At 37.2% G+C, this 61,891-nt stretch overlaps 17 protein-coding genes and 1 pseudogene across 19 annotated transcripts; 8 read left to right on the top strand and 10 right to left on the bottom strand.

Moving 5' to 3' along the window:
- Positions 1 to 2,310: 2,310 nt before the first annotated feature.
- LOC133881833 (auxin-induced protein 15A-like) lies at positions 2,311 to 2,952 on the bottom strand. The gene has a single exon (XM_062320879.1). The coding sequence runs from the start codon at positions 2,740 to 2,742 to the stop codon at positions 2,437 to 2,439; it is 306 nt and encodes a 101-aa protein (XP_062176863.1). The 5' UTR covers positions 2,743 to 2,952; the 3' UTR covers positions 2,311 to 2,436.
- A 602-nt stretch (positions 2,953 to 3,554) lies between these two features.
- Positions 3,555 to 4,023, top strand: LOC133881834 (auxin-responsive protein SAUR23-like). The gene has a single exon (XM_062320880.1). It carries the CDS (start codon positions 3,628 to 3,630, stop codon positions 3,931 to 3,933), a length of 306 nt encoding a protein of 101 aa, XP_062176864.1. The 5' UTR covers positions 3,555 to 3,627; the 3' UTR covers positions 3,934 to 4,023.
- A 1,757-nt stretch (positions 4,024 to 5,780) lies between these two features.
- On the top strand, positions 5,781 to 6,445 carry LOC133881845 (auxin-responsive protein SAUR24-like). The gene has a single exon (XM_062320890.1). It carries the CDS (start codon positions 5,858 to 5,860, stop codon positions 6,158 to 6,160), a length of 303 nt encoding a protein of 100 aa, XP_062176874.1. The 5' UTR covers positions 5,781 to 5,857; the 3' UTR covers positions 6,161 to 6,445.
- Positions 6,446 to 7,374: 929 nt separating this feature from the next.
- Positions 7,375 to 15,398, bottom strand: LOC133881827 (auxin-induced protein 15A-like). 2 transcript variants are annotated; one of them, XM_062320872.1, is made up of 3 exons: positions 15,265 to 15,398; positions 14,764 to 14,908; positions 7,375 to 8,183 (listed from the first exon to the last, which is right to left on the bottom strand). In XM_062320872.1, exon 3 carries the CDS (start codon positions 8,038 to 8,040, stop codon positions 7,567 to 7,569), a length of 474 nt encoding a protein of 157 aa, XP_062176856.1. In that variant the 5' UTR covers positions 8,041 to 8,183; positions 14,764 to 14,908; positions 15,265 to 15,398; the 3' UTR covers positions 7,375 to 7,566. The 2 variants fall into 2 exon arrangements, with proteins under 2 accessions (XP_062176856.1, XP_062176857.1); XM_062320873.1 differs by having other exon boundaries at positions 14,779 to 14,908.
- LOC133882074 (pentatricopeptide repeat-containing protein At3g25210, mitochondrial-like) lies at positions 15,014 to 16,029 on the bottom strand (annotated as a pseudogene).
- A 142-nt stretch (positions 16,030 to 16,171) lies between these two features.
- On the bottom strand, positions 16,172 to 16,969 carry LOC133881824 (uncharacterized). Its single transcript, XM_062320868.1, has one exon. It carries the CDS (start codon positions 16,791 to 16,793, stop codon positions 16,260 to 16,262), a length of 534 nt encoding a protein of 177 aa, XP_062176852.1. The 5' UTR covers positions 16,794 to 16,969; the 3' UTR covers positions 16,172 to 16,259.
- A 361-nt stretch (positions 16,970 to 17,330) lies between these two features.
- On the top strand, positions 17,331 to 17,874 carry LOC133881832 (auxin-induced protein 15A-like). The gene has a single exon (XM_062320878.1). The coding sequence runs from the start codon at positions 17,466 to 17,468 to the stop codon at positions 17,769 to 17,771; it is 306 nt and encodes a 101-aa protein (XP_062176862.1). The 5' UTR covers positions 17,331 to 17,465; the 3' UTR covers positions 17,772 to 17,874.
- A 1,222-nt stretch (positions 17,875 to 19,096) lies between these two features.
- Positions 19,097 to 19,662, bottom strand: LOC133881840 (auxin-induced protein 15A-like). The gene has a single exon (XM_062320884.1). It carries the CDS (start codon positions 19,575 to 19,577, stop codon positions 19,275 to 19,277), a length of 303 nt encoding a protein of 100 aa, XP_062176868.1. The 5' UTR covers positions 19,578 to 19,662; the 3' UTR covers positions 19,097 to 19,274.
- Positions 19,663 to 20,950: 1,288 nt separating this feature from the next.
- Positions 20,951 to 21,784, bottom strand: LOC133881841 (auxin-responsive protein SAUR21-like). Its single transcript, XM_062320885.1, has one exon. The coding sequence runs from the start codon at positions 21,701 to 21,703 to the stop codon at positions 21,401 to 21,403; it is 303 nt and encodes a 100-aa protein (XP_062176869.1). The 5' UTR covers positions 21,704 to 21,784; the 3' UTR covers positions 20,951 to 21,400.
- Positions 21,785 to 23,514: 1,730 nt separating this feature from the next.
- Positions 23,515 to 24,102, bottom strand: LOC133881844 (auxin-induced protein 15A-like). Its single transcript, XM_062320889.1, has one exon. It carries the CDS (start codon positions 24,017 to 24,019, stop codon positions 23,717 to 23,719), a length of 303 nt encoding a protein of 100 aa, XP_062176873.1. The 5' UTR covers positions 24,020 to 24,102; the 3' UTR covers positions 23,515 to 23,716.
- Positions 24,103 to 25,455: 1,353 nt separating this feature from the next.
- LOC133881825 (auxin-responsive protein SAUR23-like) lies at positions 25,456 to 26,784 on the bottom strand. Its single transcript, XM_062320869.1, has one exon. It carries the CDS (start codon positions 26,359 to 26,361, stop codon positions 25,831 to 25,833), a length of 531 nt encoding a protein of 176 aa, XP_062176853.1. The 5' UTR covers positions 26,362 to 26,784; the 3' UTR covers positions 25,456 to 25,830.
- Positions 26,785 to 28,025: 1,241 nt separating this feature from the next.
- Positions 28,026 to 28,571, bottom strand: LOC133881836 (auxin-responsive protein SAUR21-like). Its single transcript, XM_062320882.1, has one exon. It carries the CDS (start codon positions 28,466 to 28,468, stop codon positions 28,163 to 28,165), a length of 306 nt encoding a protein of 101 aa, XP_062176866.1. The 5' UTR covers positions 28,469 to 28,571; the 3' UTR covers positions 28,026 to 28,162.
- A 1,161-nt stretch (positions 28,572 to 29,732) lies between these two features.
- Positions 29,733 to 30,540, bottom strand: LOC133881849 (auxin-responsive protein SAUR21-like). The gene has a single exon (XM_062320894.1). The coding sequence runs from the start codon at positions 30,452 to 30,454 to the stop codon at positions 30,173 to 30,175; it is 282 nt and encodes a 93-aa protein (XP_062176878.1). The 5' UTR covers positions 30,455 to 30,540; the 3' UTR covers positions 29,733 to 30,172.
- Positions 30,541 to 32,979: 2,439 nt separating this feature from the next.
- LOC133881837 (auxin-induced protein 15A-like) lies at positions 32,980 to 33,447 on the top strand. The gene has a single exon (XM_062320883.1). It carries the CDS (start codon positions 33,047 to 33,049, stop codon positions 33,350 to 33,352), a length of 306 nt encoding a protein of 101 aa, XP_062176867.1. The 5' UTR covers positions 32,980 to 33,046; the 3' UTR covers positions 33,353 to 33,447.
- A 300-nt stretch (positions 33,448 to 33,747) lies between these two features.
- On the top strand, positions 33,748 to 36,063 carry LOC133881826 (DNA-directed RNA polymerase V subunit 7-like). 2 transcript variants are annotated; one of them, XM_062320871.1, is made up of 3 exons: positions 33,748 to 34,050; positions 34,207 to 34,244; positions 35,087 to 36,063. In XM_062320871.1, the coding sequence occupies exon 3, from the start codon at positions 35,103 to 35,105 to the stop codon at positions 35,628 to 35,630; it is 528 nt and encodes a 175-aa protein (XP_062176855.1). In that variant the 5' UTR covers positions 33,748 to 34,050; positions 34,207 to 34,244; positions 35,087 to 35,102; the 3' UTR covers positions 35,631 to 36,063. The 2 variants fall into 2 exon arrangements, with proteins under 2 accessions (XP_062176855.1, XP_062176854.1); XM_062320870.1 differs by lacking the exon at positions 34,207 to 34,244 and having other exon boundaries at positions 33,749 to 34,050.
- Positions 36,064 to 39,308: 3,245 nt separating this feature from the next.
- On the top strand, positions 39,309 to 41,559 carry LOC133881822 (pentatricopeptide repeat-containing protein At2g13600-like). Its single transcript, XM_062320866.1, has one exon. The coding sequence runs from the start codon at positions 39,336 to 39,338 to the stop codon at positions 40,770 to 40,772; it is 1,437 nt and encodes a 478-aa protein (XP_062176850.1). The 5' UTR covers positions 39,309 to 39,335; the 3' UTR covers positions 40,773 to 41,559.
- A 1,124-nt stretch (positions 41,560 to 42,683) lies between these two features.
- LOC133881823 (transcription initiation factor TFIID subunit 14b-like) lies at positions 42,684 to 46,519 on the top strand. Its single transcript, XM_062320867.1, has 6 exons — positions 42,684 to 42,915; positions 43,302 to 43,387; positions 43,494 to 43,715; positions 44,368 to 44,555; positions 44,633 to 44,754; positions 46,067 to 46,519. Exons 1-6 carry the CDS (start codon positions 42,802 to 42,804, stop codon positions 46,151 to 46,153), a joined length of 819 nt encoding a protein of 272 aa, XP_062176851.1. The 5' UTR covers positions 42,684 to 42,801; the 3' UTR covers positions 46,154 to 46,519.
- A 5,944-nt stretch (positions 46,520 to 52,463) lies between these two features.
- On the top strand, positions 52,464 to 53,253 carry LOC133881831 (protein SMALL AUXIN UP-REGULATED RNA 12-like). Its single transcript, XM_062320877.1, has one exon. The coding sequence runs from the start codon at positions 52,627 to 52,629 to the stop codon at positions 52,939 to 52,941; it is 315 nt and encodes a 104-aa protein (XP_062176861.1). The 5' UTR covers positions 52,464 to 52,626; the 3' UTR covers positions 52,942 to 53,253.
- The last annotated feature ends 8,638 nt before the right edge of the window (positions 53,254 to 61,891 follow it).

Raw genomic sequence — 61,891 nt, 5'->3', positions numbered from 1 at the left:
GTTAGGAAGCTGTTTCGAAATTTTATTTATTGGCTTATCAAAAGGATAAACTATAGGCTTATGGATTACTAGCTTATCAAAAGCCTAAATTTCAGAGATTAGCTTGAACCCGAGTTATATATTCTTGTGAAGAAATTATTCACAAGAAATATGTTGTTGGGGACCAAATTAGACTCTCATATGATATGCCTTTAGGATAAATAGTTAACAATTTTTAAGGAGGCATATAGTTACCATGATTGGTAAAATCTTGGGGTAATTTAGGATAAATAGTTAACAGTTTTTAAGGAGACATATAGTTACCATGATTGGTAAAATCTTGGGGTAATTACCTTTTCCTTTCATAAACTACCAACTATTGTCAATATACCTTCATGAACTATAACACCCTTACCAGAAGAGAACATTGAACTACCATTTACATATTAAAACCCCCATTTCATCAGTTATCTTCATTAAAAGACTCAAATACCCTAACTTAAAATGAAAATTTACATATACCCTCAAAATAAAACAAATAAAAAAAATTTTAAAAAAAGGAAAGAAAGGGGCCGGCTGCTGGTGGCAGCTACCCCCTTAAGGGGAGGGGGGTGGCTTGCGAGCCACCCCAGAACCTAGGGGTGGCCGTGCGGGCCACCCTAGATGCAACCCGGGGGTGGCGCGCGGCCATCTCATAAGCCGGGGGTGGCCTTCAAGACACCCCTAAAGGTGGCTCAGGCCACCTCCGAACCTGGAGGTGGCCGTCGGGCCTATAGGGTGGCAGCGCAGCCACCTCTAGGGGTGGCCCTACCCCACCCTTGGGTTTCATCCAGGGTGGCTCGTGAGCCAACCTAGAGGAACCTGGGGATGTCCGTGCAACCACCCTTAGGTTCGAAGGTAGCCGGAGCCACCTTTAAGGGTGGCTCGAAGGCCACCCCTAGGTTTCAGGGTGGTGGCGAGCCACCCCAGAGGTGGTCGGCTTGCTCAAGGGTGGCGCGTGGCCACCCCCAAGTTTCGGGGTGGCTTGCAGCCCACCCCTTCTCCCCCTCAGTGGCAGCCATCCCCCTTCTCCCTCGATGGCAGCCACCCCCTCTCTTTTTTTCTTTCTTTTTTTTGAAAAAAATATATATTAGGTTTGATATTTTTATTAAATTATTGTTTGAGGTATTTCTGTCTTTAAACAAAATTTAATGTCTAAAAATATAATATTCCATCCGATTTAACAAGATTCCCTAACGGAATGAGGGTTTTGCTATGTAAATGGTAGTTCAATACTCTCTTCTGGTGAGAGTGTCAGTTCATGAGGGCATATTGACAATGGCTGGTAGTTCAAGGGGAGAAGGTAATTAAACCTAAAATCTTTTTATTTTATACTAGAGATTTATGATCTATTCCTGTTCACATGAGGAATAAGGAATTGAAGGGAAGGGAGGGCTACCTCATTGTGCAATCCTAATAAATTTACCTACCTGTTGTAGGATGATTCAAAGTTTTAACTTGGGTCATTTCTTCTTAGCATAATTTGCACACCTCCTATGAAAATCTATTGCACATGTGTCTTGTTTATTCCATTGATTCTGAATTAATGTATTAAAAGATGCTATAATTTGATGTGGTATCAAATAAAAAATAAACGAGAGCCACACACAAGATCTGCAGATAATCTTTTCACCCGGTTAAAATTTTTTGGATAATTGCTTTGGAAGATTCTCCTCCCAAGACCAATATTGATGAATTGATTCTAAATCTGCATTATATCAGAATCCTAGGAAAACCAAGAAAATGAAAATGAATATACTACTTATCAAACTGTCACGGTGGAAAATAGGAGATAAAATTCAGGTGCAGTCTTTTGACTCTTTTAGGCTAATACCTATTGAGTAAGAGCAAGGTAAAGCTACCTATTCTAAATTACAAGTTTGCCGTTGAGATTTAATCTTCATAACTTTAGACAGCACTGTTATTCAGTCAATTGATTAATAAATATTTTGAGATCTACAGGTACTGAGAACAAAAAATAAGGATCCATGATAAAATTTGAGGAAAAATATAAGTGAGCAAGTTAAAATTTTGAAAGGTCTTAACTTTGTGTTTGGTTTTCCATTAAAAATTATACTTTTTCTTGTCGATTTCATACAAATTTCCAAGAAGGTTGCTCATTCTTTTGAAGGAGACAAGATTGTGGCAGATAGTAGAAGAAACCATCAAATCAATGCCCATTAGGTAGACTATTATCCATAGACAAACATGCAAATCAAACAAAATTTAAGGGGCTTGAAATATCACAGAATGAAAAGATCAATTTAAACTGAGGAGAATGTGAGAAGGGTGTAAGAGAAACTGCAATAATTCAATTCGAAAAACTCAGGATAGGTAGTTAATCCCCATCTCTTCTTCTGCTAAAAACAAATGAAGAATATACATGGATTTACAAAATTGGCACTGCTTGTTTATGTATTACAACAATTCATGTAAGCAAGAAGTGAGACCAATGAAGAAATCTTGGCTGCAGGGAATTGTGAGACCTCCCATTGGATGATCAAATCCAAATTCTTCCTCAGCCATGCCTAGCAATTCTTGAAATGAAGGCTGGTTCAGAAGTGATACTGGAACTATGAATCGCTTCTTTTCGCTCTCTCCAACGTATATTGCAAGGTGGCCTTTTGGAACATCTGTAAATGTTGAAGCTGCTTTCTTTGCAAATGAGTTTGATCGGCGAAGAATGTGCTTAGCATGTGTAATACCAGGCAAACGAATAGCCATTGCTATCTATGTATGTTGTTTCTGGAAAAGGTAGTGAAGATCAGAAACAAAAAGGGAAGAGAAAGTAAAGGATTTGATAGCAGAGGATGTGAAGATCGACTTGAGTTTGGCTATGGAATGATGTGTTACGTGTATGTATATATAGATAATAGATATGACTAACTTGTGAAAGTCTCTTACATGTGGAGTGAGTGGTGTAGAGGCATTTGAAAGACACAAGCATTTGAAAGATCACATGGACTGTCTTCCATCTCAACAACATGGTAGTGATTGAGGCTTTATATTTCTTGGAGCAACCTACAACTACAAGGGACCAAGTTAAAATCAAAGACAAAACAGTAAAATGTGGTCCAACAGATATATCTCAACCACTGCCAGGTTCTTGACAATGAGTTGGAGGACATGTCCATGTGATCCTTCAAATATCTCAGACCCACGTGCCACAACACCACTCACTCCACATTTCAGACACTTTAACGCACACAGAGCCAGATGTTGAGAAGTTGCTCCAATCCACTTATCCTTGATTTCAACTGGGGCCCTTTGTAGGTGGTTCTCCCAGAAAAGCATGCCCAGAATGTCTTTCAACTTTAATGTCTCGATCACAAACATGTCCTTGACGATGAGTTGGAACTTGCAAGACAGATCCATGTGATCCTTCAAATGCATATGTCTCAAACAAATGATCCCCACCCAAGTGCCTCTACACCACTCACTCCTCATTTCAGAGACTTTCACACATTAACCAATCATGAATCAGCTATATAAATATATACACATATCATTCCATATCCAAACCAAGTCCTCACGTCCTCTGCTCTCAAATCCTTTACTTTCTTCTCCCTTTTCATTTGTGATCTTCGCAATCTTTCCTGGCAGATAGCAATGGCTATTCGTTTGCCTGGTGTTATTAATGCTAAGAACATTCTCCGTCAGTCAAACACATTTGCAAAGAAAGCAGCTTCATCATTTATGGATGTTCCAAAAGGCCATCTTGCAATATACGTTGGAGAGAGCGAAAAGAAGCGGTTCGTAGTTCCAGTATCACTTCTGAACCAGCCTTCATTTCAAGAATTGCTAGGCAAGGCTGAGGAAGAATTTGGATTTGATCATCCAATGGGTGGCCTCACAATTCCCTGCAGTGAAGACCTCTTCATTGATCTCACTTCTCGCTTACATCAATTCTTGTAATACCGCCGGCACTAATTTAAAAGAGCAGTGCCATTTTTTGTAAATCCATGTATATTCTCTGTTTCAATTGAATCATTGCAGTTTCTCTCACATTCTCCTAACAAATGTTAAATTGATACTACCTTCCAGTTTAAATTGATCTTCTGTTGATTATGTGACATTCACACCAAAAGTAAGTTGATTATTCAGTCCATGGCAGCACAGCTTAGTTTTTCTGTCATATCAACATGAGTATCCAGCTTTTCTTCCAATCTCTGGCTGGTCCTGCATGACTAATCTTGAAAGTTGTAAGGCATAGTGTTTATCAACTTATAAACACAACATTTTGGAGGCCAACCTTTGCTGACTAGTTGGAAGACAAAACCATGTGATACCCTCATGAGATATGACTAATTACATTATCCCAGCAAATTCCTCTTGACCACACGCATCAAATTTAAGAGGATTTTCCACATAACATTTCTATCTATAAATACTTAAACCAGCCTTTTCAAGATTTGCTAAGAAAGGCTGAAGAATAATTCGGGTTTAATCATCCAATGGGTGGTTTGACTATTCCTTGCAGAGTACAGTTTCATTGATGTCACTTCTCGCTTGAATATAACTGCCATTACGAAACACTAACAATTCGATCAAGGCTTACTTGTTTTCAAAAACCACATGGTTATACACAATTGAATATAACGGCTTTGCTTGTCGATGTGATTTGGCAGTGCCTTTTGTTTTTTTATTTGAGAAAGTGTTATGATGTAACATAAAGGTGAAATTGTTTTTGTGTTTTTGTAAGTGTTTTGTGTTTTAGTTATTTGTTAATATTTTTGTTTTGAGAAGAGAAAATCAAAGACAGAAATAAAAAAATTTAACAAATGGAGCCGTTGATTCTTATCATCATCTGATCCATCTTCTTCTTTTAATAATTGAATTCACACTTTGCCTATTCACAAAGACTAATTAACGAAGAGGAACCAACATTTTCTCAAGTCTTTGATCCATTGTTATGTGTTTTCACTTTCTAATGTTTCGATCTAGCTAGTTAAAAGAATTTGGCTAGTATGGAGTCTGTCAACATAATATTCAACAGATGCAGTTGTTACTATCTCTTCCTTTCATTACGTTAGAAATGGTGGCTAATATTCTGAAGTAACACTGGTCTCTAGTATGAAGTCCACAGGGATAGATTCTTGAGGTGAAATTAGCTACTCGTTCTTGTAGACATAGGCACACTGTACATGAACTCCATGTGTTTTCTCTCCATTTTCTCTTAACTCTTCACTAAATCCCATACTCTCGACAATCCTAACAGAGTATGAGATCATAACAAAAGTGAACAAAAATGTTGGAGAAAGAGAAGAAACTTGTTGTGCTAGGAGTCGACACCTAAAATTTGATATGTCTACTGGTGATTGTTACAGTTGCTTGGAATAGTATTATCACTTACAATGCAATACTTGCTCCAGACATGACTACTTGTAGAACATACATCATGTGCTTTCCATATATGTCTAACCCTGTCTTTCATAGCAGGAGGTCAGCCAGTTGGTGTAAATTTTTCTCCAATCCATATATTCAACAGCTAGGGTCCCTTGTAGGTTGTTCTCCCAGCAAATCCTTGTGGCTTGTGCTCAGCGTGTTCCAAAGTCTCAATCACTACCAATTTCTTCATGATAAGTAGAAAGACAGGTCCATGTGATCCTTCAAATGCCATGTCTCTCACCAACCCCACCTGGATCCCTCTACACCACTCGCTCCACATTTTAGGGACTTAACACACTACTCATCTATAGTTATATATATATATATATATCCTTTCACAGCCAGATCACGTCTTCAGATCCTCTGATATCAAATCCTTACTTTCTTCTCCCTTTCCAGCTTTCATTTGTGATCTTCACCATCTTTCTGAGAAAAATACAGATAGATAGAAATGGCAATTCGTTTACCTGGTATTGCACATGCTAAGCACATTCTACGCCGGTCAAACTCATTTGGAAAGCAAGCAGCTCCAAGATTTGCTGATGTTCCAAAAGGCTACCTAGCAGTATATGTTGGAGAGAGTGAAAAGAAGCGATATGTAGTTCCCATATCATTCTTGAACCAGCCTTCATTTCAAGAATTGCTAAACAAGGCTGAGGAAGAATTTGGATTCCATCATCCAATGGGTGGTCTCACAATTCCTTGCAGTGAAGACATCTTCATTGATCTCACTTCTAGCTTACATGAATTCTGATACGCGGCACTAAAATAGAATAGCAAAGACAGTTTTGTAAATCCATGCATATTCTTTATTTATTCATGGCAGAAGTAATGGGGGTTGATTACCCACTAAAAATGTTACAAATAGAATTCTTGCAGTTTCTCTAACACTCTCCTAACAAATGTAAAACTGAGATTACCTTTCAGTTTAGATTGATCCTCTTAAGATTCTATGATATTTCCAAGCCCTTTAATTTTATTTAATTTTGCATGTTTTTCTATGGATGATAGTCTGTAGCTTTGTTATGTAAGGGTTATCTTCAACGGTTTATTAGAACATTTTTTTTTAAGTACCCAGAAAGTTTCTCCATTGTACACAGAGTTCAATTAAAACCAAATGATGAAATCATCAAAACTGAGCCAGGTTTTGGTTTGCACCACATCCTATCATAAACAAACTTGAACTTTAGTGTCTATCAACTTTGTGTTAGGAAGCTGTTTCGAAATTCTATATATTGGCTGATCTAAAGGATAAACTATAGGCTTATGGATTGCTGGCTCATCAAAAGGCTAAATTTCAGAGATTAGTCTGGACCCAAGTTATATATTCTTGTAAAGAAATTATTCACAAGAAATATGTTATTGGGGATCAAATTAGACTCTTGTATGATATGCCTTTAGGATAAGTAGTTACCAATTTTTAAGGATGCATGTAGTTACCATGATTGGTAAAATCTTTTTGTGTTATACCAGAGATTTATGATTTATTCCTGTTCACATGAGGGATAAGGAATGTTAGGGAAGGTAGGGCTACCTCATTGTGCAACCCAAATAAATTTACCCACCTGTTATAGTATGATTCAAAGTTTCACTTGGGTCAATTCTTCTTAGCATAATATTATTTGCACGCCCCCTATGCAAATCTCTTGCACATGGTTCTTGTTCATTATTCCATTGATTCTGAATTAGCATATTAACTGATGTTATAGTTGGATGTGGTATCAAAGAGATTTGATCTTCATAACTTTAGACAGTACTGCATTCAATCAATTGATTAATAAACATTTTGAGATCTACAAGTACTAAGAGAAAATATAAGCGAAAAATATTTTCCATTAAAAATGATACCTTTTATTGATGATTCCATACAAATTTTCGAGAAGGTTGCTCATTCTTTTCAAGAAGACAATTGATTGGAGCAGAAATTAGAAGAAACCATGAAAATCAATGCCTACTATCATCAATAGAAAAACATGCCAAATCGAACAAAATTGAATGGGCTTGAAATATCACAGAATGAAAAGATCATCAATTTAAGAGAAACTGCAATGATTTGATTAGAAAAACTCAGGGTAGGTAGTCAATCCCCATCTCTTCTTCTGCTAAAAACAAATGAAGAATATATATGGATTTACAAAATTGGCACTGCTTGTTTATGTATTACAACAATTCATGTAAGCAAGAAGTGAGACCAATGAAAAAGTCTTCGCTGCAGGGAATTGTGAGACCTCCCATTGGATGATCAAATCCAAATTCTTCCTCAGCCATGCCTAGCAATTCTTGAAATGAAGGGTGGTTCAGAAGTGATACTGGAACTACGAATCGCTTCTTTTCGCTCTCTCCAACGTATATAGCAAGGTGGCCTTTTGGAACATCCATAAATCTTGAAGCTGCTCTCTTTGCAAATGAGTTTGATCTGCGGAGAATGTTCTTAGCATTTATAACACCAGGCAAACGAATGGCCATTGCTATCTGCCCAGAAAGCTGGTGAAGATCACAAATGAAAGGGAGAAGAAAGTAAAGGATTTGAGAGCACAAGACGTGAGAGGTCTTGGTTTGGATATGGAATGATATGTGTATGTATATATAAGCATTTGAAGTATCTGAAATGTGGAGTGAATGGTGTAGAGGCATTCTGGTGGGGATTTGCTCGAAACATAAGCATTTGAAGGATCACATGGAGCTGTCTTCCAACTCATCGTCAAGGACATGACAGTGATTGAGACTTCATATGTTTTCTGGAAAAAGTTTTGGGCAAGCTGTTCTGGTTGAGCAACCTACAAGGGCCCAGTTTAATCAAAGATAACTCTAAACCACTGGCTGACCGCTAGAAAATGGAGGACAGGTTTAGACATGTAGGCACATATGGCCATTATTGTTAAGGGAGAAAATCAAGTTGAAGAAGAAGGAGACAAGTTTCCAGCAAGTAACGGCTAGTAGCCGTTACTCAACCTATATTTTCTAAGATCTTTCTCAGCATTATTTTCCTTGGATTCAACATGCACATGATCCCAAGACAGCAGACTTGCAGCCTACCCTTAGCTTCTGTCTGGAACAGTCTGCACAGCAGACTTGCAGCCTGATTCCCTCCAGGATTTCTGCTGCATATTACACCTCAGTGTTTCCCGGTTGACTCAAGAGTTGTCAAACTCAGCAAACTACTTTTTCCCTTTTTGTGTTACATCTCACACAACTCTGTTTGTAAAAAGCCTTGTACAATTCTTCCCAAACAAATGTAAAACTTACTCTATAAATAATAGCAAACAGCACTGGCTTTGGTCAAGCAACCAAACCAGTTTGTCACTTGTATTTTTCATGGTATCAGAGCCTTGATAGCCAACGCTCAAACAATGACCAACACCAATCCTTCCTCTGCCAACTCTGCCTCTTCCTCTCAGCAGAACACATCTCCAGCTTCCAACCCTGCCAATACTGATCCTTCCTCTCAGCAAACCACACCACCTGCTTCCAACCCCATCTCGAATCCTAACAACTCAGCTACATCCTCAAATCCACCAACTGAAATTACCTCTCCCCTTTCCACCATGCCGGCTTGCTCACAACTCTTTAAACTTGAAGGACCAAACTACTTGGCCTGGGTGGCTCAGTTCCAACCCATCCTCCGAGGCAATGATCTCCAAGGTCTAGTTGATGGCACTGACCTGTGTCCACCACAATTTGTGGTTAATTCTGAAAATGTTCAAGTCCTAAACCCTGCCTATGTTACATGGCAGAAGAAAGACCAACTTCTCTTGAGTTGGATCATTTGTTCACTTTCACCTTCCATTGTATCCACGATGTATGGTTTGAAGACATCGTATGAAGCTTGGACTACTCTTGCAACACGCTATGCGTCTCAGTCCAAGTCCAGAATTTCCCATCTCAAGCGGCAGTTACAAAGCTTGCAGCAGGGAAGTCGTTCGTGCACTGAATACTTGAATCAAGCTAAACAATGGGCAGATCAATTATCTGCTGCTGGAAAACCCATAGATGATGATGACCTCATCTCCTTTGTTGTAAGTGGTTTGAACCCTATGTTTCACACCTTTGTTACCATTCATTCCTTTGCTACCCGTGATCATGATATGACCTTTGTTGATTTTCAATCTGAACTTCTGAACCATGAGATACTACTGGAAAACCAGCAACGCCCCACTATCACACCAGAAACAGGATCCTTTGCTTTGCATGCCAAGCAAAATCAGAACATTCATCACACACCTGAACCATCTCATTTCAAAAGAACTAGATTTCCTCCTCCCAGACCTACCTTTCGACCTCAACAATTTGCTCCCAGAAGCAACTTCAGAGGAAATGGTAACCAGCCTGCATACAATCAAAGCTTCAGACCTCCTCATTTTCGGCCAAATTTCTTCCATCAGCAAGGAAACCCTCAAAACCGCAACACTCAGACTCCAGCACCTCCAACACCTCAAACTCCAGCACCTCGTCAACCTTGTCAAATCTGTGGTAAGAGCAGTCACAATGCACTTGACTGCTATCATCGTATGGACTTTGCCTATCAAGGAAGGCATCCCCCTACTCAACTTGCAGCATTGGTAGCACAATTTAATGAAGGTTTTGAAACACAAGACTGGTTAGCAGACTCTGGAGCCAACACTCATATCACTGCAGATTCATCCAACATTGACAATCCTCAGCCTTTTGATGGTGCCGACACTGTAGGAGTAGGCAATGGGGCAGGTTTGAGTATCAAACATTCTGGTTCCTCATTAGTTCATAGCAAGACTTCATCTGTGCCTTCATTCCTTCTCAAAAATATCTTACACTGTCCAAATGCTTCAGCAAACCTTCTCTCCATCAATAAGTTTTGTATTGACAATGATTGCTGGTTTGCCCTCACTGGCTCTAGTTTTTCTGTACAGGACAACCTGACGGGGGCTGTGTTGCTCCAGGGACCAAGTGAAAATGGGTTGTACCCCATTCCATTCCACTCTCTCAACTCCAACTACTTAAATAAATGGAAGGGTCTTACAGCACACCTTGGAGTAAAAACCACGGATATGGTTTGGCACCAAAGACTTGGACACCCTTCTATCTCCATCTTCCAACAGATTTTGAAGAACCATTGTCTGCCCCTCACTGGTTCACTTGATAGGACAAGAGTTTGTGAATCCTGTCAACTTGGAAAATCCAAACAATTGCCCTTTTTTGATTCTACTAGAACTTCCACTAGACCTTTAGAACTAGTTCACTCGGATGTATGGACATCCCCTGTAGCTTCTCTAAGTGGTTGTAAGTTCTATGTTCTATTTGTAGATGATTATAGCCGGTTCACCTGGTTATATCCTATCTTAAATAAAAGTGATGTTTATCAAAGTTTTGTTAAGTTCAAACTACTTGCTGAAAATCTCTTCTCCACCAAAATTCAAAAGTTTCAAAGTGACAATGGAGGAGAATATACCTCCACACTTTTCAAGCAATTCGTTGCTCAACATGGCATTCTCCATCGCTTGACTTGTCCCCACACCTCTCAACAAAATGGTATTGCTGAGAGAAAACACAGACATGTTGTGGAAATGGGACTAACTCTTCTTGCTCAATCTGGTCTCTCACCTAAGTATTGGGTAGATGCTTTTCTCACTGCCACTTTCCTAATCAACCGACTTCCATCTCCTGTCCTTCAATATGAATCTCCTTTTTCTAAACTTTTCCACCATTCTCCAGATTACACATCACTCCGAGCCTTTGGGTGTCTATGTTACCCTTTTCTAAGGCCATATGCAAACCATAAACTGTCATTCAGAAGCAAACCATGTATTTTTATTGGTTATGGTTCAAATCAGAAAGGGTACAGGTGTCTTGACCCTACAACTCACAAGGTGTTTTTATCTCGGAATGTCATATTTGATGAGACTCAATTTCCTGCCAAGAGTCCAACCTTTTCACTTGGTTCCTGCAAAGTCACGGCCTCTCCAGGTAATTTCTTAGTTCTACTACCTTCTAGTTTCTCTCATACCTCAAATTCTTCATCTCCATCTTTATCACCTCACCAATCAGTAACATCCCAGCCAACACAGCCTCAAAACTCGACTGACACACCATTTTCTGCAGCATCCGACTCTCCACCTGATTCTCTGGAAATTCCTTCTTCTCCCACTTCTTCCAACGAGTCATCTAGTCATCAAGACACTCAACCAGATTCCCCTTCAACTCTTCATCAACTTCCTCAACCTTTCCTTCCTCCTCCTTCTTCCACATCTTCTTCTCCTTCCCTTGAAGTACCACCTGATCGTATGGTGACCAGATCACAAACTGGTCACTTGAAACCAAAACAATACCCTGGTTTTCACTTGTTCTCTGCTCTTAGACACCCTTTGCATGCCCTTCACACTTGTCTCTTACCTCCAGAGCCTACAACTTTCAAACAGGCTGCCACCAAACCCGAGTGGGTTAATGCCATGAATCTTGAATATCAAGCATTGATTTCTAACAACACTTGGTCCTTGTGCCCAAGACCACCTCATCATAATGTTGTTAGAAATAAATGGGTGTTCAAAATCAAACAGAAATCAGATGGTAGTGTGGATAGACACAAAGCTAGATTAGTTGCCAAAGGGTTTGATCAACTCAATGGTGTGGACTACTATGAGACCTTTAGCCCTGTCATAAAACCAGCAACAATTCGACTTGTCCTAGCTCTAGCGGTTCAGTTTGATTGGTCCATTAATCAACTGGATGTTTCTAATGCTTTTCTCCATGGGGAGCTGGATGAAGAAGTTTACATGGAGCAACCCCAAGGCTTTGTCCACCATTCCTATCCAGATCATGTTTGTAAACTCCACAAATCCCTTTATGGCTTGAAACAAGCTCCTAGAGCTTGGTTCACTCGTTTCTCTCAAGCACTTCTGGAAATTGGATTTCAAGGATCTCAATTGGATCCCTCTCTCTTCATTTATCACACTAGCCAAGTCCACATCTTCATACTAGTTTATGTTGATGATATCATTCTGACTGGTAATCACAAAGCTACCATCTCCTGGATTCTCAGCAAGCTCAAATCAGATTTTGCCATCAAAGACCTTGGTGAACTTAGCTATTTTCTGGGCATTCAAGCTACCCGAGATACTTCTGGTCTCCACCTTCGTCAGTCTAAATATATCATAGACCTCCTTGACCGGACTCAAATGACAGATTCTAAACCTTATCCAGCTCCATCTGTTGCAGGTTCAAAAATGTCAAAATATGATGGAATTCCTCTGCCCAATCCTACCATCTATCGCCATATTGTTGGGGCACTGCAGTATGTAACTCTTACTAGACCCGAGATAGCATACTCAGTCAATCAATTGTGTCAACATATGCATGCACCAACATCTACTCACCTCACAGCTGCCAAACGCATCTTGAGATATCTTAAGGGATCCATTGATCATGGTCTACAATACAGCAAAGGGCCAATCACCATCACTGCCTACTGTGACTCGGATTGGGCAGGCAATCCAGATGATAGAAGATCTACTACTGGTTTTGGCATCTTTCTTGGACCAAATCTGATCTCCTGGACTGCCAAGAAACAGCACATTGTTTCTAGATCAAGTACTGAGGCCGAATATAGATCACTGTCCTTGGCTACTGCAGAGATGTATTGGCTGCGTATGCTTCTAAAAGAACTTCGAGTAATTCTTCCTTCTCCACCTCTTCTTTGGTGTGACAACTCTGGTGCTCTTGCCATTGCATCCAATCCAGTCAATCATGCCCGCACCAAACACATTGAAGTAGACATTCATTTTGTTCGGGAAAAAGTTCTCAATCAAGATATCCAACTAAAGCATATCTCTACTCTTGAACAACTAGCTGATATCTTCACCAAGGGACATACTGCTGCCCGGTTCTCTTTCCTTCGTGACAAACTGATGGTTCTTCCCCCCATCAGTTTGCGGGGGGGTGTTAAGGGAGAAAATCAAGTTGAAGAAGAAGGAGACAAGTTTCCAGCAAGTAACGGCTAGTAGCCGTTACTCAACCTATATTTTCTAAGATCTTTCTCAGCATTATTTTCCTTGGATTCAACATGCACATGATCCCAAGACAGCAGACTTGCAGCCTACCCTTAGCTTCTGTCTGGAACAGTCTGCACAGCAGACTTGCAGCCTGATTCCCTCCAGGATTTCTGCTGCATATTACACCTCAGTGTTTCCCGGTTGACTCAAGAGTTGTCAAACTCAGCAAACTACTTTTTCCCTTTTTGTGTTACATCTCACACAACTCTGTTTGTAAAAAGCCTTGTACAATTCTTCCCAAACAAATGTAAAACTTACTCTATAAATAATAGCAAACAGCACTGGCTTTGGTCAAGCAACCAAACCAGTTTGTCACTTGTATTTTTCAATTATTTCTTGGCAAGAATTTATTACTGGGGTACAGAAGCACAGATTAGGCTCTTATACATTGCAAATTTTTGGTAGTTTGGGGGGTATTACAAATTGAGTGTTAGTTTGAGGGGGTATGTGTAGTTTCTCAAGATTATACTTAAAAGAATAACTGACAAAGCAAAAAGGATTCAAATAGAAAAACAAAAACTTGGGCCCTAGAATTTTGTATTAAGGGACAAATAATCAAGTAATATCATATTCAGGTTGAAAAACCAGAAGCAAATTCATTAGCCAAAATAACAAGGGGAGTATGCAAAACATGTAGGAATCAAATTAAAATGCATTCAAATAAAATCAGTATGGAACAAATAAAAGCTTCCTAGCAAATCATCTGAAACTGCCCTAATATAAGATGATTATGTGCAAGAAAAATGGTTGCTAAAAAAATTGAAGTACCCCGTTCATTTCGTACATGGTACCCACAAAATGTACTCAATTTCATAAATCTAAATATTTCAGTGACCTTAGATATCCAACAATATTCAACTTTAGATATTCTCAAATTCCATAAAAGCATCATCATGGCAGTGATGGATGTACAACCTTTTGTCCCTTCCTTCTCAACAAGGGTGGGGGATGGACATTCCTATAAATGAACTTTAGATATAAGTTATACAAAATCTTAAAAACTTTCAACTAATTTTCAAGAGATCCAGCTAGTTGAGTTTTCTTTTTCTGGAGAAAGGCATCAAGAGTCCACTATCCTAGCTAGCAATTTTTACAATTCTAGTACAATTCCATCTCAATTTCACCAAGAAGAAGAAGTATAAGAAAATTTAATAAAAAAATATGTTCTTTCAGAAATAAGAAGACCCTATTAATATTTTTTTGATCATAACAATCATGGTTAGATCTTCTGTAAGAGTATACTATGTGCAACTGAAAATAGGTGCGACTACAAGGATGCAAGAAATCAAATCAGCATGCTATCTCCTCATGCTCTTGCTTAGAAGAATCTGAATACCTTAAGAAAATTCACCGGAGAAGCTCAATATCAGAAGAACTATCCACTCTCCCAGCAGTTATTGACATAGAAGCTCTAGCAAACAGAAGACCTGCCGCACTGTTTTACACAGCTTTTGTTGCAGAGATCCTTTATGTTGCTTTCTCTGCAGAAAACATGATTTTACGGCTTCAGCACATGAAATTATAAAATCAGTCGAGGAGGGTAGATCCCTCCTTAGACTACTGAAAAAACCAATCCAGCAGGCACCAAGGACAGCAGTATTGAGATACCAGATAACTATCAACCTTAAACCAACTCAATCAAGCAAATCACATGAATCAGCCAGTGACTGGATTAGATACTTCACATCAGATTTAACAGTTTTTAAATGCTTGCTATGCTTGTGAAGTTGTATTCAGTAATAAATCTTCAATGACTTCAGAGTGCTGAATAAAGAGCTAGCCTACTCGCGACTTAGAAAATACAATCCATTCAATAAAATTTTGTAAGTCTTCTCACCCATCGAACAATCCCTCTTCCGCAATTCATCGAGCAGTTGAAAGGCCTCGTCGCCTCTCCCATCCCGCCACATTCCCTCCAACAATGTTTTGTAGGTCAAGAAATTAGGAGACATGGAATCCCCCAACATGTCGAACACAACATCAATCGCGTCCTCGTACCTCCGTTCCAAAGAAACACTGCAAATCACAGTCATATATAAGTACTACTACGCCGTACCAAACTCTTCTCCCTCATTTCCTTATAAAACTCGAGACCCTTACCCACCCTCCCCTTCTCACACAAACCCTTCGCTATATACCCATAGGTATACGCATTTGGCTCACATCCATACAACCCCATTTCGCGAAAACCCCGAATCGCCTCATCAACCTCAAGACACTTCGCATACACCTTTATAATCATGTTCAACACGAACGTGTCAGGTATCACACCCACCGCCTTCATTTGCTTTGCTAACGACCAGACCGAATGTAAATACATATAACACACATTCAACTTATTGAACTTTCTGAGCAACGAATTCAACAACAACGTGTAAATCTCAAGCGTGGGCTTACAATTCTCTGAGCTAAACATTTTCTTCTACACATCGAAGGCGCGATTAAACAGGGACCTTCGAGCGCAACAGAACTTGATAATGGAATTGTAAAGAGGGACGCTAATGTCACAGGCGCCGGCGAGTACCTCTTCGACAAGGGTCTCGGCGTGGCGGTACCGCTCGCCGGTGATGAGAATCTTAATGGCAATTGAATTAGGTTCGTCTCAAATTATTTGTTTAATTTGAAAGAAAAGTAGGTGATTTATAAAACTCACCTACTTGAATAAGTGATTAAACAACTTAATTTTTATTTCATCAGTTGTCGAAATTATTAAAAACAAATAGAGAATGTGAGAAGAATTGCAATAATTCAATTGGTAAAATTCATAGTGGATCTCTTTTTCTGTTAAAAACAAATATAAAATTTACAAAATTGGCACTGCTTGTTTATGAATTACAACAATTGATGTAAGCGAGAAGTGAGATCAATGAATAAGTCTTCACTGCAGGGAATTGTGAGGCCACCCATTGGATGATCGAATCCAAATTCTTCCTCAGCCATGCCTAGCAATTCTTGAAATGAAGGGTGGTTCAGAAGTGATATTGGAACTACGAATCGCTTCTTTTCGCTGTCTCCAACGTATACTGCAAGATGGCCTTTTGGAACTTGGATAAATGATGAAGCTGCTTTCTTTCCAAATGAGTTTGATCGGCGGAGAATGTTCTTAGCATTAATAACACCAGGCAAACGAATAGCCATTGCTATCTGCCCAGAAAGATTGCGAAGATTACAAATGAAAAGGGAGAAAGAAAGTAAAAGGATTTGAGAGCAGAGGACGTGAGGACTTGGTTTGGCTATGGAATGATATGTGTATGTATATATATACATAGATGATTCATGATTGGTTAGTGTGTGAAAGTCTCTGAAATGAGGAGTGAGTGGTGTAGAGGCACTCGGGTGGGGGTCATTTGTTCGAAACATAAGCATTTAAAGGATCACATGGATGTGTCTTCCAACCCATCGTCAAGGACATGTTTGTGATCGAGGTATTAAAGTTGGAAGACATCCTGGGCATGCATTTCTGGGAGGACAACCTGCAAAGGGCCCCAGTTGAAATCAAGGATAAGTGGATTGGAGCAACTTCTCAACGTCTGGCTCTGTGTGTACAGATGATTAGTGTGCGAAACTGTCTGAAATGTGGAGCGAGTGGTGTAGAGGCATGCGGGTCGCGGGATATTTGAAGGATCACATGGACATGTCCTCCAACTCATTGTCAAGAACCTGGCAGTGGTTGAGATATATCTGTTGGACCACATTTTATTGTTTTGTCTTTGATTTTAACTTGGTCCCTTGTAGTTGTAGGTTGCTCCAAGAAATATAAAGCCTCAATCACTACCATGTTGTTGAGATGGAAGACAGTCCATGTGATCCTTTAAATGCTTGTGTCTTTCAAATGCCTATACACCACTCATTCCACATGTAAGAGACTTTCACAAGTTAATCATATCTATTATCTATATATACATACACGTAACACATCATTCCATAGCCAAACTCAAGTCGATCTTCACATCCTCTGCTATCAAATCCTTTACTTTCTCTTCACTTTTTGTTGCTGATCTTCACTGCCTTTTTCAGAAACAACATACATAGATAGCAATGGCTATTCGTTTGCCTGGTATTACACATGCTAAGCATATTCTTCGCCGATCAAACTCATTTGCAAAGAAAGCAGCTTCAACATTTACAGATGTTCCAAAAGGCCACCTTGCAATATACGTTGGAGAGAGCGAAAAGAAGCGATTCATAGTTCCAGTATCACTTCTGAACCAGCCTTCATTTCAAGAATTGCTAGGCATGGCTGAGGAAGAATTTGGATTTGATCATCCAATGGGAGGTCTCACAATTCCCTGCAGCGAAGATCTCTTCATTGGTCTCACTTCTTGCTTACATGAATTGTTGTAATACATGAACAAGCAGTGCCAATTTTGTAAATCCATGTATATTCTTCATTTGATTTTACTAGAAGAAGAGATGGGGATTAACTACCTATCCTGAGTTTTTCTAATCGAATCATTGCAGTTACTCTTACACCCTTCTCACAGTCTCCTCAGTTTAAATTGATCTTTTCATTCTGTGACATTTCAATCCCCTTAAATTTTGTTTGATTTGGCATGTTTTTTCTATGGATAACAGTCTATCTAATGGGCATTGATTTTGATGGTTTCTTCTACTATCTGCCACAATCTTGTCTTCTTCAAAAGAATGAGCAACCTTCTTGGACATTTGTATGAAATCGACAAGAAAAAGTATAATTTTTAATGGAAAACCAAACACAAAGTTAAGACCTTTCAAAACTTTAACTTGTTCATTTATATTTTTCCTCAAATTTTCTCATGGATCCTTATTTTTTGTTCTCAGTTATTTTTTAACTGGGTGAAAAGATTATCTGCGTATCTTGTGTGTGGCTCTCGTTTATTTTTTCTTTGATACCACATCCAATTATAGCATTTGTTAATACGTTAATTCAAAATCAAAGGAATAAACAAGAAACATGTGCAATAGATTTGCATAGGAGGTGTGCAAATAATATTATGCTGAGAAGAAATGACCCAAGTTAAACTTTGAATCATCCTACAACAGGTAGGTAAATTTCTTTGGGTTGCACAATGAGGTTGCCTTTCCTTCCCTTAAAACAGGAATAAATCATAAATCTCTAGTATAAAACAAAAAGATCATGCATCCTTAAAAATTGGTAACTATTTATCCTAAAGGCATGTCATACGAGAGTCTAATTTGGTCCCCAATAACATATTTCTTGTGCATAATTTCTTCACAAGAATATATAACTCGGGTCCAGACTAATCTCTGAAATTGAGGTGGAGTCTGTTCTGAAACACAAGTTTTCCTTAAGTTATCAATTGACTTTATAGCATTTAACAGTTACTGATCAAAGTTGAGTAATCCATAAGCCTAAAGTTTAGCCTTTTGATAAGCCAATAAATAAATAGAATTTCGAAACAGCTTCCTAACACAAAATTGATAGACACTAAAGTTCTAATTTCTTTTTGATTGGATGTGGTGCAAACCAAAACCTGGCTCAGTTTTAATGATTTCATCATTTGGTTTTAATTGAATTTTGTGTACTATGGAGAAACTTTCTGAGTAATTAAAAAAAAAAAATGTTCTAATGAACCGCTGAAAATGACTATCATCCATAGAAAAGCATGCAAAATTAAATTAAATAGAAGGGCTTAGAAATATCATAGAATCTTAAGAGAGTCAATTTAAACTAAAAGGTAATCTCAGTTTTACATTTGTAAGGACAATGTTAGAGAAACTGCAAGAATTCTATTTGTAGCATTTTTAGTGGTTAATCAACCACATCACTTGTTCTACCAAGGAATAAATATAGAATACGCACGGATTTACAAAACTGTCTCTGCTATTCTATGTTAGTGCTGCGTATCAGAATTCATGTAAGCTAGAAGTGAGATCAATGAAGATGTCTTCACTGCAAGGAATTGTGAGACCACCCATTGGATGATGGAATCCAAATTCCTCCTCAGCCTTGTTTAGCAATTCTTGAAATGAAGGCTGGTTCAAGAATGATATGGGAACTACAAATCGCTTCTTTTCACTCTCTCCAACATATACTGCTAGGTAGCCTTTTGGAACATCAGCAAATCTTGAAGCTGCTTGCTTTGCAAATGAGTTTGACCGGCGGAGAATGTGCTTAGCATGTGCAATACCAGGTAAGCGAAAAGCCATTTCTATCTATCTGTATTATTGCTCAAAAGGAAGGTGGAGATCACAAATGAAAGCTGAAAAGGGAGAAGAAAGTAAGGATTTGATATCAGAGGATCAAGACTTGATCTGGCTGTGAAAGGTTATCTTCATATTTATAACTATAGATGAGTAGTGTGTTAAGTCCCTGAAATGTGGAGCGAGTGGTGTAGAGGGATCCAGGTGGGGTTGGTGAGAGACATAGCATTTGAAGGATCACATGGACCTGTCCTTCTACTCATCATGAAGAAATTGGTAGTGATTGAGACTTTGGAACACGCTGAGTACAAGCCACAAGCATTTGCTGGGAGAACAACCTACAAGGGACCCTTGTTGAAAGCAAAGATATGTGGATTGGAGAAAAATTTGCACCAACTGGCTGACCTCCCGCTATGAAAGACAGGGTTAGACATATAGTTGGGACCAGAGAAATTCTCCAAGATCACGCAAACCTAACTCGTATCTCTACAACAAGTTTAACCTCAATGAAATTTGGATGCTGGAAAAAGAAAAGTTATCTGTATCAGCAAATACTCTGCAGATTTTCTCAACGGAGTAAAGAAATATTGATTTGTGTTTAAAAATGAAAATGAAAATGAAATTTCCAATTGTTAGAAACATGAGAATACATTGATGATCAGGGATTGAGGTGAGGAAAGGAAATGTAGTCATTGCCTCACAACCTAATTTACCGACATTTTCTTAATTTTCCTTTATCTAATGAGTTTGAGGACAAACCCCCATGGAGAGCACATGAAGTATGTCCTACAAGTATTCATAGCTGGAGCAACCCTACATATCTCAAACAAGTATTGCATTGTAAGTGATGAAATTATTGCAAGCAACTGTAACAATCATCAGTAGACATGTCAAATTTTAGGTGCTGACTATTGGGACAACAAGTTTCTTCTCTTCTTTTTCTCCATTTTTGTTCACTTTTGTTATGATCTCATAATCTGTTAGGATTGTCGAGACTATGCGATTTAGTTAAAAGTAAAGAGAAAATAGAGAGAAAACACAAAGAGTTCATGTGATTCGGCAATGTGCTTATAGGAACGAGTGGCTAATTTTTCCTCTAAACTCCGCCCATGTGGCCTTCATACTTCTGAATATTAGCCGCCATTTCTAACATAATCAAAGTAAGGGATAGTAACAACCTCGGCCTCTTAAGATAGAATTCCTCTTGTCATTTATTGATAATCCTCCCAAGGATCTCTTCTTCAGCAAAACAGCACATCTAAAATTAAACTATTTGTTTCAACTGCATTGTTGAATATTACGCTGACAAACAACTTACTAGCTCAATTCTTTTAGCTAGATTAATATTCTAACAACTATCATCGATAGTTTACGGTTACAATGTGAAACAAAGGAGCTAAGGCATTAACCAATACATTAAAAAGAACTTCTAAGCAAAATATTTGCATGGAAAGCTTTGATTCCCAACTTTTGTTAAAGAAGAAAAAGAATTTTACAATGATTTGTGAAAGAACCCAATGCTCTTAATTCAATATTGAAAAGATGGATTCTTGGGTCAATGGTGTTCTCGACACTACTCATTATCATGTCTCTTGAGCTTCTCCACATTGCCTTTAAATATGTGGCCTCTTGAGCCCTCCACATCTGCTGGAAAATATGCTTGGCCTGAACAGTGAAGGCAAATGGACATGTTCTTCAGATACTGCAGTACCTTCTGCTTAGCAACTTTCTCAACCGAGTGTGCATTTGCCAAATTTCTCCTTCTCCAGAAAGAGATGGAGTGCATGAGTTTACAAATCTGTTTTGATGATTGATCTCGGCTCCATGTATCACAATCTGTTTAAGCGAGAAGTGAGATCAGTAAGAACCTCTTCTCTGCAAGGAATTGTTAGACCACCCATTGGATGATCAAACCCAAATTCTTCTGCCGCCTCATTTAACAATTTCTGAAATGAAGGCTCATTTAGGTATGACATAGGTAGAATGAATCTCTTCTTCTGGTACTCACCAACATAGACTGCAAAGTAACCTTTCGGAACAATTTTAGTTGTGAAAGCTGCTTCTTTGCCGCTTAGAAAGGACCGGCGGAGAAGCTGCTTAACATGCATAATAGCAGGAACTCGAAGAGCCATTTCTATAAAAGCTTGACCCTCAGAAACGGCTTTGGAGAAAAAGGTGGATAAATGTTTACTAGTGGAGATAAGTGGACTTGATTTGGCTGTTGGAATAACATGTATGGCTATATATAGATGAAAGGAGGGATGCGAAAATCTCTGAAAATGTGAGTATGAGTATAGTGGGGTATTGGTGAGAGACAAAGGAATTTGAAGGATCACATGGTTTTGTCTTCCAACTCATCATCGAGAACTTGGTGCTGGTGGAAATTTGAAGACCTTATGTCCAACAATTTCTGGGGTGGTAACCTACAAGGGGACCCCACTTGAAGTTAAGAGATGTGGCTAGGAGGAACCTCCTGTGGAGTTATCATGTTATGTGGTCAGCATTGTCAATTGGAGTAAGTCTTAAAGGATGATCTAACATTGGGGACCATCAAAGGACATTTTTCAAGAGGGATCATATGGTTTTGCCTCTCTAAGTTTCATAAATTTTCATGCTCTAATCTGTATGTTGTTATTCATCAATCATGGCCTGTCACATAACAGAGCAAACTACAGACCCCACATTCTCTATTTACACTCCATTCTGATTAAACCAACCGACCTGTTGGACCAAATATTAACTAGTAGGGACAAATATGTGGACCAGGTACATATCAAATTCCACACAAACAAGTTATCACTTCATGTGAAGATGTTGCTTAATACAAAAAGCAAAAGAATTGGAAAGAAAATGATTGAATAGGAAAACAAAACCACCCTAGCATGTTATGTTGTAGATGATTCTAACTTCTCAATGAGCTATGTATCTGATGAGGAAAGTTTTTAATTCTATTTGGTCAATGCAGGAGTTTCTATTGGTGGACCATTACCAGATAATCCACAATGATCAACTATAACAGACTTCACCTTCAAGATATATACTAAATGCCTAAGATGTGTGATTTTAATGATTGGATTGAATGCTAAGTGATGACCATGGCTGATATAGATGAAAAAGTTCCTAGACCATCACGTCAAGGACAATATCAGCTGAGTCATTCATGTTTTTTAATTCCTTCAAAACACAATTCTAGTTATAAACCACTAGGTCCAACTAAGGGAGAAAATCTGTAGAATTGTTCTTTAAAAAAAATTTAAAAAAAAAAAAAAAAATTGCGGAGAAAAAGCGGAAGCAATAGAAAAAAAAAAAGGGACACAAGAGACTTTGGGGTGGTTTGACCTTAGAGGCTTATGTCCACTACTTGTAATTTTTCTAAGGGCTACGTTATGCTCTTATTCACCTGATGATTTTACAATTCAAATAGCACTTATTTATAGGAGAAATGTGGTATGTGGAGTGAATGCAAATAAAGTAATCAAATCACTAAGATTTGCTTACAATCACACATACATGTAAACATTCTAATAAGGAAATAACAGAGCATCTCATTCATTAGCTTCCATGCCTTACAAAGTTACCGTGGCTACATTCCAACCTGGGATCACAAGATATCAATTCCAATGTAAATCCGAAGTTTCACTTGGCCTGTTCTAGCACCCAACCTGATGTCACAAATGCCACCCCATCTGGTTGGAAAATTAATTTCAAATTTGGGGAGTGAACTTTAATGCCAAATTTGGGGAGTGAAAATTAATTTCAAATTAGTTTTGATGATTTCATCATTTGGTTTTAATTGAGTTTTGTGTACTATGGAGAAACTTTCTGAGTACTTCAAAAAAAAAATGTTCTAATGAACCGCTGAAAATGCTTACATAAGAAAGCTGCATAGATCGACCATCATCCATAGAAAAACATGAAAAATTAAACTAAATAAAAAGGCTCATAGAATCTTAAGAGGATCAATTTAAACTGAAAGGTAATCTCAGTTTTACATTTGTTAGGAGAATGTTGGAGAAACTGCAAGAATTCTATTTGTAGCATTTTTAGTGGGTAATCAACCCCCATCACTTCTTCTGCCTAGAATAAATAAAGAATACGCATGGATTTACAAAACCGTCTCTGCTATTCTATTTTAGTGCCACGTATTAGAATTCATGTAAGCTAGAAGTGAGATCAATGAAGATGTCTTCACTGCAAGGAATTGTGAGACCACCCATTTGATGATGGAATCCAAATTCCTCCTCAGCTTTGTTTAGCAATTCTTGAAATGAAGGCTGGTTCAAGAATGATATGGGAACTACAAATCGCTTCTTTTCACTCTCTCCAACATATACTGCTAGGTAGCCTTTTGGAACATCAGCAAATCTTGAAGCTGCTTGCTTTGCAAATGAGTTTGGCCGTCGGAGAATGTGCTTAGCATGTGTAATACCAGGTAAGCGAATAGCCATTTCTATCTATCTGTATTATTGCTCAGAAAGAAGGTGGAGATCACAAATGAAAGCTGAAAAGGGAGAAGAAAGCAAGGATTTGATATTAGAGGATCTGAAGACTTGATCTGGCTGTGAAAGGATATCTTCATATTTATAACTATTGATGAGTAGTGTGTTAAGTCCCTGAAATGTGGAGCGAGTGGTGAAGAGGGATCCAGGTGGGATTGGTGAGAGACATAGCATTTGAAGGATCACATGGACATGTCTTTCTACTCATCATGAAGAAATTGGTAGTGATTGAGACTTTGGAACATGCTGAGCACAAGCCACAAGCATTTGCTGGGAGAACAACCTACAAGGGACCTTGTTGAAAGCAAAGATATGTGGATTGTAGAAAAATTTGCACCAACTGGCTGACCTCCAGCTATGAAAGACAGGGTTAGACATATAGTTGGGACCAGAGAAAATCTCCTAGATCATGCAAACCTAACTCGTGTCTTTACAACAAGTTTAACCTCAATGAAATCTGGATGCTGGAAAAAGAAAAGTTATCTGTATCAACAAATACTCTGCAGATTTTCTCAACGGAGCAAAAAAGTATTCATTTGTGTCTAAAAATGAAAATGAAATTTCCAACTGTCAGAAACATGAGATCAGGGATTGAGGTGAGGAAAGGAAATGTAGTCATGTCCTCCCAACCTAATTTACCGACATTTTCTTAATTTTCCTTTATCCAATGAGTTTCAGGACAAACCCCCATGGAGATCACATGAAGTATGTCCTACAAGTAGTCACAGCTGGAGAAACCCTACATATCTCAAACAAGTATTGCATTGTAAGTGATGAAATTATTACAAGCAACTGTAACAATCATCAGTGACATGTCATATTTTAGGTGCTAACTCCTGGGACAACAAGTTTCTTCTCTTTTTTTTCTCCATTTTTGTTCACTTTTGTTATGATCTCATAATCTATTAGGATTGTCGAGACTATGCGATTTAGTTAAAAGTAAAGAGAAAAATAGAGAGAAAACACAAAGAGTTCATGTGGTTCGGCAGTGTGCTTACGTCTACAGGAACGAGTGGCTAATTTTTCCTCTAAACTCCGCCCATGTGGCCTTTATACTTATGAATATTAGCCACCATTTCTAACATAATCAAAGTAAGGGATAGTAACAACCTCGGCCTCATAAGATAGAATTCCTCAGGTCATTTACTGATAATCCTCCCATGGGTCTCTTCTACAGCAAAAAAGCAGATCTAAAATTAAACTATTTGTTCCAACTGCATTGTTGAATATTACGCAGACAAACAGCTTATTTGCCCAATTCTTTTAGCTAGATTAATATTCTAACAATTATCATAGATAGTTTAAGGTTACAATGTGAAACAAAGGAGCTAAGGCATTAACCAATACATTAAAAAGAACTTCTATGCAAATATTTGCATGGAAAGCTTTGATTCCCAACTTGTGTTATAGAAGAAAAAGAATTTTACAATGATTTGTGAAAGAACCCAATGCTCTTAATTAAATATTGAAAAGATGGATTCTTGCGTCAATGTTGTTCTCAACACCACTCATTATCATGTCTCTTGAGCTTCTCCACATTGCCTTTAAATATGTGGCCTCTTGAGCCCTCCACATCTGCTGGAAAATCTGCTTGGCCTGAACAGTGAAGGCAAATGGGCATGTTCTTCAGATACTTTAGTATCTTCTGCTTCGCAAATTTCTCAACCGAGTGTGCATTTGCCAACTTTCTCCTTCTCCAGAAAGAGATGGAGTGCATGAGTTTACAAATCTGTTTAGCTGATTGATCTCGGCTCCATGTATCACAATCTGTTTAAGCGAGAAGTGAGATTAGTAAGAACCTCTTCTCTGCAAGGAATTGTTAGACCACCCATTGGATGATCAAACCCAAATTCTTCTGCCGCCTCATTTAACAATTTCTGAAATGAAGGCTCATTTAAGTATGACATAGGTAGAATGAATCTCTTCTTCTGGTACTCACCAACATAGACTGCAAAGTAACCTTTTGGAACAATTTTAGTTGTGAAAGCTGCTTCTTTGCCGCTTAGAAAGGACCGGCGGAGAAGCTGCTTAACATGCATAATAGCAGGAACTCGAAGAGCCATTTCTGTAAAAGCTTGACCTTCAGAAACGGCTTTGGAGAAAAAGGTGGATAAATGTTTACTAGTGGAGATAAGTGGACTTGATTTGGCTGTTGGAATAACATGTATGTGTATATATAGATGAAAGGAGGGATGGGAAAATCTCTGAAAATGTGAGTATGAGTATAGTGGGTATTGGTGAGAGACAAAGGAATTTGAAGGATCACATGGTTTTGTCTTCCAACTCATCATCGAGAACTTGGTGCTGGTGGAAATTTGAAGACCTTGTGTCCAACAATTTCTGGGGTGGTAACCTACAAGGGGACCACACTTGAAGTTAAGAGATGTGGCTAGGAGGAACCTCCTGTGGAGCTATCATGTTATGTGGCCAGCATTGTCAATTGGAGTAAGTCTTAAAGGAAGATCTAACATTGGGGACCATCAAAGGACATTTTTCAAGAGGGATCATATGGTTTTGCCTCTCTAAGTTTCATAAATTTTCATGCTCTAATCTGTATGTTGTTATTCATCAATCATGTCCTGTCACATAACAGAGCAAACTACAGGCCCTACATTCTCTATTTACACTCCATTCTGATTAAACCAACCGACCTGTTGGACCAAATATTAACTAGTAGGGACAAAAATGTGGACCAGGTACATATCAAATTCCACACAAACAAGTTATCACTTCATGTGAAGATGTTGCTTAATACAAAAAACAAAAGAATTGGAAAGAAAATGATTGAATAGGAAAACAAAACCACCCTAGCATGTTATGTTGTAGATGATTCTAACTTCTCAATAATGAGCTATGTATCTGATGAAGAAAGTTTTTAATTCTATTTGGTCAATGCAGGAGTTTCTATTGGTGGACCATTACTAGATAATCCACAATGATCAACTATAACAGACTTCACCTTCAAGATATATACTAAATGCCTAAGATGTGTGATTTTAATGATTGGATTGAATGCTAAGTGATGACCATGGCTGATATAGATGAAAAAGTTCCTAGACCATCACGTCAAGGACAATATCATCTGAGTCATTCATGCTTTTTAATTCCTTCAAAACACAATTCTAATTATAAACCACTCGGTCCAACTAAGGGAGAAAATTCTGTAGAATTGTTCTTTAAAAAAAAAAAATTGTGGAGAAAAAGAGGAAGCAATAGAAAAAAGGGACACAAGAGACTTTGGAGTTTGGGGTGGTTTGGCCTTAGAGGCTTATGTCCACTACTTGAAATTTTTCTAAGGGCTACGTTATGCTCTTATTGACTTGATGATTTTACAATTCAAATAGCACCTATTTGTAGGAGAAATGGGTATGTGGAGTGAATGCAAATAAGGTAATCAAATCACTAAGATTTGCTCACAATCACACATACATGTAAACATTCTAATAAGGAAATAACAGAGCATCTCATTCATTAGCTTCCATGCCTTACAAAATCACCAGGGCTACATTCCAACCTGGGATCACAAGCTATCAATTCCAATGCAAATCCGAAGTTTCACTTGGCCTGTGCTAGCACCCAACCTGATGTCACAAATGCCAACCCATCTAGTTGGAAAATAAATTTCAAATTTGGGGAGTGAAACATTAGAGTGTCGGAGGCCTCCACACGTTGAGATATCATTGAACTCTGTTAGAAGAGTTATTAGGGTTTGTGAGAGTCATCAAATGAAATTGCCTTGATTTCCATGTAAATCACTACGTAACTTTGGAGTTAAAATTCAAACTCATTGCATTTGCTCTATACCATGTAAATCGCTGCATAACTTATTCCAAAAGCTTAAGCTAATATGAAATTGTAAATTTAATTATTTAAGTAATATTTTAACAAGAAATAAACAAGAGACACTGATAATGTATAAAAAAGAAAATTGCAATGATTCTATTTAACAGTTTCTTCAAATGGAAAGATTCTTTTTTCTGCCAAATAGCAGAAAACAAGGACAAAAAAAATAAAAAAAAATAAAGGTTCTACAACATGTTGTCTGTGTCCTGCTATACAAAATTGCCTCAATGGTAGATTGAGCGCATTCTCTTATGAGCCACTCAAGCGAGAAGTGACATCAATGAAAGTGTCTACTCTACAGGGAATAGTCAAACCACCCATTGGATGATTAAACCCAAATTCTTCTTCAGCCTTTCTTAGCAAATCTTGAAATGAAGGTTGGTTTAAGTAGGACACGGGAACCACAAATCTTTGTTTCTGCTTTTCTCCAACATAGACAGCAAGGAAGCCTCTTGGTACATCTGATGATGTTGAAGCTGCTCTAGATGCAGTCAAAGTAGACATCCGGACAATTTGCTTTGCAAGAGTAACAACTGGCAAACGAATTACTCCCATGGTTTTGTGTTTATATGTATTTTCATAATAGAATGAAGAAAGAGATCCTAGAGGATTTGTTCTTTCAAGAAAAGCTATCAATAGAGAATAGTGTGAAGGCTTGAGTTGGTTGTAAGCATAGATAGATGTGTATTTATAGATGAAAATGGTATGTGGGAAATCCTCTAAAATTCGATGTGTGTGGCCAAGAGGCATTTGTTGGGATTATGTAATTAGGACATATAATGAGCCTATCACATGGTTCTGTCTGCCAACTAATCAGCACAGGTTGGCCTGCAAAATTTTGTGTTATTATGTTGATAAACACTATGCCCTACAATTTTCAAGATAAGCCAATGAAGGACCAGCCAAAGATTGGAAGAAAAGCTGGATACTCATGTTGATATGAGAGAAAAACTAAGCTACCATTGGACAGAGGACAAACTTAAGACATGAGGTGGCGTATGTTCATTTTTGAAGGGACAATAAATAACTAGGATGGAAGATGAAATAGTAAAGACCAGTTACAATAGGAAAGTAAAATATTTACAAAGGAGAAGTAAAGCTTTGAAGAGGGTTCTAAGGGGGAAGTTCAAGAAAGCCATGGATGTGACAGATTTCCCTTCCAAGATTCAGTTCACCCAATTTCAGATGATAATCTCTGTCCAAATGAACTGACTTCAACATCTCTTCCTCCTGCTTCTCATCCCACAAACCAAACCTAGGATGTAAACTAAGAAATGAGAATACAGTCTACTCAAGGCCTATTTCGATCATATAAACCAGCAACAATGTCTGTTAACAAATGATCTCTTATCTCCTGTCCTTGTTTAACCACAAAACTCTATGTTATAATATTAATTAAATGATTAATTTTATTATTTCCTCTCATCTTAAGCTTTCATAATAAGTGGTGATATAACATGGTGTCAGAGTAAAGGCCCTGACTTAATACTCTATGATGTGTAGTCTTCCATTATGGACCGCACTTTTTGTTCGTGTCAATTAAGGGACCAAGCAAGGATTCCACTTCCCTTGTCAAATGGTAGACATCAAATTGGCACTCTAGTCGCAGATAGCGAGACTATGCACATGAGGTTGCTGGTAATGTAATGCAATGGCAATCCAATTAAGTCCAATGTCCAAATATTAATGCATTAGCTCCTCTGCATTATACAATCGAAGTCATTATGAAAGCTTGTATGACATTTCTGCCAAAGAGAACAATTTATATGTAAGAAAGAAAGGTACTGTATTTTATATATTTGCATGGAGAGTTTACTACTAAACTTCATTGCAGAAAAATGCAAAATTTTACAATGAATAATGGAATAACCCAAATCTCTTAATTCAAAATTGAAGAGACAGATTTTGGTCAATGGTGTCAAACAGTTCATGTTTAACAGACCACAATTTTCATGTCCATCTCGATTGTGAGCCATTACCAGTGCCTAGAAATAAAAGATGCTTGTAGAATTGGAACTCCTCCTGGTGGGTTTCTCCAATGTGAACAGCGTTGGCCTTCTGATAGATCGTGACCTTGGTCCTTGAGTCATCTGCACTCATTGGAAAATATGCTTAACCGGAATGATCCTGGGCGAATGGATTCCCAAACTGTTATCTTCTTGAGAAACTTCAGTCATTTCTGTCATGTGGGTAGACATTTCCTGCTCTGCCCCTTCTGCCATAGAGATGAAATGTTGATCAAGCCTAGTGCGCCCTGCACTAAAATGCATTTAAGCGAGAAGTGAGACTGATGAAGATGTCTTCTCTGCAGGGAATTGTGAGACCACCCATCGGATGATCAAACCCAAATTCTTCCTCAACCTTGCTTAGCAGTTCTTGAAATGAAGGCTCATTCAGGTATGATGTAGGTACCACAAATCGCTTCTTCTGATCCTCTCCAACATATACTGCAAAGTAGCCTTTTGGAACACTTTTAGCAAGACCAGAAACAGACCTGCAGACAATCTTCTTAGCGTGCATTATACCAGGCAGAAGAGCCATTTGTGTTTATATTATGACTATGGAAGAGGCTGTAGTTCACAAATGACTTTGGAGAAGGAAGGAAATATTTGCTACAAGAGGATACTGAGGATATGATTTGGCTGTGGAATATGCCTAAATCGTGTTTGTATTTATAGATGGAAGCTAGGTTGTCTAAGAAAATCTCTGAAATGTGTGTGAGTGGTGTGGAGGCAATCTGGTGGGAATTAGTCAGAAAAACAAGCACTCAAAGGATCACATGGTAATGTTCTCAAAATCATCATAGAGAAATTGGTAGTGAATGAGACGGTATAGTTGGTGGAGGACATTATGAGTCTATGACCAACCATCGTTTTCTTGGAGAACAAACCACAACGGACCCACTTGAAATCAAAAAGAAAACAGATATGAACCAGGGACAATTCTTGTGGACACAATTGGATATGGAAGCCTTGGAAGGACATGCTTGAGACATGTAGGTCTTTTTTTTCTTGACAGAAATATACTTCAGACTTTCTTCACCATGTTAGAATGAACAACCTTGGAACTGTAAACTCACCATTACACTTCAAACTGTAAAAAACAAAAAAAACAAAAAAATCAGTAGATATCTACAATTACAAACAAAACTTCGGGGGCAGAAGACAAGTGCATTTAATAACATGTCGTGGGCCAAAATCAGCGGCATTGGTTGCTTTAGTACATTGGCTGCACGGGATACCCTTGTAGTTGTGAAGAGCATGCATTTGATGCTACAGTACTACGACAAAACCCTGCGAAGAGCACAAGGAGTGTGTCCTACGGGGTAGTCCCCATGGATTTAATAACATGTCGTGGGCCAAAATCAGCGGCATTGGTTGCTTTAGGACATTGGCTGCACGGGATACCCTTGTGAAGAGCATGCATTTGATGCTACAGTACTCCGACAAACCCCTGTGAAGAGCACAAGGAGTGTGTCCTACGGGTAGTCCCCATAGAAAGCCAAACCATTCAAAATAAACAACCAAATTTCAATTGTGACGGGGGAAATATTGCAAACATGATTTGCAGACATCTCAAATTTGGAAGGTGGGCATTGCCATCAGTAAAAGACAAAGCCATTGACCCCTTTCCTTTGCTTCTGATTTGAATTTATGATAATCAAATCATAATTATCCTGAATCTTTTTCTCTTTCAGTGAAATGTTGCATCCTAAAAATGATAAATTTGATAACATAACATATATATTCAAAGATTCTTAGAATCCAACTCGAGGGCCCTCTGAGCATATCTCAACATTCCCATGATCCATGCAACCAGCAAATGTGCTTGGCTTTCGGTCAGTGAATAAGTTAGGCAGGAGTTATCTAATCCTTCAAACTCACTAATAACAGGCCAATTGTTAGAGTCAAATGTCAGTAAACAGAGTGATGCAGGGTGAAGTGAAACAAGAATAAATTTGTCGTTTTCGTTTGTTTAGATTATTAGTTTTATTTGAATTTAATTATGGGCTTAGCCCAAAGTTTTAAGTTATTTGTTGTTCAATAATGGGCGTAGCCCAAAAGTAAGTCACATTAGCTTAGATTATTTGTTATTTAATAATGGGCTTGGCCCTTTGCCCAAAATTAGTCATATTAAGGTTAGGGTTAGGGTTTGTCTATGAGCCTATTTAAACATGATATTCTATTGAAATTAAAGCCAACCCAATGTTCCCATAATCCATGCAAGCATTATGCAGAGCCTCCACATGGGGAGACTGCATCTGCCCATCTCCATTACAGAGCCTCTCATTCATTAGTTTCCATGCCTAAGAGCATTTCTAGTGAACTAGCTAAAACGGCCTCTTAGCCAAATTTCAGCTAGATTTAAAATGACCCCTACAATGAACTCGCTTATGCTACAGTAATTAAGAGTTAGGTCACGTTTGATAGACAGAAATAGGTCTAAGAATAGAATAGCTATTCTGTCATATTAATTTGAACAAATCGAAAACTCATATTTAAAACGTAAAATTCAAAAAAGCGCAAAGTGTTGTGAAATATTTTTGCTAATTTTTTTAGCCTGCCTTCACTATATAAGTTCCTTCTTGATGTGAAAAATGTCTCTAGTATGGTTAGTATAACACCTAGAATACCAATTGCAACTAGTTGGAATACATAAAATGTCTGTAATCATTTCTCCAAAAGGCATATCATATATAGAAGAGCCCCACTTACATATTCTTGCCAAGAAATAATCGACATATATATCTCAACCTGTCATAAGAGGTGAGCCAGTCGTTGAGAAGTTGCTCCAATCCACTTATCTTTGATTTCTTTGTAGGTTGTTCTCCCAGAAAAGCAGCCCAAAATGTCTTCCAAGTTTTGATGTCTCGATCACAAACATGTCCTTGACGATGAGTTGGAAGACACATCCATGTGATCCTTTAAATGCTATTGTTTTGGACAAATGATCCCCACCCGAATGCCTCTACACCACTCACTCCTCATTTCATATACTTCAAATGCTTATATATACCTACACATATCATTCCGTAGCCAAACCAAGTCCTTACATCCTCTGCTCTCAAATCCTTTACTTTCTTCTCCCTTTTCATTTGTGATCTATCTTCACCATCTTTCTCGGCAGATAGCAATGGCTATTCGTTTGCCTGGTATTATAAATGCTAAGAACATTCTCCGCCGGTCAAACTCATTTGCAAAGAAAGCAGCGTCATCATTTATAGATGTTCCAAAAGGCCATCTTGCAATATATGTTGGAGAGAGCAAAAAGAAGCGATTCGTAGTTCCAGTATCACTTCTGAACCACCCTTCATTTCAAGAATTGCTAGGCATGGCTGAGGAAGAATTTGGATTCGATCATCCAATGGGTGGCCTCACAATTCCCTGCAGTGAAGACTTATTCATTGGTCTCACTTCTTGCTTACATCAATTGTTGTAATACATAAACAAGCAAGTCCAATTTTGTAAATTCTCTATTTGTTTTTGACAGAAAAATAGATCCGCTATAAATTTTACCAATTGAATTATTGCAGTTCCTCTCACATTCTCTATTTATTTTTAATTAATTTGAATGAGTGATAATGAGAGATTAGCTATAAAATTTATTTGATCAAATAAAAATTAAGCTGCTTAATTACTTATTCAATTAGATAAATCTATCACAATTACCTAATTAAATTCTTTTAAATTAAACAAATAATTTGAGAACAATCTAATTCAAAAATTGACTAGTTTCCTGAAGGAAGAAAAAAAACTAAAAATTAAAAAAAAAAAAAAAAAAAACGGATAGTTCATGGCATTCATACACGTGGCTTGCGAGAACACTAAACACTACCGGGCTGTACCGGACACTCATTTGTAAGGAGTAAACACTCGCGTGCCTGAGCCCTCTTCCCCACAACCACCATTCCTCGTCGTGCCCTAATTTCCCCATTCTGCGACGCCCTCTCCCCGACATCCTCCATTCTCAGGCGAGTAGTCACACCCAGGAGGCCGCAAAGCTGACTTGCGACGCCGTCGTCCACAACACACCAACGGAGGCCGGAAGTTTCTCACCCAGGGGGCATTCTTGCGATTCGCCGAGTCTCCGTTCCGATCCGCGCTAAGGCGTACACCAACGAACTTGTCCAAACTGCTGTGAGTCATATAGTTTTCCTTTCAGCTATTCGTAGGCGTTTGGTGGGTTTTAGTCGTTGCATTTTTTGGCTGTTTCTCTGTCTTGATGGTGAATGGGTTGAAAAAACTACAATCAACACACACGTAAACCCTCGTAATCTATAACTTTTTTGGCAGCGCCGATCTCGCTGCTGCCGCCCAGCTCCCTTTTAAAGGTTTTTCTCTCTATCTCTCTCAAGTTTACTGTGATTTTGTCAGGTTTGTACATTTTTGTTTTGAGAAACAAAGTTTTGTACTTCTGATTCTGGGGTGTTTAATACTAATAAAAATGGAAGCTTTTGTTTTAGATAATAAATGCGAGTTATGAGGAGTAGCACTCAATCTTTCCGCCAGATTTTGGAACTTCCCGTGTAAATGAGGGACTGGTCTGAAAAATTCTTGGTAGTTTTGCTTCTACTTCCATCACCTGGTTGCCTTTTTCTCTGAATTTTGGAATCATTGCCGTGAGTACTCTGCTGTTTGTGTTGTCATTAGAATAAGTAAATCACTAGCATCTCCCACACGGCAGTGCCGCTCTGCAACAACACCACACTACAATTATGACCGTAAATTTTATTTCCTACCAGTTCTCCGCTGCTCCACCTTATTTACACCACCATCTCCACCATGGTGGCCTGTTAAAGCTTTTGGGTATACCATGTTGTGTGGTGTGGCACATTTGTGGGGCGATGCTTCTGCTTCTACAATGCTGAAATTTTTATATGATAGTAATTGATGTCAGATATCATGCTGGAGATATGGTTAAATAAGGCATAAGGTTCACAATTATTTGCCTAACTTTATTTACTATTGTTTGTTTGTTTATAACCTTGCGGTGTTTTTCTATACAATTACTCAGAATCTTGAATATGATGGTTTCTTTCAGCTGACTATGGTCCATCTTTTGAACTTTTCATATGAATGACTAACATCTCAGAAGATGAGAACACTGAGAGAAATTTCTTAAATCAAGTTAGCATACTCACGGCTGCTGTCTTATTCTTTTCGTTTATAACAGGTGGAGGAAAAACAAAATGTTTCTCAAAGTACAGTTGCCCTGGAATGTCATAATCCCTCCTGAAAACCTGGATGCAGAAGGATTAAAGCTTCAATCGTCAATTATTATTCGCCTGTTGGGCGACTTTGCTGCCAGAAAGGCCTCAAAGGATCTTGGATATCATCTTGCTGTCACAACTCTGGAGAGCATAGGAGAGGGGAGAGTAAGACAGCAAACTGGAGATGTTATCTTTCCAGTTGTTTTTAGCGCCCTCACCTTCAATCTGTACAGAGGAGAGATTGCAGAGGGGGTTGTCCACAGGGTACTCAAGCTTGGGGTCTTTTTGAGATGTGGGCCAATCGAAAACATTTATCTTGCTCATTCGAAAATGCCAGGTTACTGCTACGAGGGTGGGGAGAGTCCAGTGTTCCGGGACAACCAGTCGAAGATCGAAAGTAATGTTGTCATCCGTTTCATTGTGATTGGAACAATGTGGCTGGAGGCGGACAGGGAATTTCAAGCACTGGCCAGTTTGGAGGGCGATTATCTAGGACCAATTGCGTAGTGTTAGGATATATGTTTTATAAGTCGCGAGTAGGCTCTTTATTCAGCAATCTGAAGGAATTGAAGACTTACTGCTGAATACAATGAGAGCTCCTACGAGGTCCGCTCCTTCCTCAAAGCTGTTTCCAATCTCAGACAATCCCATGACAATTTGAGCCTGAGCTGATTCCAAGAAAGAAATTTGCTTTCAAGAACAAAGTGTCCGAGACAAAAGGTTGCACATCCATGGCTGCTGTGGTGATGCTTTTATTAAATTTGTGAATATGTATGTTTGTTGAGTGTTGTTGGATATCTAAGGTCACTGAAATATTTTGATATTGAGTACATTTCAATGGTATCATGTTCTAAATCAACAGTAGTTTTTCTTATAGTAGTGCAGTTTCAGATTATTTGCTTTGGAAGCTTTTATTTGTACCTTAAGATGTTACTGATTATATTTGAATGCACTTTCATTTACTTCTTTGGAAGCCTTTACATGTTATCCATGCTGCTTGCTTCTGGTTTTTCAACTTTAGTATGATAATATTATTTGATTTTTTGCCCCTTAATACAAAATTGTAGGGCGGAAGTTTTTGTTTTTTTCATTTGAATCCTTTTTGCTTTTTTCAGTTATTCTTTAATTATAGACTTATATATATATATTCTTTAATTATAGTCTTTTTCTTTATCAGAATTTGTGAAATAATGAATTTTCATTTAGGCTTGTGTTTGTGCTTCAGTTTTCCATTGCCTTGAAAATACAAAAATTTGCATACTTCCAAGTTCCAATAAATTGTTTTTTCTCTTTCTTTTATGTGGTTTCTGTTCTTAATTCTTACTAGTAGTCTAAGGGTCCGTTTTAGACTTGGTTTTAGAATGTGTTATTTTAAAACGTTTGTAATTTTAAAAAATGTTCATGTATTTGGTAAAGTTGTTATTTTGCCTCTAAAATTGTGAGTTTTTAAAAACGCACTCTCTAGATTGCGATTTAAAAATACAATTTTTTTTGCGTTTTTAAATAGTAATTTTAAAAAAATAAAGACTTTATTTTTTGCAATTTTACTTAAAAATTCGCTTATAACTTGCGAAATCACCAAGTCAATCAGACTCTAAAACATGCTTAGAGAGCGGGTTTTCAACAATTTTGGCTACAGGCCTAAAATTTAGCTTGAATTCATGTATATACGCACAATACATCAATACATGACACAATTAATCATGTATATGAAATATAGAGCAAAAAAGCATCGAGCCAAAATATATAAAGTTATGTAAAATGTTACATGTATTTTTAAGTCTACATTTTAAAATATGCACTTTCAAACGTAGCAATAAAAATCATTCATTTAAATTTAATGGTAATTTTTACTGTCACGTTAGGCAGTGTGCACTTGAAAATAAAATCCTCTCAATTTTCAAATGAAATAGATAATATCAATTTCATGGTCATAATTTAAAGTGTGTGCATCTAATGATGTACACGATGTCAATTTTGGCACGTCTTTTAAAAAGATTAAATAATGTGATATCATGTATAACATTATATTTACAAACTTTAAATCCTAACAAGAAAATGAATACTATCAATTTAAAGTGAAATGAATAGGATCTTTGTCCTTTGAGTTGGGAGTGCATGAAGCATTTCTCGTAAGTTATTTACCATGCAGTAAAATGCCTTACTATGTAGTTGTCATACGTGTTCAACGAAGTACAATTGGGGTTGAGAATGTGTTTATCTTTAATGCAATGATAGCATCAAATGAACTCACTAAATTCAGTTATAGGCTCGCGGGTCACTGGTTCATGTGAGCTTTTATTGAGTTGTTCATATTTGAAGTTTTTTACTCCATTGTCAACTCATTCATCTTTAATGATTATGTTATGTAGAATTATGCATGCCATCATAATGACCTTAAGCGTTTCAAGGTGAAAAATTGTGCATGTCCACACGCTATTGCAAATCGTGCTTGAAGCACTCTAAAGGCACGCTCAACATCCTTCGTTGCTAACTTTAGGGCTACAGCAAAATGTTTTCTCTTATGTCCTTGTAGAAATAAAATTGTTTTCACAAATGTTTCTCAACGTGGATATATGCTATCAACGAGGTAGTATCTCATTATATAGTTATGACCATTAATTGTGTAGTTGACAGGATAAGCACGCCCTTTAGCGAGGTCAAAAAATATAAAATACATTTCTAGCACGTTGATATCATTATAAGATCTAAGTAATCCAAAAAAACATATCATATCCAAATATCTTATAAAGTCATTGATTCCAAAATAATAGTTAGTTTGTAGATATGACCGAAATACATACATTGTTGCGAAGTTGAATAGTTCTTCCCTTTTTTGTGCATGCAATTAATACATCCCTAACATGTTTAGAAATCCACAGTTTTCGCTAACCACTAGCAATCTAGGCTATCTAGCGATGTCTTGATTGTTAAGTGACCTTAAGTATTCTCCCGATCGAAAGAACTAAAACCACCGCTTTAACAAATATTTTTAGACTCTCTATTGTGGTAACTCCCACAATCTTTATGTATTCGTCCATAAAATCAGTCGTTACACCATATGCAAGTATCCTAAGTGTGACAGTAATCTTTTGAATGGAAGAAAAATTGAGTTTTCTGGAACCATCTCTTCCTTGGACAAGATAAGGTTCACAGGGACGGAACTAGAAGTTCTTATGGGTAGGGGCCAATGGCCAATTTTTATTTTTATTTTTTTGTAGGGGCCAAATAAGCTAAATTTTTATTTTTACCTTATATTTTTTAATTTTTTAGAATTTTTTTTAATTCTTCTTCTTTCACAACAAATTTTACAATTATCTCCAACTCTCCGTAAGAGTCTTACTCTTTAAGAAACATTTTGTGAGAAAGAGAGCGGAACTATAGAGAAACAAGGATTGAACTGAAAAAGAAACTCATGTTGGGGTGAATGAAAATTGAAAAGGAAATGTTCTTATTTATACTCAAAGAATATGTCCGTTTCAATAAAGATTAAAGTGAGAATAAAAAAAAAAATTAAATAGAATAGAGAAAGATTTAAAAAGTTTGATCCACTATAGTTTCACGTATCAATAAAAAAAAGGGTTAAATATTTTTTTGGTCTCTGAGTTTCGAAAACTTTATTTTTTAGTTTTTGAGTTTCAATTCGTATTACAGATGGTACCTCAATTTTGAGAAAAGACCAAATTAATACTTCAGTCAAATTTTCCGTCAAAAAACTAACGGTATGCCACGTGTCAACTTCAGAGGTTGACACGTGGCATTATATAAAAAATTAAAATTAAAAATCTTTAAAATTTAATTAAAAAATAATAATATTAAAAAATTAAAAAAATTGAAAAAAAAAAAAAAAAAAACAAGGTGGCTCCGTGGCTGCCATAGGCGTGGCCGGTTTTTTCTTTTAAAAAAATTATTATTTTTTAATTTTTAATTTTTTTTTATGTAGTGTCACGTGTCAACATATAACATGTGGCGAGCCGATAGTTTTTGGACGGAAAACTTGACTTAAATATTAATTCGGTCATTTTTTTTAAATTTTATATGCGAATTAAAATTCAAGGACTAAAAAATAAAATTTTCAAAACTCAGTAAATATGTGTATTTAACCATAAAAAAAAAAAATAAAAAAATAAAAAAATAACTGACATAACTAAACAGCGTCAAAAAGTATACGTTGTTACATCAAACGCCTAAACCTCGTAGCCTCCAGTTTCTATGACCGACCAATCTCGCTTCCACAGCACAAAAAGCTTTGATTCTGTCACTGGCTTCTTAAACCATTGTTCTCAAAGCAAGAATCTTGGAGCCATTAAGAAGCTCCACGCTCACCTACTTAGAACAGGCTTGCTCTTTATCTCCCTGAATTTTCACACTAAACTCATCCTTTTATATGCCACATGCCATCGCAAAAACAACCTTCAAACCTTGACCAATTTCTTCAGGTTTATGAACCCCAGAAACCCTCTACCTTTTAATGCAATTTTATCTGACTTTAGCCGAAATGGGTTGGCACTTAATGCACTAAAAACCTTTTCTTTCATGCAAATTAATGGAGTACCTATAGATTCATACACTTTGTGTAGCTCTTTAACAGCTTCGTCGTCTATCAGAAATGTTAGAGTTGGTAAGCAGGTACATGCCCTTGTGGCCAAATCAGGCTGGTCATCCAGTGTTTTTGTGGGAAGCGCTTTAGTTGATTTGTATTCAAAGTCGTTGGTTATCGACGATGCAGTAGTGATGTTTGATGAAATTCCTGTAAAAAACACGGTGTGTGCTAATGCACTCTTATCAGGTTATGGTGAGGCTAAAATGTGGCTTGAGGTACTTGAACTGGTTCGCAAGATGCCTGTGATGAATTTGGATTATGATCACTTCACAATGTCAGCAATATTACGCGCGTGTGCTGGGCTATCTGCATTTGAATTCGGGATGCAGGTGCATGCGCATTTGATTCGCACAATATATGATGTGGAAAAGGACGTGTATCTGCAGAGTTCATTGATTGAAATGTATGGCAAGTGTGGCCTGGTGGGGAAGGCTTGGCAAGTCTTTAATTTGGCAGGGATTGGAAAAGGAGGAGGGTGTCAAAGGGATGTTGTTTTATGGACTTCAATGCTTGGTGTTTATGGAAGAAATGGACACTCTAAAGAAGTTATTAGATTGTACCAAGAGATGTTAAAGGAAGGTATTAAACCAGATGAGGTCGCATTTGTGACGGTCCTTTCTGCTTGTGGTCACACTGGCCAAGTGAACCTTGGGGTAGAGTTTTTTGAATCCATGACTAGTGACTTCGCGTTGGACCCTGGCCCGGAGCACTACAGTTGTCTGATTGACTTGCTTTGTAGGGCTGGTCAGTTGGAAAGGGCATGGAAGCTGGTGAATGAGATGCTCTGTAAAGGACATGGCAGTTGCAGTGTTTCCATGTGGGGGGCTTTACTTAGGTCCTGCAAGGATTGTGGAAATATAGAGTTGGGTAAGTTGGCTGCACAAAAGGCACTTGACTTGGATCCTCAGAATGTCGGGGTTTATGTTATGTTATCCAATTTATATGCTAAGTTTGGTATGTGGGATGAGATTGAGCAGTTGAGGGAGTTGATGAAGGATAGAGGGTTAAAGAAAGTAGTTGGATGTAGTTGGATTGAGGTCACATAATTCTGAAAGAGAAACAAATAGGGCATCTGAAGTTTTGAATTATGAGGAGATGAGTCGATGCTAAATTTAAAGATAGGCCTCTAAACTTAAATTCAGATATTGCAAGTGGTCAAATGGTAGCATCTAATAGAAAGTTGAAACAAGAAGTGACAAGAAGAGAAAAGGTAAGCAGCCCTGGGTTTTGTTCAATAAATCTTGGAATTAACTTGTTTGTGGCACCTTTTAGCCTGAGGTCTGAAATTGACAAGTTCGTGGAGTATATTAACCCAGAACAAAACTGAAGCTAAAACCTTTAGAATTTTCTGTTCTCATAGATGATTGATAACAACTCCGGCCAAAAAAAAAGAAGGGAAAAAACTTCATTCAGCGCTGGTGTCTTTAGTAGGCTGACTTTGTGAATGCAGCTGCTGCAGATTGGCACATACAGGCAGTAGATGTGTTTTTGGATGCTCTCAACCAACAGCGCTATGCACTAGACTCTACTGGTAACCTGAAAACAAATGCATCAATCAAGTTTCATCTGGGATTTTTGTTTATCTTTCTGCAAGAAATGGTTGGGTGATTCTTATGTTATGTCACTCGGATAGAGATCTCCAGTAATTTTGCTACTTGAATTGCTAACAATGCGAGCAGCAAATTATTAAAAATTCGGATCCATTCGACTCTGCATTGGTGATCGTATAATTGGTTGTGCACATACCCTCCTTCATTGTTCTAGTACTTGGATGAAAGGTAAACAGCTCAGTTTTGCGAATTGAAGTAATAAAATGACCAAGTTTCCATGATTTTCCGTCTTTAATCACTTGTCTAGCATTTAATTCAGAATTCCAAACCACCATTCGAGTTGTGGCAAATTGGGAAAGTTTTTAATCTTGGTCTGATTATACCAAAATGTATGCACCCCCATGATATGACTAATTCAAACCACATAAACATCTCCAAGGTCCTCTTCTTTTTCATCACACCATCACGTTTTGAGCAGAGCAACTTTCCAATCGAACATCTTCAAGAGGATGCAGTAATGGTTAACAGTTGAACCCAGCTGAACAAACTGACATTGCTGAGTATTTAATCCCAATTATACTTTTCAAATCGAAGTACTTAATCAGTTAATCTCAATAGTTAACTTTAATTCATTCATCAGGGTACCAATGGAGAGACAAGACCATTCCATGATACCAAAGCATTAGGCTGGGTTGTTAGAATTTTAACTAAATAATTAAATTCACCATTTTTTTATCAGTTTAAACTTTTTGGAATAACTGGCGATTTAAAATGTGGTATTAGTCATCAGAACAAAGGTTCTGAGTTCATCTTATTTTACAATTTACCCAATTTTAATTAAATATTCTACATGTTGATTTTCACTTGTTGAAAGAAAGTTTTAAAATATTAATTGAATAATTAGATTTGGTCGAGAGTATAAAAGAGAATTTTGTGGCTGACCACGGGTATGAATATAAACGAAAAAATAATAATGCTATATACCACATTTTAATTTTACAATGTTGATGTGACAGTCAAAATCAATTTTTCGATTTTTTTTTTTTACAATGACCGATTCAAAGATTAGTTAAAATTAGCACGTCAGCATTGTGATATAGTTGTAAAAAAAAAAAAAAAAAAAAGTGACAATGTCTGACTTTGGGCCCTTGGTTTAGAAAAGTTGGGTGAAAAACAAAAACTCTCCAAAGCATAAGGGCATCACTGCAAAACCTCATACGAACGCAGATTTAAGCCATACCCGTCATTTTAACGGTAAAAGAAACAGCACGGGTTCAGATTGGCGGGCTCACCTAGACAAGCAATTCAGAGTTGCGCCACAACACTAAAGAAAGGGTAATTTAGTCATTTAATACGAATGCCTTGATATGGTGGCACATTCCGATTGGCTTGTACAACATACATTCGAAACCTCGTTGTAGGCGATCATTTTAGAGGCCCTAGTGGCTTCGACACCATACTCTGTAACTTCGCAGAGAAAAACCCTAATTTCTTGGATTCCAAGAAGGAGAAGCTGTTTCAAGAAATGACAAGCAGTTCGTCTTCCAAAAAGCACGGTCCAGATCAGCCAGAGATAAGTGGGTCTACAACCAAATCACTGCGGACCAAAATGATCAAATCCGAAGACGGTGAAAAGAGGGTAATGGTTCTTTGTTCGATTCGAATTTGGACAATTACCCATTTCTCGAATCACCAAAACATTGTTACCCAGAAGCTCAGAAACAGTTCTTGAAAAGAGTTTGAATCCCAAAGCCAAAAACTTGTTTTCAGTTTGCTTTAGTTTAGTACATTATTGATTTTTATTGTATTTGTTCTTCGTAAGCTTAGTGTTACAATCAAATTTGAATCATTACCCTTTTTTTTTAATTTCCATGAGAATGCTTCCCACGAATCCAAAAATAGCTTTTGGGAATCACACATTGAGACTGTTTTTGAACTTGCTTTATCTCTGTATACAGTGATTGTTTGTTTTATTATCGTTGATGGGTTTTTCTTCTCTTTTTATTTTTATTTTTATTTCTGTAGATTTATAAGAAACTCAAGGATGTTGAGATAAGCGTTCCCATTGTGTATGGTAACATCTCATTCTGGCTTGGTAAAAAGGCAAGCGAGTAAGTGCTATTTAGGTGTTGTGTTGGTAGCTTTATGGCTCTTGAATTGCTTGCTTTACATATTGAGTAAAATGCTTGTTCTTTACATTCTCTAGTTCTTAATAAGGTACCAGTCGCATAAGTGGACTGTGTATGTTCGCGGGGCAAAGAATGAGGATCTGGGAGTGGTGGTAAAACGTGCTGTTTTTCAGCTACATTCTAGTTTCAATAATCCCACAAGGGTTTTGGAGTCGCCACCTTTCGAGGTATCGGAAGCTGGATGGGGTGAATTTGAGATTGCTATTACACTTTATTTCCATAGCGATGTTTGTGACAAGCCATTGAACTTGTAAGTTGCTTTGCGCATGTTATCTGATTCTGATTTATCTGGTATTTTGTCGAAACTATAATTGAATACTAGGTGTATTTTGGAGTATTGAGTAGAGAGCCATATGGTGATCAAATTAGAATAATAGTACTAAATCGAACAATAATACTAAATTAAGTTTGAAACAACTCTTACTTGGTTTTGAATTCCACAATAAGATCATGGTCGCAAACCTACCATGAGCAACTACCTGTATCCTCTAGCTACAAATCCTGCTGCATTAATGCTCTATTGCTATAGATATCGGATAAAAAATCACCTTTTGATGGGTTAGTCGTTGAATCCGGTTTAACAAAGATGATTTCAATTACATAAGTTTTAACCTTGTATTTTCATATTTTTTATCTCCAAAGATTTTGATTGGAATCGAACAGCTGAAGAGACCAATTTAGGTGGGCTGACTTTTACCATGTGTCATGTGCCAAGTGCTACCCATCAAATATTTGTCCGATACTTTTTGTGTTTAAGCGAAAGGATCTTATCAAATAATCTCCCTGATCCTTTGTGTTTAAATGAAATATATGAGATACAGGAAATAATGATGCAGGCCCCATATGCAAAGAACATGTAAACTCTTAGGCTTTCAGTATATTGAATTTTAATATATTCACAGATATCATCATTTGAAGTTGTACCCAGAGGATGAATCTGGTCCCATGTCCACTAAGAAGCCTGTTGTTGTGGAATCCTATGATGAGGTTGTGTTCCCTGAGCCTTCAGAGGGCTTCTTAGCTCGTGTGCAGAATCATCCAGCTGTAAACTTGCCCAGATTACCCGCTGGCTTTACTTTGCCTCCTCCTGGTTTGTTTCCTAACTGGTTGTCTGTAATTTTGCTCTTGGCCATGCTTTAATAAATATGCCTTTTTAATTTCATGTAGTTCCGGTTGAGGATGCAAGTAGAAAGAAGCGAGGTGACACTAAAGATAACCCCCTAAGTCAGTGGTTCATGAATTTCTCAGAAGCAGATGAGTTATTTCAACTTGCTGCAGCTCGTCAACAGGTCAGCACGAATTCTTCTAATCTTTAGTGAGAGTTGTTGCAATTATGCATGGTATTACCACCCAACTGAGAGCATATACATCCTTGCTTCCTTGGAAGCATGTATGCTGCCTGTGATGTAACCATTCTTGTTGAAGAATATTACCATCCAAGTCATCAACATTATAAATGTGTCTGTAGCTAGGAGGTGTTTTTTTTTCTTGTAATTTTGCGGTGGTGCAGGTCCCTAAAACAGTGTTCTCACAAACAATGGAGTGGAAATATAGCTTCACAGTTCCACTGATACAAAAAAATGTTGGGGATCAAAAAGTTTGGGTTGCACTGATTGGCTGATTTCTAGGTCACTATACCTTATGGCATTTACATTACTCATCAATGTCATATAAGCAGCCTCTGGACAAAATCTGATTATCAATTGTTAAAGACGTAGCTTGGTGAAAAATTATGTGGTTCTTGACACAGCGAACCATGATGATAATCATGCAGTATTAGGTGGATTGTAGAATTCTGAGTTATATAAGAACTGATAGGTTTGGGACACTCTTGTGTGTTCCTTACATAGAAGCTCCAAAACATGTAAGTTCAATTATTTAAGACACACCCACCCCCCCAAGCAACCGCAATACTAATGTAGACACTATAGACTTATTTGGAGCCTCAAGAAAAATGACAAAGTCAAATCCTAACATCGAGCTGTGGTTAAGATCATTTACTAAGATCTATTCGGGCCTTCAGAATGGATGGAAGAACAGAATTAGTGCTCAAAACCAAATAGTTGGGGATGCATGATTTTCCTGAGGATGCCTCTTCCATATAATGTACCAAACCAACCTTCCTGACTTTTCTGTGTTGGAAAGTATAGCATCAGTTAAACTGTGCTTTATTTCTCTTCTCAATTCATTTGCTTTAATGGCTAGTTACTGATGCTGAGTTATTGACATATCATATATCATTCTCTAAGATCCCCCCCATTTGTGCTTATTGACATGTCATGGATTTCAGTTTCACAAACGGGCTTTGAAATGGGCAGCATAGACTTGATTAACTAGTCCAGGGGATTTACTAGGATCGGGACTTTCTCTGAATAGGTCGTAAATCCCAAATTTTGGAGTTGACAGTGGGATGGATTTCATGTTTGTGGAGATTATGGAAGAATTTGAACCTCTGTATACTTTTAGCATGAATAATGCATTACGTAGTTGCACTTAAGCTTCTTGTTGACATATCTTAATCTAGATAAATTGTTTGAATTTCTTTCAGAAAAAGTGTACAAGACGCATTTTGACAGATTGATTTTTCTCTAATTGTATTAGGTGCAAGCTCATATTGCTAGACTCAGGCGACAAATTGGTGTGATTGATGGGCAGCATCAACAGTTGAAATCTATCTCTGACCAGTGACTATACATCTGATCCTGCACATTTTTTATATTCTACTTCAAATGGGTTTTGCAGCATATACAGTTATTGGCATAATGTGATGCTGATATGTATATTCTCAGCTGTGGAGTATTTTTTTGTCGGATTTAGTTCTTACTTTTTTCCTTTTTTTTTTAGGCCATTCGACTATGTATCAAGAGGAGGAAAAAGAAATGTATTCATTTTATAAATAAAAAGGTTAAAGGTTAAATTAACAGCATCTTTACTATTGTATCATTGGGCAAAATAACTATTTTTTTTTTTTTTTTTTAAACTTGTTCTATTGAGTTGACTGAAAGTCTGAAAGCCATTTCAGGAAATGAAAACATGTGGTCTGGATTGTTTTAATTCTGATTTAAATTCCGATTGATGAATACTTTTCTTTAGATCCTTTATTTCACTCCAATAGTAATATATATAATAAATCCCAAGGGGTTGGCTCAGGTGGTTAGGACTTTGGTTTTTGTGGTAGTTTCACGAGATCTAAAGTTTGAATTCCCTTTAGTGTAAACAATTCTTTGAGCCAACCCGCTGGCCAAGCCGGAGTATTACCTGATCGTGTGAAGGGACACTTTACATGGATACACGAAGTGACTTTACCTTGAAGGATTCTTCGTCATCAAAAAGTAACATATATATAATAAATTAAGTCAATAATGCAAAGGAAATGAACGTATTTCTATGCTATTAAGAGAAAGTCAATGAAACATAGTCTAGTACATCACACACCAGGATCTTCTATAATTTGTAGGGTATCATACCATCTATATTTCCTCAACTCTCAACATTTGATTTTCAATTAAATGGTAAAGATTTTGTCGTATCAGTATTTATTAAATTTAAATATGGATAAATATGGTAAATACTAGTGTGATAAATATTGAATTGGTAGAGGTGATAAATGGACACGTAGTGAAATCTCAACAATGTAATCTGAACATAATAGAATATCCTAAGAATTTTAGAGGATCTTTATCCACTACATCACTTGTACAAAGATCTTTTATGGAACCTGTTCATGCACAAAGACACATTGGGTTGTTGGAACAAAGGGCCTTCCCAAGTCGAACAAAGACACAGGTTGTTCCAAAAGGTTTTTCCTTTGAATACTTTACTGGGCTTAAGGTGGCTCGCAAGAGATGTACCCTTTAATATTTATTTTTCAAGAAAGCCTATGTAATTGGGTATCCTGTTGGAGACCAAGAGGTCATGATGATGCTATTAGAACAGGAGTGCACACCCATGTATATAGGTTGATATAGCTTGTTTTAAGTGATTTTTTATGTCAATCATTTAAACAAAAATGAAAGGAAAGCTACTTAAAACACGTTACGTCAGCTCGTGTAAAATTGGTGGAAAAAATAGCATTACTCTTGGAACAATATTGGGTTTAGTTATTCCGTGTTTGGATGATGCACACTGCATTGAAGTGTTGTTAAATTGCTGAGTCTTACCAGTTTTGCTGCTAATCTCTTTGTAAAATGTGTGTAATGGATTATATTGTCATCTGGATTTCAGTGTTAGTAGTATTCTGCTCTGTATTTTTTCCGTAGCTTAGCTTATAGTCAGTCTTCTCTTTATTTGCACCTAAATTAAGCCTGCTTAGTTGGATTTTCCTTCCATAGTTCTCTGGTTTTCTGCAGAACACATGATCCGGCATCAAAATTCACATGATGAAAATATGCAGTACATTTTTATCTGAGGGCCCTCCCCCCAAGTACTTCTACTGGTCCTTCTGATGCTTATAAACGGTTCATGGGAATGGGACCATCCACACTAGCTTTCAGATGGGTCCTGCATGTGCTGCCCTCGTTACTGCACTTTACAGGTTTGAGCCTATCCTTCACTCTCAGAAATCCTCTTAATTTTGAAACAGGTGCAAGTGAACAATTTTCTATGAATATTCTTCGCACCCATTTATCACACTCATTTCACATCGGTTGTGACGTGTTTTAAGTAGCTTCTCTTTTAATTTTTTTAAGTGATCAATACGAGAAGCCACTTAAAATACGCCTAAACCCCTGACATGGTATGTCCCATTCTTGGAGGCTTTTCTTTTGACCTTTTCCCTTAAAGCCCACTCTGGCATTACTAATTTGCTTGTTTACATTTCTATGGCATCACCATACTTATGTAATCATGTGGCTCTGTCTCTACTCAAAGTATTTAGTAGATATGATTATTGCCATGTTTTGAAGGTATACTCAACTAATCATGTTTCTAAATATCTTTAAGCACCTACTGAGTTGTTTGTTAATAGTTTTGGAAGGTGTTTTTTGTTTGTATGTTGTGTTATGGTGAGAACGTTTTGTGTTTTTAAGAGTGTTTTGTGTTGTTCATTAATGCATTTATCTTGAGAACTGAAAACAAAAAGGCAAAAAAAAGCAAAAGAGGCGGAGCCAGGGAGGGGCGTGGGTTATCAATCTTCTAGTTTTTAAATTTGAAACAACAAACTCCCAAGCACCTTTGGTTCCACCTACATCTTTATACTAGGCCTTTAGTTTATAAAGCTTTCTTCCTGCTTTTGAGTAAGCGATGTGGGACTCCCTGACAAGGGAGAAGAGAAACAAAAACTTGCTTAGAAAGAATAGAGAAACAAATTTTGAGAAGAGTTTTCAAGATTTAAGAAAACTGATTTTTCAAAAGTTTGCCAAAAGCTCTCTATTGCACATGATGTGCCTTGTGTTCTGACATATATAATCGTTGAGTTTCATCATGGATATCTATCCGGACTCTTCATTCAAACATTTCCTTACAACCCACATGGGTGTGATTTTTGTGAATGGTGTTTGCTTATTCACCCTGATGATATAATCTGCATAAATCTGATAAACCCAGAAAATGTAAAAAGCTAATGCCATCAGTTGTAGTCATTTTTTGAACACCACATATATATATCGTACCTCAGAACAAACCAACTTTTCAGCAAGAGTCAGTAAAGGACAGTGGTAACTCACGAAAAGGGTTTTACACAAAACCAGAGGATTCAAAAAAGATTCCAACTTCCAGGCGGGCGGTTACAGTTTGAGTGATACAACTGGGTAAAGAAAAGCTAGCCGTTTGAAGCAGTTGGAATGATCTCATTCGGACCTCACTATGTTGTCCTTTGTGGAGGTTCTGGGGGCAAGAGTAACATGGCCATCATGTGCCAAACCTGAAGGTAGAGTCACCATCAACCTTAAAGAAAATCCCTAGGGTCTATTTCCGTGAGAATGGTGGGCCTTTCTAGTCCCTCTCCTTTTTTTTTTATCCCTTTTTCCCTCCCCACCAATCTCATTCACAGAACATGGGGCAGCTGCTTTCATAGACGGCGACGTACACATAATTATTTACTCACTTTTCTTCTTTTTTCATTTCCAATCTTACCCTCTACAAGATTTACTTTGGTTAATTTTTTTGCAGAAAAACACAAAGAAATTAAAGCTAACTAGGGGGATCTTTCCGACTGTCAATCCTGATGGAGAGGCGAGTTTGGGAGGAGATGGGAATGTGTTATGAGAATACGTAACTGAATGCAGCCAGAGTGAAGTCTGGAGGCGGCCCATTTTGCCACTGCTATCCAGTTAACTAGGTAGGCAATGATAGCATAATTCCTTGTCGATAAGTTGATGAACTCTTCTTTAAGACTGGGAGGGACCTAGTTATGCAGTTGGATAAATGGGTTTAGAACTAAGATACTGTGTTTCAGAAGTTAGTCTTTGGCACCAATATTTAAGGACAACTTTATGAAGGATTTGTAGGGCTTCATGTTTGTGGGGGATCTGTACTGCTAAGGACTCTTTGGGGTTTGAGAAAAACAAAAAGGGAAGACAGAAATTGGACATTGCTGTGTCATGGCACTAAATATATGTTTTGAATATCACTTTCCTGAGCCTTAGAACATGGGGAGAGAACTTTGCTGAATGTAGCCAGGCTAGGGAAGATGTTAGTGGTGTACATTTGAAGTAGATTTATGTCTGATTACAGCTTCCTGTTTCGTGGTTGTGGTTTCAGCAGGACCACATGGGAGGCCGTTCGTTTTGGAGACACTTCTTTCTTGTTGCAAATACAGCACTTATATATGGATAATCTGATCATTTGGTTTGGGACTTCCAACAAGAATTGAAGTACATGCAATTGCTTTCATTTTAATTTTTGTTACTAGGAATCTGCTTTTCTTTCTCCATTTCCTTAAGTTGTGTGGAACAACAACTGATTTGAATTAATCCATTCCCACTAGAATAGGCCCATTGACAACTCATAAATGGGTACCCATCAAATAATTGTTTTTGCTCTTCCAAATTTATCCAGCCATTACATGTAACAACCTAGAGAAAATGTTAATCATATTTGCATTATCATTTCAAAATGACTAGTCGAGTTACAATTGTAACTTCTTAAAATCGCTCATAAACGAATCTTAACGCTTATGAGCACATTTATAATACACTCACCTAACTCTTTGAGGGTGTCACGTTACAACACAGGCACGTGCGTGCACACGAGGGACTGAAATCGCCCTCAGTTCAAACGAAAGACAAAATAATGAACAAGTAAATAAAGAAAGAAGTTAGGATACTAGTGAATATGAACATAAGTAGTCCTTTGACTTGAGAGTATAAAAATATAATGAGTAATGTTACTCTTCACATTCATATCACATCGGCTAACATAACATGTTCAAGTAACTTTCATAATTAAAAAAACAAAAAGTTTTGAACTTTTGAGGCTTTGGCTTTATGTGGTGGAGTGTAACCATTTGATGATGAAAAATAATTCTTTCACAACTCTTTTGCACAACTTTCACACAACCAAGACATATTGGTGGGATCCATGCATAGTGGGACCCACATGCATAAATCTCACCAATGTGTCTTGGTTGTGTGAAAATTGTGTAAAAGGGGTCACACAAGAATCACCCCCTTTGAGAATCACCCCCCCGTTTATTAGTATATTCCTATATCAGTCATACACCAAGACACATTGGGTGTGAGACCCATGTATATGAGATCCACATGCATAGATGTCACACCCTATGTGTCTTGGTGTAAGATTAATATAAGGTAATGTGGTGTACAAACACCATTTTCCTTTATGATAATGGTAACATGGTCAAAACCTGCACAAGTAGCAGTAACTTACACGGGTTTCTGCAAAATTTTTGTGGACTTTGAGAAAATGTTGTTTTATGTCGTCCACAGAATCACAAACCCAACAATTGGAAAAAGCCAAACCAACAACAGGGTTGTACTGGAGAGTACACATTATTGTCCGTGATTTCAGGTAGGGAGAGAAAGAGAAGTGTAATTATCTAAAAGCAGAACATTTGAACTATAGGAAAGACCTACTTCCACTTTAAGAGTGGGAACTTTGGGTAGCCCCATTTCAGAAAATTCTGTATTCTTCTGTGAACAATCACCTGATGCTAAAGGATTATGGACTTCTTATTAAGACAATTCAGTTCAGAAAAAAGACAATTCAATTCGCTAATCAAGACTGGGATAGTCCCCTGCAATTTATTTGAAAGTAGAGGATTGGATCCCCTTTTACTAGGTTGTGTCATAGGCTAAGAGCGGGGGTTTGCAGAGCTCGCCTATATCGAGCAAGAAAGCCCCGCATTTTAAGCTGCTAAGAATAAATGAGTCTTACGACCTTTCTTCGAAACTGTTTAAATTTTAATAAACTTCAAGGAATATACTAATAAACGGATTTGAATCTTCAACAAATGTGAGAGAGTTTTTATGAAATTTATTTCTCTAAACAGTTAGATGGGTTTTTCGATACCAGCTCAGATAGATAAATCTCATGATAGCTCTTGCACATGTATTGCTCATACTACTAACAATTCTAAAAACAAAATTTGTGGAGATTTCTATCCACTGACAACAGAAAATGCTGATCCGAAAGTACAACTTCAGGCAGCAACCAAGAACACCTGAACTTGTGTAAGTGTGAAAACAGAGTGGCGGTGAAATTGAAGTATATTTGTCTAGGCAGGTCAATTAAGCATTAAGAGTGGTGTCCTTCAAACTTGGACCAAAATGACCCACAGAATATATTAAAAGGAGAGAGCACAAGCAACGAAGATATTAGTCAATTCTAAACATTAATTTGTGCTGAAAGTGGAAAAGAACCTTGAGAATTATAGCCACCTACTTTTGAGAGAGAGAGAGAGGGAGAGAGAGAGAGAGAGAGAGGGTCCATGTTGTCAATAAGAGGGCCAACACAGAAGAGAAAACCCAATGGGCTTGGCTCCCACCATGTCCTTTCACACATACCCCAAAACACCCGTGGTCTGTCCTTCCCTTCCACACGCCACATGATCCCACTAGGCTCTCTCTCTATCTCTCTCTCTCTCCCTCTCCCTCTCAAGCTTCATCATAAATACCCCCATCACCACCACCTCTACTTCACACTCTTATCCCTCCATATCTCCCCTGCTCTAAACCAACACTTCTCTCTCAACTACTTCCAAAATGGCCATCAGAAAATCCAACAAACTCCCTCAAACTGCAGTTCTCAAGCAGATCCTCAAAAGATGTTCGAGCTTGGGAAAGAAAAATGACTACGACGAGGATGGCCTTCCTCTAGACGTCCCAAAGGGCCATTTTGCCGTCTATGTTGGAGAAAAGAGAAGCAGGCACATCGTCCCAATTTCCTTCTTGACTCACCCCGAGTTCCAATGCCTCCTCCGCCAAGCCGAAGAAGAATTTGGCTTCGATCATGACATGGGTCTCACCATTCCCTGCGAAGAAGTCGTGTTCCGGTCTCTAACCTCCATGCTTAGGTGAATCAAAGGTCAAGAACTTGATGGGGTTTTCTTGGAGAAGATGGCTAAAGATGAAGCACAACTTTTGCTTCTCTTTTTTTTTACCATCTTTCTTCATTTGTTATTCTCGATCTTTTCTTCTCCTCTTGTCTTTTTTGTTGGAGATCGACCCATTTTGGGTTTTTATGTCTAATGACTCTCTAACTTGAAACCCATACACATATTGTGGGTTAAAAATGTAAAAAGGTTGAGATTTTCCTCATAGAGGTGTGTGTTTACACCCTGTGGGAGAAGTTGATGTTTAATGGAATCAAAGGGTGATTTGCCTGTTTAACTTTTCTCATCTCTCTATCACTCATCTCTCTATCACTGACCTCTCTATCACTGACCTCTCAGCCAAACCTCACACATTGTTCATTGTGTGCATGATCCGAGTCCGATAACTTTTTACACGATCTATGAATTCAATATCAATTTAATCTAAAATTAACAAAAAATAAAATAAAAAATTGACCTGTTTATAGTTAAATAAATTTATATATATATATATATATATATATATATATATATATATATATATATATATATATATATATATATATATATAATCCTGAGTCAAACAAATAAAGTGATCTAAAAATCATAATAAAAGGTGTATCCAAAAGGATATATAGCACTCGAGCAGCATGGCTTGTCAGAGAATGTGGGGGGGGGGGGGGAGGGGGAGGGGGGGGGTACTTAGGAATGTACGGATCATCCGGTGATTATTAGTTTTTTCTTTTTTCCTTTTCGGCTGAATAAAAGAGTAAAAAAAGTATTAGACATATATTAAACGCCTTTGCATGATATATAGTTAAGAGATAAAATGATTAATTTAAACCTTGATTTTTATTTTTATTTTTATTTTGTTGAACGTACGTACGTATTATACCACACCTGGAATCGTAGGTTTGAACATTTAACCGTACTTAGTTCATTGTACTTTAAGTTCTTCAAAATCTAATGCAGATGACATAACATTTATTATATCAACCACTAAAATATGGATGTATAATTATCATAAACTTTGACGGGGTAACCAATCATAAATTAACTTTTGAATGATATGTGTGAGAGGTGATGGACCCCATCGATCTCCTAGCTAGGGACGAACGGAACTGAGCGTTGGTCGGGTCGGGGCAACGACACTCGTTTTTTTCAAACTTTTTCTTAATTTTTTTTATTAAATTTTTTTTATATATAAGCTTAAAATTTAGGTTTAGTCCCTCGTTCATACTTTAACCTTCCGAATAAAAAATATTGGTCCCGCCCCTGATCACCAAGAGATCTACACTTCATTTTTTTTCTCTCAATTGATCAAACCATATGATGAATTGATTTATTTGCTTAGATTTGTACTTCATTGCATGTTGAGTACAAATGATCCTCTCTCTCTCTCTCTCTCTCTCTCTCTAGGTTGGGGCTGATCTTTTTGGGACAAATGGAAAAAGAAACAAAGGCATGCATGATGCATGGATTACAAGTTGCATGGCATCATTGGCATGCCTCTCAATCGATCACAGCAAAACTGACAATTTGGTAACGAATTAGGGTCCAAAGCATCATCAACCACGTACAGTTGATTCTTTTTATTTGAGCAGCTTTTACTAGTAACTGCTTTTTTCCAGCAGAAGTAGGACCAGCGGGGAAGCAAAGGCTGCCTCTGGTTAGCTGGTCCTTCCTTCATTATTTATGATCTTTGTTTCTTTTCCCTTTCAGCCACAAACTCTTCTGCCACCCCCTGCCCCTGCCCCTGCTGCTCGATCTTCCATATAACTCCCCCCATATATAACCCCTAAATAAAAATCTCTGCTCCCCCTAAAATCATCCATTTCACGTACAATTTTCTCCTCACAAAAATCTATCCCCATTATTGCCCCAAGATCGACTTCTTCTTCACGCTAAGCGTTTACGTGCACGCAAGTATTAACCGACCGCATTCACTATCTGTAACTATCCGCATATGCGGTTAGAGAAAGAAAAAAAAAATGACTATTCGCATACCCTTTATATATTATATATATAGTAAATTCACCGACACGACATCGTTTTGAATTAGATATAGATTATGTTTACATTAGTTTGGTTTGATGTATTACTTTCTCACGGAACACTTAAGCAAAAAGACAAAAGTAATGTGAAATCAATATATTTTCAAAAGATTAGGGCTTAAAAAAGAGTAAAACAAGCTCAAAACATTAAAAATCGGCCTAAACTATTTTCAAAATCATTTAAGATAACGGATAACAATTACAATAACCGCACAAATGCAATTAATAAAAATATGATGCAAATATAATAATTTAAGTTCACACGTTAAAAAAAGTGTTGCATTCGTTCAAACAGGTGTCCGAACAAACCGTCTGCCCAGATATATCCAAACATTTTGTAGGTGTCTTCGATCCGGCGCGTGTTCCAGTAGTTAATTATTATTAATCCTTGACTATTATTCACGCTAAGATCATTAAGCATGATGAGTACTAACGATATATAGTTTACTGGATTTTTTTTATTTTTTATTTTTTATTTTCTCTCTAGCTACCTAGCCTTCTTCATGATTTAATAGGTACCTTAATCATAACATGCAGTGGACCCAATTGAAGAAAACGGGGACAAAATTCACATGCATGTACAAAAAGGAAGAGTGATGAAGAAGTGATTGTCTTTCCCATCAAGGAGCTGGAGGGGTTTTACATTTAGACGTACCAAGTTCACAGTTGGCCTCTCATGTTCTTCTGCATATTTTGTCCCAAATTAATGTCCCACCCCACCCACGTTCTTCGTAATTTCTTGGAAGGAGCCTCTGATCGATCCATTACTACTTCTTCGTCTCCAAATCAAACAAAATGTTATTACATTTCCATATATGGCTTCAATAAATTATTATTATTATTATTAAATTATTAGATCATATATATAAGGTTGATAAACCATATATTTAGCAATTAATCAGCAAGTCCGTCCTATTTTGCCTGTAACTTCTACCTTTTGAAAGAATATTTGGAAGCTGAATCTCAACGATAGATTGAGGCTATTTATCTGGAAAATAACATGGAATATACCTCCCACTAAAGAGAGATTTAATTCTGTTTTTCCATCTACAGACATAGTTGTTTGTCTTCTTTGCAAATTTGGAGAAGATTCTATATATCCAACATCTATTCTTCAAATGTATCTTTGTCAGAGTAATATGGCGTCATTCTTTCTAGCCATTTGACTTAATAGCTTTCAATTTCACCGATATGTTAGATTTGATAAAAGTAATTCTCTCACCTAAATCAACTCTTAAAATCCTGAAAGAAGACAATCATCGATTCCAAACTTTTGCGGTAGTTACATGTGATTTTCTATGGTCTTCCCACAACAAGGCTTGTCATGAGAATCTTTCATTTGATGCTCTCCATTTGTGCAGGAAAATTATCAAGGTATCTCTAGAACATATGGTGGCTTGGAAAAATATTAATTTCCAACCCAATTGAAGAAAAGTTGATCCCCTTTCCACCTTAATGGTTCAAAATCAATTTTGATACTACCATTAATTAGATACTTTTTGGACACAAGCTTCAGTGTGTCAGAATCATTTGGGACACTTCATCAAAATAAGCACCAAGATTAATTAGTTCCCCGTGTCAGCCAAATAAGGGAGAAGTTCTGGCAACAAATCTTGCTGTTTCTCTAAATATTCAAAGGTTTATTCTGGAAGGAGATTCACAGATTATTATTCTAGCTCTTCAACATCCAGATATTTCACAAGACTGGCGAATCTCTTCATCTATCCACAATACCATTGACTCTATTCCAGCTAACTCCTTTTGGTCAACGAGAAAGGTCAATGTAAGTACAAATTTATGTGCTTATTATGTAGCACATTAGGCCGCAGTCAGGGTCACAGCTGACAGCATTCTCACTTATCCACCCTCTATCCCTTCAATCCGAATAGTTAGTAGGAAGGATCCACGTACCTTTCCATTAGTTTGGATACCTTATTTAATATATGTTTGTAGTTCTAGCTTTACTTTCTGTTAAGCTTTGGTACGTTAAGTCTTTAGTTTTGTAATTCCGTTTTCAAGTATCTATAATAAAAAAATTTAAAAATAAAAATAAAAATTAATAGCATGCACTTGATGACTTGATGCAGAATTGGGTACGTTCAAAACACGGGAAAGCATAGAATTTTGAGATGTCTTGTCAATGTCTGCAACCACGAGATTGCATTTATAAAAGACTATCTGCATCTGTTTTTTCTAAATTTATATTTAAAAATAGTTAATTCCTACTGGTACTAATTATTTTTATTTTAGTTAAAGACTTTTTAAATGAATTTCATCGATTATTTCTCTTTTCCTTTTTTCTATCTGATCTAGTAATTAACTTTATTCATTCAAAACAGGCCGTTCTATACCTCAAATAAAAATAAAAATAAAAACTTTTAAATACTTAATTAAAAAACATTCTGCCGACTGTGTTTAGAAAAAATTGATATCCGATCTCAAATAGGAATCCACAATTAAAGGAAAAGACAGAAACATATATATATGTGTCGTTTTGTCCTGCAGAAGTTGGACTTTAACGTGGTTTTATGATTTTAATATGTCCTGCTTAATTATATTCAGGAACCCACACGCTAATTTAAGTTGACCAAGCCAGCAGATCGAGATAATTAAGTGCAGTGTCTAAATTCTAATGATCACTCTTTGAGGATAAGCTAGCCTTGGCATGGTGTTCTTTAAACATGATTTGATATGATAGAACAAGCACACCTTCCTTCTTTGACTAATCTGCTCTTATTTTCCATGGACTTTTGCAAAGCCAATGATCAAGATAAAAATAAAACAATATAGATATAACACATATAATTATATATGATGGATATACGTACTCCCATGAGGGTAGAAATTTAGGAGGAAATCAGTCTGAAAATGGACAGAAAGAATGAATGAATATCCAATGCCTATTATTACCTATTTATAGCCTTAAATATATCCTTTCATGAAGAGGGTTGTCTCTTTCTGAAAGGTTTAACCTCTTCAGACGTCTGATCGAAGAGGTTTTTTCCATGAAAATTATCACCATATATACATGAAGATCTTGATTGAATATATATTATCAACATCAATTTAAGTTAATTAATTGTCTGAAAAATGAAGTATATTAGCGTGGATTCATAGAATGGAAATTACCGTACCGTTAATTATTAAGAACATCATTTAATTTGGAGGTGTACGTCTCCTCTCAGATCCCAGTACTGATCGATCATAGCCAACAATATTGCAATTTTGGATAAGAAGCTCCAAACATGGACGACGATCTAACATGTTAATGCATGTGTACGTGTTGTCGTCGTTGTTAATGTTGTCATGCATCTCTAATTAATTGTATTCATTTTTTGATTTGTTTTTTCTCAAGTTGTGTTTTAAACTGTTTGTTTGATCAATCGGTTGAAGGACAGGGAAAGCAACATCTGTGGACTGTACGTAAGCTGTGGGGAAGACATGGTGGAGACTGGGCTCCAGATATATTGTGAAGGGATACTACAGCTAGCGTGTGTTGTCGGATACTTTTTCTTCATCTCCTTTCAACCTTTTGCATGCAATATTTCTCCTCTATATATATATATATAGTCACACTCAATTGACAAGCTAGATTTGCCACCCCCTACGAATTAAGCCTCCAGCTATATATATTAATTAACCTTAATTAATCTCCTTTCAACTTTTCAAATTAACACTTGAAAGCAAGCTTGTGTCACGCCATTTATATTGCCTTACAAATTGCTGCCACAATTATCTCTCTTCGTATACAAAAGCTAATAGACAGACTTGACGGCAAGTTTTTGTCCTCTTACCCTCTTACTTTTGTTTTACACAAAATCAAAAGACTAATTAGCAGCCTAGCTCCTTTGTCTAATCAATGTTTCTGTTAGATTTTAGTGTAGGCAGCTTCATTAAGTCAAAACTCATGATTTGGGTTATAATACTTTAAATTTAGTTTAGGGTTGAGTCAGGTTGAATTAGGGGTGGGCGTCGGTTCGGTAGGCGGTTAAGTCGGTTAATTCGGTCGGTTAACCGACTTTTGTCGGAATGTAGTCGGTGAATTTATTTCGGTTAAGTCGGTTAAGCGGTTAATAGGCGGTCGGTTAAGTCGGTTAAGCGATTAATAGGCGGTCGGTTTAGTCGGTAAGGCGGTTAATAGGCGGTCGGTTAAGTCGGTTAACATTCGGTTAAAATGGGTGATGAAACGACGTCATTTTGATTTTTTAAAAGGAAAAAAAAAAAACTGATCATACGTTTCGTTCTTACTAAAACGACGTTGTTTCGTTTTATGTCGGTTCGGTTAATCGGTTGAAATAGAATTCGGTTCGGTTCGGTTCCGCTGCCGCTTAAAAGGCGGTTCGGTTCGGCTGTCGATCCGGCTTTCGGAATAAAATTTTATACCGACTACCGAACCGAAATTAGTCAGTTAAAGTCGATAGGCGGTTGATGGCAGTTCGGTAAGCGGTCGGTAGGCGAATAATTTGCCCACCTCTAGGTTGAATCAAAGTCATGCAACAATTTAATTCAACTTTCAAAGTGCCCCATTCACGAGCCATTCAAACCAGAGAGCCAAATGAATGCTCCAATCGAAGTGTAATACGCAAGTCATTCGATCGCCACAGGATAGTCCATGAAACCCTAAAGTACGTTGGATAGATCTAAGAATGATTTAGGCGTAAAAGGCGAAATACAATTAGGTTGTAGTCTCTTAACAAGATTGATAATTATTTCTTTTACTTTTCCCCGCCTTAAAATTATCATTTTTAAAGTTAAATGACACGAAGAATTACCAATAGTTAAATTTAGCCTATTGACCCCTATCAATAATTTTTTTTTACTACCGGCCCCTGCCCATAAGAACTTCTAGCTCCGTCCCTAATTGCACTCGAGAGTGTACTCTCAAGGGACTTTTTCTAATTAGAATGAACAGCCTAAATTAAAACTTAGCCTAAACGAGGATTACACCAAGTCTCATTACTCTTTGCCCTTCCAATTTCATTCTCAAAATAGGAATATTCTTTTTCCCATTTGCCAAAGATGTCCCAAATGAAGCATTTTTATGAGGCTAGGGTAAGCTAGCTAGGGACTGCGTTAAGCTCAAGACAGGACTAGGGACAAAATTGTCTTACTACAAGAGTACGAATCTGTCCTGGATTCGTGCCTGTCCTTCTTACGCAACATCTTTTTTTCTTTTTCTTTTTCTTTTTTTTGTCAGGGAATTAAATATAATATATCACCCGCTTTCCACCGATTAAAAAAAAAACAGTAACAGCGAATAACGAAAGCCACGGACGAGAATATTGTTGTGACTTGTGATCAAGCGGACGGTCACATATCTACTGTGGGTCCCGATTGCATGAGAGTTACTGGGGATGAGTAGCACGTGAGTTGTGCCCCACACGGGCCCACATTCTTTCAAAACAAAAGCCAGCGTATTATGATATTATCTGTATCCACGTCAGCCTGGCCCGGACTCCATGTGATGTGGACATGTAAACTAAGAGAAGATAAATGATTTTTCACCATCTAAATATATAATTTTTTACTATTTTATCTATGTGATAAGGTGGTAAAAAATTGTATATTTAAGTAGTGAAGAATCATTTCTCTTAAGGGAAATGCCAAAAAAATCATTAAGCACATTTTCTTTTAAAAAATAATTTTTGAACAATATTTTTTGTATATTAATTTTTTAAATTAATTATTGAATTTATAGGATACACAAAGATTCATATGTGAATCCTACAGATCCAATAGTTGATTTAAAAAAGTGATGTACAAAAATTATACAAGTGATTTACATGTAACATGTTTGTTTTTCTTCTCACATGAGGTAAGACCGAGGGTGTACACTTGATGTGCACATGGTGTTTTTCTAACACTCCCTAAATTAATATCAAATATGGTTTTTAAATTAGAGTAATTCAATAAGAGGATTAAAGTCTTTTCTTTTTTCTTTTTTTTTTTTAAATCTTCTCAAATATTATGAGAATTTTAAAATTACTATTGAATTTAAAATAAATATCATTATTGATATTACGATATATGTAAATAGTATCACATTTATTAGCTGTAACCGAATAATAATAAAAAAAATCATTTGGAAAATTAAAAATATAAATGAGAGGTTTAATTTTGTTTTGATAGGAATTAAGCTTAATATACGTGCTTAATAAAAAATTGAAAATCGAAGGGGTCATGCCCTTGCCAACACTTAAGATACGTTTGGCATTGCGATTTCGTAAACAAAAAGTGCGATTTCATAAAATTGATCGTTTTTAAAAAATTACAGTTTGAAAACACAAAAAATCTGTTTTTTTTAAAACGTAGTCAACGAGATCTTTTTTTTGGAAACACGATTTTTATAGACCAAACTGTAATTTTGTTAAACGCTTAACTGTGAGCTAATAATTTGAGAAAAGTTGCATCACCCAAAAATTGACATATATTTGTGTGAGCACATATGTACGATATAATGACATCACATGTATTATGTTCTAAAGCAGTGGCAAGGCCATAAATTATTTTCAAATGAGACCAAGACTAATTAATATATTGATATGAGAAATGTTAGCATTTTAGCTAGCCTGCTTTGATGAAACAGATTTTTTTAAAAAAAATTGGGTTGTAAGAAATTTATGTATCTCAGTCTATTAAATTGACATATATATTTAAAGTATATGATTCGTACGTAAATTTTTTAAAAGAACAATGATAAAAACCACATCGGCCACTATCCTGCAAATATCTCACTCTAGTGATGTGGCAGAGTTCGGGACTAGTAGCCATTGGATCGGCCCTCGTAAAAGATAAAATAAAATAATAAAAACAAAGATTATTAGACTTTGCCATCTTAGCAGAGTGGAATAATTGTGGGATAGTGGTATAGTTTCTAACTAG

This window comes from Alnus glutinosa, chromosome 11, assembly GCF_958979055.1.
Source record: "Alnus glutinosa chromosome 11, dhAlnGlut1.1, whole genome shotgun sequence".
In the NCBI taxonomy this organism is placed as follows: Eukaryota; Viridiplantae; Streptophyta; class Magnoliopsida; order Fagales; family Betulaceae; genus Alnus; species Alnus glutinosa.
The sequence above is the reverse complement of the archived record's forward strand: the minus strand, read 5'-3'. Positions and strand labels throughout refer to the sequence as shown.

Coding starts and splice junctions, on each gene's coding strand:
- LOC133881833 (XM_062320879.1), bottom strand. CDS start 2,742: ATGGCTATTCGTTTGCCTGGTATTACACATGCTAAGCACATTCTTCGC.
- LOC133881834 (XM_062320880.1), top strand. CDS start 3,628: ATGGCTATTCGTTTGCCTGGTGTTATTAATGCTAAGAACATTCTCCGT.
- LOC133881845 (XM_062320890.1), top strand. CDS start 5,858: ATGGCAATTCGTTTACCTGGTATTGCACATGCTAAGCACATTCTACGC.
- LOC133881827 (XM_062320872.1), bottom strand. CDS start 8,040: ATGCCTCTACACCATTCACTCCACATTTCAGATACTTCAAATGCTTAT.
- LOC133881824 (XM_062320868.1), bottom strand. CDS start 16,793: ATGCTTATGTTTCGAACAAATGACCCCCACCCGAGTGCCTCTACACCA.
- LOC133881832 (XM_062320878.1), top strand. CDS start 17,466: ATGGCTATTCGTTTGCCTGGTATTACACATGCTAAGCATATTCTTCGC.
- LOC133881840 (XM_062320884.1), bottom strand. CDS start 19,577: ATGGCTTTTCGCTTACCTGGTATTGCACATGCTAAGCACATTCTCCGC.
- LOC133881841 (XM_062320885.1), bottom strand. CDS start 21,703: ATGGCTCTTCGAGTTCCTGCTATTATGCATGTTAAGCAGCTTCTCCGC.
- LOC133881844 (XM_062320889.1), bottom strand. CDS start 24,019: ATGGCTATTCGCTTACCTGGTATTACACATGCTAAGCACATTCTCCGA.
- LOC133881825 (XM_062320869.1), bottom strand. CDS start 26,361: ATGATGAGTTGGAAGACAAAACCATGTGATCCTTCAAATTCCTTTGTC.
- LOC133881836 (XM_062320882.1), bottom strand. CDS start 28,468: ATGGGAGTAATTCGTTTGCCAGTTGTTACTCTTGCAAAGCAAATTGTC.
- LOC133881849 (XM_062320894.1), bottom strand. CDS start 30,454: ATGGCTCTTCTGCCTGGTATAATGCACGCTAAGAAGATTGTCTGCAGG.
- LOC133881837 (XM_062320883.1), top strand. CDS start 33,047: ATGGCTATTCGTTTGCCTGGTATTATAAATGCTAAGAACATTCTCCGC.
- LOC133881826 (XM_062320871.1), top strand. CDS start 35,103: ATGTTTCTCAAAGTACAGTTGCCCTGGAATGTCATAATCCCTCCTGAA.
- LOC133881822 (XM_062320866.1), top strand. CDS start 39,336: ATGACCGACCAATCTCGCTTCCACAGCACAAAAAGCTTTGATTCTGTC.
- LOC133881823 (XM_062320867.1), top strand. CDS start 42,802: ATGACAAGCAGTTCGTCTTCCAAAAAGCACGGTCCAGATCAGCCAGAG. Junction 42,916..43,301: donor CCGAAGACGGTGAAAAGAGG/GTAATGGTTCTT, acceptor TTATTTCTGTAG/ATTTATAAGAAACTCAAGGA. Junction 43,716..44,367: donor TGTGACAAGCCATTGAACTT/GTAAGTTGCTTT, acceptor ATATATTCACAG/ATATCATCATTTGAAGTTGT.
- LOC133881831 (XM_062320877.1), top strand. CDS start 52,627: ATGGCCATCAGAAAATCCAACAAACTCCCTCAAACTGCAGTTCTCAAG.